A 54,840-nucleotide genomic window follows, 5' to 3' on the forward strand; every position below is an offset into this window, starting at 1 on the left:
GAATGCCCATGGTCCCCTGGAAAATGTTCGTCCTCAGTGAACATCGCCCTCGGTGTCTGTGCGTGTGTACGTGTGTGTGTGCATATGTGTCTGTGTGTTTCTTTCTGTCTCACTCTCTTTCTCTTTTTTATCTGGCCCTCCCCTCACTTCATCCGTTTGTTTGTTTGTTTGTTTCCACCTCTGTCCCTCCCTGGCAAAGATCCCTGCTGCTCAAAACTCTGCCAGTTTTTAGGAAGTGCTGTTGTGTCAAAAGCCTGCACACAATACCCCAGTGAGCCAGGACTGACTTCCTCCCCACACAGGGCTGGGCGGGGCAAGCAGGAAGGGGCCTGTTACAGTCAAGGTGACGCATCCTTGCCGGGCCACCCCGAGCAGCAGCTGGGTCGGCAAGCAACAGGAGCACGGGTCATCTTTTCCCCGGGGGCGTCGGAATGGACCTGTGCCACCCAGGTAAGCAACTGCGGCCAACCTCTCTGGGCCACAGGGTGCTCTCTTTTAGAATAGGACAGCAGCCCCTGCCTCACAGGGTCCTAGATAAAGGAATACAGCAAAGGTGGGAAATGTAGCTGCAAGAAGCAAACATTTGTGGGCTCAGCCTGGGTGTCCAGTTGTGTTCTGGGGGCTGGGCACACAGCAGAAGCAAAGCAGACGCTTTTGCCCCCTTCATGGGCTTGTGCTCCAGATGGGGAGACCGGCAGGGACTCTGATGTGATGCCATATGTCAGTTGATGGTAGGTAGGATGAAGAACAGTAAAGCAGGGAAAGGAAGACAGGAATGCATGGTGGAAAAGGCCCCAAGAGGAGATGCTGTCTAATGAGGGACCTGAGGAAGGTGTCAGCTAAGGGGCTTTCTAAGGAATAAACATTCCAGCCAGAAGGAACAGCCAGTCCGAAGGCTCAGTGGCGGACTCAGAAAAGTGACTTGTGATTAAGATGATAATGGGGTGTTGGTGATGGTGATACTTGTCTGGGTGATACAAGGGCCTTGAGGTCCCTTTTTGGCCCCACGGGGTTGGGGTGGTCTTTGGGGAGGCTGAGGACGCTGCCTAGAGCCAGGGGAGGGCCAGGAGTGAGCAACAGAGGCTCTGGTTGAAACCCTCCCCAACTACTAGGACAATGTGTCTGGGGAGAAAGAGGAGAAAGGAGGCTGCAAAGATGGTGAGGAAAAGAACATCAGGGTCGTGTTTTGGGAGGCAAATTGAAGGCCCGGAAGAGGGGCCAAGTTTCTGCACCCTGGATGTCAGTGTGCTCCAGAGCTGCAACAGTTCTGGTGAACACGGCTGCTGGAATTCCAGAACCTAAGGGCTGGTGGGAGCTGTCTGCTCCCCAGGTCCAGATGACCTCAGCCTTGTCCAGGAGCACCCTTGCTTCAAACGCACCTAATGTGGAGCAGCCTGGCCCCACCCACTGGGCATCCCCCTTCCTCCCCACCCCCAGATGGAAGCCTCGGGCTCCAGGGAACACAGAGAACCACTGATCTATTTCAACAGCCCCCCAGTGGCAGAAGGGAGAAAAGAGGCCGAGGGAGGAAAACAGCCTCTCTAAGGCAGGAGCAGGACCAAATCCTGTCCCCTGAATCCCTGTCCAGGGCTCACTCTCTGACCCCTGCCTCTCCCGTGGGCTTTGGGGGCTCCCAAAATCACAGCTCAGTGAGCACCGCTGGGGGGCACCTGGCCGGCACAGGGAGACCCAGCAAGGGGGCAGCACCTGACTCAGACCTCTCAGCAGACGTGAGGCTGGGATGAGGCGGGGAGGGCACCCACTGAGATGCAACCCCCCCGCCTGTGTGTCCAGCAGGCTTTGTCCTTTCGGGTCCTCACATACTGAGGTTACAGGGATGGCTGTCTCCATGTTGCAGATAAGGAAACTGAGGCTCCCAGCGGTGAACTAGAGGCGAGGACTGACTTGCTTGAGGTCACACGGCCAGTCAGCAGCAGAGCAGGGACGAGAACCTGGGGGAGAGAGCCCCAGGTTGGCCGGGTCTGTGGAGACGGCAGGGCAGGGGAGTCTCTGCTTTGCTTCAGCCGGTACAAGGGAGGAAATGGATTAAATGGGGTCAATGCAGCAATGGATTAAATGGGGTCAATGGGTTCTCCATTGAGTAGTTGGTCTTTTCATTCATTCACTCCACAAACGACCTTCCAGTGTGCTATGCAGTGCTAGGGACAGCAGTGACCCAGCCATGGGCCTAACCCTGGGGGACAGGTGTTGGTCTGGAATGTTGGGGGTGGGGTGGAGAGGCAGGAGCCAGATCCTGCAGGACCCTGACCCAGCTGTGCAAATGGATACAGACCTACAGATGGGAGGGAGCAACTTTTCCCGCTGGGGCAGAGGAGATCTGGGAAGACATCATGAAGGAGGAGGCCAGAGGGAGGGAGGAAAGGTCATTTCCCTGTTGCCCAGACTGGGTCTTAACTGGGGCTTCTCCATGGCCCGGTGACTTCCCCTCTCTGAGTTCCGATTTGTCATCTCTACGTGGGTGCCATCATCCTGGCTTGGCCTGGGGAAGCGGGGATTGGGAGTTAGCTGGACCTCGCTCAGGTTCCACCTCTGCACCACCCTGCCAGTGGCCATGGTCTCTTCCTTCTATAGGCCTCAGTTTTCTCACCTTTATTATGGACAGGCTGGTGACTCAGGGACCCCCAGGGCTGCCTCCCCTCCTCTCCTGAGGTGGACCTGTGTCGGGAAGCAGGTAAGGCGCCCTACCCCAGGGCCTGTCGGGAAGGTGAGAGGGCCAGACAGCAAAGCCCCAGTGTGGCCAAAGACAAGCACTGTGCTGGTGCAGAGAAGACAGGCAGGTGCAGTTAAAAATAGAGCCAGCTCTGCTGGGGGAGAGGAAGCCGCACTCCGCAGAGCCTGTGGGGTTTGTGGGGCTGGGGCGGGGAGCAGCTCCACCCACACCCCCTCTGCCCCAGGGTCCCTCCTACTGAGACTTTGAGGGGCTTCTTTATTTAGGGCCCTGAGATGGCATCCTCCTCCTGCCCTGGAAAGGGGAAGTGAGGCCAGCTGTCCTGGAAGCAAGGCTGCAAGCTCAAAGATTTCTAAAAATACGATGGGAAAGAGGAAGGACAAAGAGGAAGTGGGGAGGAGCTGGGGAGACGGGCACATTCACCAGCCTGGGCGCAAGGGCAGCACCAGCCTGTGGGCTTGGGGTGGGGGTTCATGTCACACCTTGTGAGGCTGTGAGAAGCACAGAGATAAGTGAGAAGGAAATGGGGTGTGTGGTGGTGGTGGTGGTGGTAATTTTATTATTTGTGTGTATTATTATTAGTATTAAAAATACATCTCCCGGCTAGGCATGGTGGCTCACACCTATAATCCCAGCACTTTGGGAGGCCAAGGCGGGTGGATCACCAGAGGTCAGGAGTTCGAGACAACCTGGCCAACATGGTGAAACCCCCGTCTCTACTAAAAATACAAAAAAAAATTAGCCGGGCATGGTGGCGGGGGCCTGTAATCCCAGCTACTTGGGAGGCTGAGGCAGGAGAATCACTTGAACCTGGGAGGTGGAGGTTGCAGTGAGCCGAGATCATGCCACTGCACTCCAGCCTGGGTAACAGAGAGAGACACCGTCTCAAACAAACAAACAAAAAAAACAAAAAAGCATATCCCATGAGCCTACACCCGTGCCTGAAACTCTGAAATGGGGAGGGATCTCCTGTTTTTAACAAATAGAGGAAGGGTCAGTAGGCTCCGTGTGCACCATGTAAGATACAGCAAGCCTGGGGCCATCATCACCCTCATGTGGATTCAGATGCTTTGACCAGTTGCCACCTATTGGGGACAGGATCCCCATCAGAAGGGGACAGGGGACTGAGGATTCACGAACACACTTGTCAACCACAAGGGAGTATGAAAGGAGCTGTATGCGGTAAAAATACAAGCAACCTGCTCACTATTCCCATGCGATCCCACTCCCCTGGAAACCGTGCCTCGGTTTCCCCAGCTCTACAATGTTGGCTTTGCAGGGGTTGGGTGGGGGCAACTGCAGGCATCATTCTGCATCTTGCCTTTATTCTCAAACTTGTAACCCTGTCAGAAACCCAGATTTAGCGTCCGACAGGTGTTTGATGATTCATATGGAGAGATCAGCCTTTGGAAGATCAACATCAGGGCTGTAAGCCTCCGAGCCCCAGATGGACCCAGAAGTGAATCCCAGCTCTGCCACCCTCCAGCTGTGTCACCTTTGGCAGGACACTTCACGTCTCTGAGTCTCAGGGGCCTCGCCTGTAGGATGAGCTTAGAAGTACCTTTCCTTTCGGAGTGGCTGTGGGATTCAATGAGAGAGTGGATGGGAAGAGCCTGGATCACACAGGGCCTGGCACACCATAGGTGCTCAGCCACCATGCCTTCCTTAACCAAGGGCGTGGCTTGGTAATTGAGCCATGCAGATCCCAGAAACGCTGTGGGGAATTGGAAGGGGTGGGGGCAGGGATGGCTCCTAGATGGAACCCAGGAGGACCCCTGAAAGGGGATCTGAAGTAGGAGATAAGGAGAGGCTGCTGGCAGAGAGGAGAAGGAAGGGCGTTCTGGGTGCAAGCAATGGCGGCGCAAAGGTTTTCGGAAGGCTAGAGCTCAGGGGAGTGAAAGAAGGGCAGCCAGGGAGGCGGAGCACGGAGCTGGGACAGGGGAGGGTCACAGTGTGAGAGGAGCGTGGAGGGGACACGCCAGCAGGACTGGTGAGATTTGGGGTCTTTGTCCCCAGGACAGTGGGATGCCGTGGGAAACTGGACCAGAATGGGTAGAAGAGGCAGGGAGGCATCCGAAAGCCCTGAAGTCTCCCCGAGCAAAGTGATAGTGGCTGGTACAGCAGTGGACCCATGGAAGGGGAAAGAAATAGACAGGACTTGGTGATGGAGGAGACCCAAGGGGTGAGAGCCAGTGGGAGTCAGGGTGCCTCCTGGGGAAATGTGGACCATTTCCAGAGCTCAGGAATTCAGGAAGAGGACGGGGAGGAGGGGGCATTCTAGAAGTTCAATTTTGGGCACAATGACAAGAGCGGTGGTGACCAATACATAGGGGGATGGTCGGATCTGAAGCTCGGAGGAGGGGCTGGAACAGAGGATGTGTGAATGATTCCCTGGACCCTGAAGGCAGGTGGGAGCCAGGAGCTAATGAAGCCCCGTAGGGAGCAGGAAGGTCGGCCTAGGAAGAGCTTCAGGAGCCCCGTCACTCACTTCTGGCCATCCACACCTTGGAGCATCTGTACGAATGCTGGAGCCCGCCCTGGCTTCTCTCAGACAAGCAGCCAGTCTGGAATCCCCTCAGCCTCCTCCAGCAGGTGCGCCCTGGGAAGAAACACAACCCCAGGACAACAGGAAAACTGTATGAAGCCAACAAACAAAAGAAAACAGAATCGGATTGTTCACCTCCAAGGCAACCCGAGGTGACTGGATTTTTTCCGTGGATGAGACCGACAGCCTCCCCGCCAGCTACTGCTGGAAGAGTTCCAGAGCCAGCTTCCAGCACTGCCTCCCCGGCTGTCCCTGCTCTGCGTCTCCACACAGGTGGCCCCTTACACCTTCCATCCCTGTATGTCCCAAGCAGTTTGAGAATCCACCTCTCCCGGGGCAGAGGCATGGGGGTCAGCAAACAAGGGTGCGGCTCCCAGCACTGCCACTTCCTGTGCGTGAGACCTGGGGTGAGTCACTTCGCCTTCCTAAGCCTCAGTGTCTCAAACTGGAAAATACCTACTTCAAAGAGGATTAAATGACAGCACTTATACAGAGACTGGCATGGAGTAGGTGATTGTGAGCTTGCTTTGTCCTCTGGTATAAGTGTCCCCGCCAACTCCCTCCTGGAAACAGGACCTCTAGACCTGCAGAGACAGAAAGAAACTCCAGAGTGGGCCAGTCACAGTGGCTCACACCTGTAATCCCAGCACTTTGGGAGGCCAAGGCAGGTGCATCACCTGAGGTCAGGAGTTCGAGACCAGCCTGGCCAACATAGTGAAACCCCCATCTCTATTAAAAATACAAAAATTGGCCTGGCATGGTGGCTCACGTCTGTAATCTCAGCACTTTGGGAGGACAAGGTGGGCAGATTGTGACGTCAAGAGATCAAGACCATCCTGGCCAACATGGTGAAACCCATCTCTACTAAATATACAGAGATTGGCTGGGCGTGGTGGCTCGTGTCTGTGGTCCCAGCTGCTCAGGAGGCTGAGACAGGAGAGTCCCTTGAGCCCAGGAGGCAGAGGTTGCAGTGAGCCAAGGCCGTGCCACTGCACTCAGGCCTGGTGACAGAGTGAGACTCCGTCTCAAAAAAATAAATACATAAATACAAAAATCAGCCGGGCGTGGTGGTGCATGCCTGTGATCCCAGCTACTGGGGAGGCTGAGGCAGGAGAATCGCTTGAACCTGGGAGGCAGAGGTTGCAGTGAGCCAAGATCATGTCACTGCACTCCAGCCTGGGTGACAGAGCAAGACTGTCTCAAAAAAAAAAAAGGAAACTCCAGAGTGGGTCTCTAGGAGAATGGCAGGTGGGGCCACTCCCATTCCTATCCCTCAGTTCCTAGACCCTTGTGGTCCACCTGCTGGAGACAGAGCACCACACAGTGGTGGTAGATTTAGGGCATATGGTGCCCCCTGGAGGATGGCGCCCCATCCAAGCGGATATCACCTCCAGGCTGACACCTCAGCTGTACCTTCTCAAGGCTGCCCCATGGCTCCACTCCATCTGGCCAGCACCATCTGATGAAATGCTAGAGAGGACCGGTGGATCTTATGGCCACGTGCTCACTTCAGACCACCTTTGCTGTAGGGAGCATCCCTTGGTGTTCTGTGATGTTACACGGTGTGCTGTGTTGGTGGGTTAAACACCCTAAGCCTCTGGATAATTGTGCTGGCTGAGGCTCTGTGGGCAGAAAAGGCAAACACATTTCCAACACGTGTTGACTCCAGACAAGATGGATTGTTGACTCTTGCAGAATAGAAGGGGTTTCATGGAATCAGTTTGCCCCCTGGTCTTCTGGAGAAACGATGGGCTCAGCATGCGTCCCTGTTGCTGGCAGAGTGGACATTCTGCTCCCACGGGGTCATCCACCTTCCTCTTCTCCTGACTTCTGTGTTTCTGATCTTCCCATCTTCCTTCTTTCTGGCCTCTGACCAAGAAGTCAAGCCGTTCACCACTGCCCATGACACATGGATGTTCTGACTGCAAGAAGCCACTTCTCTTTCCACAGGAAGAGGATGGCCAGGTGCCCTGCCCGAAGCCCTGCCCCCTGGGAGGACTTGCCCTCACCACTGTCTTTCCAAGACACCTTTGAGCAGGGCTGTAGTTCAGTAGCTACCTGGTTTTCACTTGTGCCCAAACTCTGAGCCAACTCATTCTGCAACCAACCTTGGGCATTTTCCTCTGTTGTCAGAAAGTCATAAGGGACCCACCCATGGGGTCATGGTGTACGCAGAGGGATAGGCCCTGGTCCACCAGCAGCAGGTGACATGAGGGTCTGGGCCACCTATCCCTGGAGCCTACTGGAGCCCTCTGGCTCTGCTCACACCTGCTCCTGGACATACCACTCACAAAGGGTTACTATTGGGCTCGCTTGACCTTCTGACTTTGTGGGTCAGATGGAGCCATCTGGGCTACTTAGATACGTGATGTTCCGCGGGCTGGCACTCTATCTCTACCAGGACCCGGTGCCATTCCAGGAACTGTTTTCTGCATGGTATATAATTCTCTGCTAGAAGGAAGCAGCTGGAAGAAGCAGGCCATCCTCCCGACTGGGGAAGTGCTTGGGGATGTGACGAGGGCCATTGCTCCTGCATCCGTTAGGTCTCAAGCGTGGCACCCACACCTGCCATTCCCCTCAGGATATAGTTTTTTATTTACTCTCTTCGCTGTAGGGATGATGGGTCAGCTTCATAAATTTCCCAATAGCTATTCCCACTACAATGATACTGACCCCGTGGGCCAAGGTACAAATATGGGCTCAAGTACCAAGGATGCCCATTCCAATTCTACATCTGTAGACCAGGAAAGTGGTCATGAATCAAGCAGAACCCTAGTGAGCTGGACCTGGCTAGGACTTCATTTATCACCTGGTCTCTATGTACCCCCACTCAAATGCGGCCTTGAAGACACTTCAGTCTCGAGCGCTGATGTCAACTTGGATCCTGTGTCCAACAATCCTCAGAATGTTTGGATATTCCTCTTTCCCCAGTGTACAGTTGCTGGAGTGAATGGCCACAGGTGTTTTAATGTGGAACCAGGGAGTCATTGCCATATATACTTCCCACAGTGTTGCAGGACTCTTCCCTCGGAACCCAGCCTCTCCTTCAGTCTCGAGGTTCTGGATCTGAAAACTGGGGCAGGTCCTGAAACAAGGCAAGGGGTCTTGGGTTTTTTGTTTGTTTGTTTGTTTTGTTTGTTTTGTTTTTGAGACAGAGTCTCATTCTGTCGCCCAGGCTGGAGTGCAGTGGTGCAATCTCGGCTCACTGCAAGCTCCGCCTCCCGGGTTCACGCCATTCTCCTGCCTCAGCCTCCAGTGTACCTGGGACTACAGGTGCCCGCCACCATACCCGGCTAATTTTTTGTATTTTTAGTAGAGACAGGGTTTTACCATGTTAGCCAGGATGGTCTTGATTTCCTGACCTCGTGATCCACCCGCCTCGGCCTCCCAGAGTGCTGGGGTTACAGGCATGAGCCACCGCACCTGGTTGGGTCTTGGCTTTTTATTACAGTGGCTGCCCCTGGTCAGGGGAACTCCTGGGTGTGGCACCTCCCTTTGGCTGAGGCTAGTGTCTGGGGAGGGATTCAGCTGTGAGCCATCAGCAGGCTTTCCTCCCAGCAGCTGGGGGGATGGTGCCTTGGTCCTGAAGAGAAGAGCCAGATGCACACAGCACCCGCTGTACACATGTTGGACTCAGCATATGTTGGATTCTTGCTGGGTGTTTGACAAAGTTTAGCTCTTTCCTTCCTGACAGCTACCCTGTAAGGCAAGGGTTATGGTTCACATTTCATGGATGAGGATGCTGTATTAGGTATATCTCAGATTTAGCTGCTTAAAGAGACTCAGAATAACAGCAACCAAAACATTCTCAAAACTGATTTCTTTCTCATTGAAAAGTCCAAATGGATAGGTGGCCCAGGTGAATGTGATGAGTCTTCTCCACACCGCTGCCTGGGGACCTGGGCTCCATCTAGCCTGGTGCCCTGCCATCTCTGCATGGGGCTTTAATCTCAACATCCACGATGCCTGCTTAGTCCAGGTGAATGTGATGAGTCTTCTTCACACCACTGCCTGGGGACCTGGGCTCCATCTAGCCTGGTGCCCTGCCATCTCCGCATGGGGCTTTAATCTCAACATCCACAATGCCTGCTTAGTCATGAGAAGGAGAAGTAGGGAAAGGGAGCGCTCAACATTCCCTCTGTGCTCTTTTGGGGGAAATGATGTCTATCCTTGTAAAACCTTTAAGAAATGCGGCCAGGCACTTCCCGACGCTGGAACTTGAAGGTCAACGAGGATTTGGGCAGGCAGACAGGAGAAGGCATCCAAGAGTACAGGAGCTGCCTGGGCAAATATGGGGAAGTGGGACCAAGTCCTGGATGGCTCTGGAGCAGAGAGGAGCTGGCAAGCTGGACTGGCAGGCTCTTGTTGGGAATGGCAGGGAATAAGTCTCGCTGCCAAGGCTGGAGAGGTTGTGGAGGCCCCAGGCCCAGGATGAGGACTCTCTCTCTGAGTAATAGGGAGGCCATATTACTCAGAGAAAGAGAGTGTTGTGGATGAAACAGAAGCCACTATGAAGCATGAAGACAGGACAGCTGACCTAGTTGTGGGCATCATTATAGCACCTTGCATAGAACGCCAGCACACACAAATCTTATTAATTTAATTCATTTCCAAGTGGAGATGAAAGAGCACAGGCTTTGGAGTCAGCCCAATTCAAGGACCCATCCTGGCTCAGTGACCTTTTCCCTGTGGGACCTTGGTTGAGTCACCTCACCTCTCTGAGCCCCAGTATCTGGGGGCAGGGACTATAAAATATCTCCCAAATCCAGCATCCCCATTTTACATAGTAAGGACATCAGGACCACCCTGCTACAGGCTCATTTCCCAGCCTCCCTTGCAGCTAGGTGTGGCCACATGACTACATTCTGGCCAATGGGATGTGAGGAAAATGGTATTCCACTTCCTGGTTGTTCAAATAAATAAGTAAATAAATAATGAGCCCATGAGCCAGTGGAGGAGGAGATTCAAGTTCCGGGGAAGGAATGCATGCCTTCAGCGAGTGTTTAACTGAGTGCTTATGACATGTCAGACTCTTTCTAGGTGCTGGGGACACAGTAGTGAGCAAAAGAATAGAACAACTGAACTCTCACAGAGCCAAGAGTCTAACGGGTGGGACAGAAAAGATTCAAGGAAACAAGATCCTTTCAGGGGTGCCTATCCAGGGGGTGGGAGAAACAGGAAGCAGGGCAGCAGGGGAGGGAGCAGGGGCTGCTTTAGACAGGGCAGTCAGGGGAGGCTTCCTGGAGGAGGTGGGCCTCTGTGAAGAGGGCAAGTCCTGGGTTTCTGGAGGGAAGGGGGCCCTGCAGAAGCAAGGGCAAGTGGATGTGGCTGAAGCCGAGTGTTGGGGAAGGCCGGTTGTCTCTCTGTAGAGCCCGCGGAGCTGAGCAGCGGGGAGACGGAAGAGTTACAGAGGATCAAGTGGCACCGGAAGCAGCTCCTGGAGGACATCCAGGTGAGTGCACACTCGTGTCCACACACGCTCACACACGTGTCCATGCCCACACACACCACACTGCAGGCACCCATAAGCAGACACTCCTGCACGCTTGTACGCACCCCACCAGCTCCTGACCCAGCCTGGTCAACAGACAGTGTGGCCAACTCTGGCCCATAGCAGCCTTGGCCCCAGCCCCAGGAGCAGGGAGAACAACAAGACTGCAGACACTCCGAGACCCAGGGAGAACTGGGAGAGCCGGGGAGGGAGACAGTGATCCAATTAGGCACCCACCGTGTGCCGAGCCCCATCCTGGCCTTTACTCGCTTTGTGACAGGGCAGGCTCTGACCCCTGTGGTGAAGCTTCAGCCAGGTCTCACCCCTGCAGAGTGTAGACCAACTGGTCAAGATAACTCCCAGTATGTGCCCTGCACTTACCACCTCACCAATCAAACTCAGAGGTCAGCTCATCTGGGTCGGCAGCTTCCGAGACAGGCTGGGTTCTGTTCCTGGAACGTGCCTTGCTCAGCCCTGCCCCTGGGCCTTTGCACTCGCAGTCCCCTCTGCCTGGGCTGCAGTGGCTGTGCCCACCCCCACTCCCATGCACATAAACTTAGGATTTCAGTGAGGAATGAAGGCACAAAATTATTCATTCAGCTGGTGTTTTATTCAGCACCTACTATATGCCAGGCTTTCTCTACCTTGCTCTGATGGTGTTCTGCATAGTCATTCCAATTGACCTATGACCACCCATGATCCCAACCCCACCAGACTGTGCCCTCCATGAACACAGAGCCGAGGTCTGTCTTGCCCACCACCGCATCCCCAGCCCCCTGGGTGCAGCATTAATAGGTGCTCAGTTAATACTTGAGAATGAATCCCCATTGTATTTGTGGGGCAACCACTCAGTGGCTCTGCCAAGATGGCATGAACAGGAGCTGACAGGGCTCAGACACAGGCTCCCAAGTCCCATGCTGGCCCTGAGTGTCAGGACAAGCCCCTGGAACCAGCCCCTCACCAGCACCCTGCAGATCCCGGGGAGAAAGGGGCTGGGTGCCTTTTGGGGGTGCCGGCCAGAGGCTCATGCTGCTGTCCTGCAGGGGGTGCTGGTGGTTGGCAGGGGGAGGTGTTGGGGGTCCCCTCTGCCACTGGGTGCATCCTGCAGGGTCAAGATGAAATGGGCTTGGGGTCAGGTTGAGGGAAGCACAGGTTTGGAGTCAGACTGTGGGCGTGTCGTGTCATCTCTCTACGCCTCAGTGTCCTCTTCTGTAAAGTCCAGGGAAATTGCAGAGCCCCTGGAAAGAGGGCCTATGCTGCCTGTGCATGGTGTCCCCGTAGTACCTGGCAGGCACATAGCGGTCACTTCGTCAAGGATGAGCAACAGAGTAAATGGAAGAAAGCCAGAGAGAAGCTGGGGCAGAAGCTGAGGAAGCAGTAGGGAGCCATGGGAGGGGTTTGAGCAGGGGAAGGGCAGGCTCCATGCAGTGCTCCAGAAAGACACCAGCCAGGAGAGGCAGGCAGGGTGGAGGCGGGCAGGGTGGAGGCGGGCAGGGTGGAGGCGGGCAGGGGGAGGCGGGCAGGGTGGAGGTGGGCAGGGTGGAGGTGGGCAGGGGGAGGCGGGCAGGGGGAAGTGGGGAGGGGGAGGCGGGCAGGGGGAGGCGGGCAGGGGGAGGCGGGCAGGGCGAGGTGGGGAGGGGGAGGTGGGGAGGGGGAGATGGGCAGGGGGAGGTGGACAGGGTGGAGGCGGGGAGGGGGAGGTGGGGAGGGGGAGGCGGGCACGGGGAGGTGGGGAGCGGGAGGCGGGCAGGGTGGAGGTGGGGAGGGGGAGGCGGGCAGGGTGGAGGCGGGCAGGGGGAGGCGGGCAGGGGGAGGGGGCAGGGTGGAGGCGGGGAGGGGGAGGCGGGCAGGGGGAGGCGGGCAGGGTGGAGGCGGGCAGGGTGGAGGTGGGCAGGGGGAGGTGGGGAGGGGGAGGCGGGCACGGTGGAGGCGGGGAGGGGGAGGCGGGCAGGGGGAGGCGGGCAGGGTGGAGGCGGGCAGGGTGGAGGCAGACAGGGTGGAGGTGGGCAGGGGTAGGTGGGCTGGGGGAGGTGGGCAGTGGGAAGGCCGGCTTGTCGGGTAGGCTCGGCTAGAGTGCAGGAGACTTCATGGCTGCAGAGGGGAGAGATGGGAAGGTTGGAAATAGGATGGGCGAGGGGTGGGGGCTTGGGGAATCCCACTCCCCAAGACAAGTGGAGGCATGGGTGCAGACAGAGGTGATAGTTTAGCATGGGACTTAGAAATTAGGAGACATCCAGGGAGGGGAGCTGTCCATGGAGGGTCCCTCAGACTGGGGACTCAGGACAGAGGAAGGGAGAGGGGCCAGGTTTGGAGAGTCACGCCCAGGGACAGGAGTGGTCATTGTGGTCTTAAACCCCCGGGGTTCTAGCCTCCACCCCTGACTCTCCCTGTCCTGCCCCTGCCACCCCACAGAAGCTGAAGGATGAGATCGCAGACGTGTTTGCCCAAATCGACTGCTTCGAGAGTGCAGAGGAGAGGTGAGGGGCTTGGGTTGGGACCCCCAGAAGCTGCCATGGTTGCTTTCCAAAGATGTCATACACCTTGAATGAGCAGGGGCCACTCCCAGCCCCCTGGGCCTGGTGAAATCAGGGATTGGCTAGGGAGAAGGAGGCAGCAACGAGACTAGAACAGGGTGGCCCCGATCCCATCCCAGGTCTGGTCCCTGCTTCCAGGCTGACCCTCTCTTGAGAGACACTGCGTCCTCCCCTCCCCCAACCCAAAGTCTCTCCTGACCCACTGTGGTCCAGCCCGGACCGATCACTGGCCACATCCATCCTGGGACGGGCGGGGAGAAGGGAAGCTCAGCCCCAAGGGCAAGGACAAGGAAGCCCAGGGCCCCAGGAGGACAGGAGCCTGGCCCTACCCCACCCCACCCACCACTAACCCGGGGCCGGCCATGCCCACCACCTCTATGGAAAGCTCCCACTGTTTTGTGATCTGGGACAGATCCTGTTCCTCTCTGGGTCTCAGTTTCCCCACTGGTGCAACAAAAGGGTTGGTTGCTACACAGTCTCCTAGGGTCCCAGGGCACTGACTCTGACACACGATGTCCTGGGAATTTCCCATCCTGTGCCCGCAACTCCTTAGGTCTCCACCTGTCCAGCCTCCTCCCCTCCCCCACCACACACATGCACACACACACACACAGCATGCACACACACACACACAAGCATGCACACACACACACACAAGCATGCACACATACACGAGTGGCCGTTTCTCCAGCTCCCCTGTTCCAGCCACAACAATAACAACATAACACACCTACACCTCACTGTTTTAGGTGCTTTAACCCCTCAACAATGCTGGGAGGCAGGTGGTGGTGTCACCTCCGTTTTATAGATGAGGAACCTGAGGCCCAGAGAGAGGAAGTGACTCGCCCAAAGCAGCCCGGCTCAGATTCGCATCCAGGAACCTGGCTCCAGCACCTGCGCGCTCAGCCCTCGCCCCCTTCCCCAGTTTCTTGCACAGGGCCCCTCCACCTGCTCCCACACAGCAGCTCCGGGGTCCTGAGAGCTGCTAAATGCCCATGCTGGGCCCATCAGAGGAGTCAGCTGCAGAGCTCTGGGAGGAGCCAGGCCTTGCACTTCTCTCTCCTGCCCAGGTGGTTCCCATGCAGGACCCAGAGGCCACACTTGGAGGTCCCTAGAGGGGTATGGGCTCCTGCTGAGGCAAGGGTCCTTGGGGAGTGGAGAGGGTAATTCAGGTTCCTGGGGCAGCCTAAGCTGATGTCCTCACGTCCACAGCCGGATGGCCCAGAAGGAGAAGGAGCTGTGTATTGGGCGCAAGAAGTTCAACATGGACCCCGCCAAGGTAGGCAGCTGTGGAGGGCCCGGGCCAAGGGTGTGGGGGCTGCATGGGAGCACCTGTCCGGTGTCCTCTCGCTCCCCTCAGCTGACACGACCCCTTTCCAGAGGAGGAAGCTGGGCCCAGCAGAGCTGGGCATCTTGTCCAGTGCCACATGGCCAGCTGTGGCTGGGCGCCCTGTCTACTCCCAGGCATACGCGCCCTGGGGCAGGAGAAGCCAGGAGCATGGAGGAGGCCACGGTGTCCATGCACTTGGCCTAGTCCCTTCCCCACTCTGGGCCTCCATTTCCTTCTCCATGAATGTGGCTTGGGACAGTGGAGCTCTTGGATCTGGGGCTCAGGCTCCAGAAGCATCTTCCAGCCCTGGGCTCAGGGAGGGCCAGTCCTGCGGTCCCACCACCCACCCCTCTGCTAGCAGGAGCAGCAGCTCAGGGCTGGGTTATCTCACTCCCCCACGCCACTCCCAAGCCCCCTCGCCTCACCCCACCAGGTGAGCCCCCTCGCCTCACCCCACCTTTCCTGAAAGGACGCAGACAGAAGGAAACCGCAGGCAGACACACCAAGGTGGGGTCAGGGTGGCCAGCAGAGAGCACCAAGCTGGGGTCCCTGGAAATTTACCGCTCTGGCTTAGAAGGCTCCCTGTCCCCATCACAGGCCCAAAGTGTTATAACCATTCACCTCTCATGGCCACAGACCCTTGGACTCCTGCTCCCACCCACAGAGACCCCCGCAGGCTCACACTCTTGCCCCACCCAGCACCCAGGGGTGTCCTCTGCATCCTCTGCCTGTCACTGGGCCCTCGTGGCCTGCACCCACCTTCCAGCAGTAGAACACAGAGGAATCTTCGTGGAGAGCCAGAGACCAACCCCTCCAACTCCTAAAACTAGGATGACAAACTCTGAGTGCCTCGGTAGTGAGGAGAGATGCTTGTGATATTGTCCAATCCGAAAAGCAGATGTAAATGTGACAGGCATGGTCTGAGCCCATTTTCACATAGCAAGGGAAGGAAGGTCACCACGATGGAAGCTGTCTGCCTCTGAGCAGTAGGGCCCGGGCAATTTCCTCCCCTTTGGATTGAGCTGGTTTTTTCTAACTTTTATACAATAGACATAGATTACTTGTGTGAAAGAATGAAACGCTATTTTTAAATAATATGAGTTTTAGGGGAACAAAAGAAATGGCTGAATCATTGAATCTCAGAATTACAAATCCCTAGAATCACTGAAGCATATAATCAAAGAATGTCAGACTGAAGGGGACCCTGGGGAGTACCTGGCATGAACCTGGTTCATGGCAGGAAAGCTGACTTTCTTTGCATGCCTCCAGTGATGGGGAACTCACCACCTCCCAAAAGCAGCTCCTGTGAAGGAGGGGTCAAAACTTCCCAGAACAGACTGTGCCAACACCAGAATGCCAGGCTCCAGGATTCTGGCCATGGAAGCTCCTTCCTCCCTTCCCCCTCCCAGGCCTGCTTCCATGCAGCAGCTGCTCATGGCTTCTGTGTACCCCCTCCAGGGTATCCAGTATTTCATTGAGCACAAGCTGCTGACCCCTGACATCCAGGACATTGCACGGTTCCTGTATAAAGGCGAGGGCCTCAACAAGACAGCCATTGGTACCTACCTGGGGGAGAGGTAAGAACGAGTGGAGCCTTAGCGAGGCAGGAAATGAAGGTGTGCAGGTGTGTACAGGTGTGTGGATGTGCAGGTGAGAGGATGAATTATGTTAGGAAAGTCATCACTCCTAGGGCTTGAGGGGCTCACGGATCATCCCCTCCAGATTCTGAGTCAAAGCCTGACTGCCATCATTCATTTAGTCATTTATTCAACAAATAAATGTTGCTTAGGGTCTACTGTGTTCCAGGCACCATCCTAAGCCATAGGTGTACACCAGTGAATAAGACAGACAAAACTCTTGTCCTCAGGAGGTCCACACTAGTGGGAGAGACAGGTCTCAATAGATGTAAAATATGTTAGAGAATGATAAGCTCTGTGGAATACAAATCAAGCGGGGAAGGGAAGTCAGAAATGCCGGGGACCGGCCAGGCTCGGGGCTCACGCCTGTAATCCCAGCAGTTTGGGAGGCCGAGGCGGGCGGATCACGAGGTCAGCAGTTTGAGACCAGCCTGGCCAACATGGTGAAACCCCGTCTCTACTAAAAATACAACAATTAGCCGGATGTGGTGGCAGGTGCCTGTAGTCCCAGTTACTCAGGAGGCTGAAGCAAGGGAATCGCTTGAGCCCGGGAGTTGGAGGTTGCAGTGAGCTAAGATCACACCATTGCACTCCAGTCTGGGAAACAGATCGAGACCGAGACTCCGTCTCAAAAAAAAAAAAAAAAAAGAGAAAAGAAAGAAAGATATGCTGGGGACCACAGGTTGGACGCTGTGATTTAGAATAGTGCGGACAGGAAGGGTCTCATGGAGAAGGTGACATTTGACCAAAACGTAAAAGAGGTGAGGGCATGAGGAGCAGTCCAGGAGCAGCAAGTGCAAAGCCCCTGGGGTCAGAAACAGGCTCAAGAATCTAGACTGGACGGGAGGAGAGAGGGAGGATGTAGTGGGCGAGGAGGTGGGGATCTGTGGGAGGGCTCTGGGCAAAGGACTGGTCTGACGGGTGGGCGAGGGGATGGGGTGAAGATGGACCAGAGAGTCAACAGCCCTCTCCCCAGCTCCCAAGGACACCCCTCCCTCCCGGGTTGAGCAGGGGATGCAGATGGTGAGAAGGGCACCTTCCTGCTTGAGGAGCTGGGGAGAGGGAGGAGATGGGGGAGGTCAGCTCCTCTCCCTTGTACAGATGAGGAAGCTGGGGCTGGGAAGGTCAAGTGGCTTCCGCGAGGTTACCAGGTGGGAAGTTACAGGAAATGAGGAAGGCCTGGACTGAGGGCAGGCCGCTCCAAAGCCAGGGCTCCCCTCCCAGGCCAGACCAGCGCTGGTGAGCCGTGAAGGTGTGTGTTCCTGCATGGGAGGACAAGGGTGTGCCCTCCGGGTGTGATATGGGTGGGACAGATGTGAACACACCAGATGGCAGCTGGACCCCGGAAGGACAGATGTGTCTGTCCTCTCCCTCCCCCACCTCAACCCCCTCCAGGAGGTGGGTGCCAGCAAGTATCCAAGTGTGTCCCACCCTCCCTTCCACCCCCTCCCCAGGGACCCCGTCAACCTGCAGGTCCTCCAGGCTTTCGTGGACTGCCACGAGTTCGCCAACCTCAACCTCGTCCAGGCCCTCAGGTGGGTAGTCCCGGGGCAGGGTCCCGGCCCTCAAGGGTTGCACAGCCCCAGTGGCTGGGGGTGTCGTGATCCACACAGCTAACAGCACAAACAAAAGGTTGGGAGCAAAGAAGAGGAGGCAAGGAACAAGAATGACTTCATGATAGTACTGCCTCACAGAGCTGAGCTGGACCACCTGGGAAAGGGCCTAGTTCCTTGCAAATACTGCCTTCTTACTACGTTAGAATTCTATCATGCCCATATTTAATCAGTCTAATCATTATTACTTTATTACGGTCATTCTTCTACTTTTTGGATTAGTGCATGTTTTATTTATTTTATAAGACTGCTTAGTATGTATTCCAGTTATTATTACTTATTAGCTTCCAATTAGGGTACTGTTGTTGGTACTCATTTTTACAGCTACAGAGGCAATACAATTATCAGTTTGAAGCACAAACTCTGGAGCCAGACTATACAGTTCAAATCCCAGCTCTGCTGCTCTCCCCCAAGTGACCTTAAGCAAGCCATACACATGCACAAAATACAAAAATTAGCCGGGCGTGGTGGCGGGCACCTGTAATCCCAGCTACTCGGGAGGCTGAGGCAGGAGAATCACCTGAACCTGGGAGGTGGAGGTTGTAGTGAGACGAGATCACACCACTGCACTCCAGCCTGGGCAACCGAGTGAGGCTCTGTCTCACAAAAAAATAAATAAACCTTGCTGTGCCTCAGTTTCCTCAGTCGTAGAATGGGGATAATAATAGTACCAACTTCACAGGGTTGTGAAGACTAAATGGGAAAGTGTTTAGAACTGGTCCACAGTGAGTGCTCAGTAAGTCTTGATGCTGCTCACAAACTCAGATTCCGAGAAGGAGCATCTGATCTGGGCTTTGGAGGGTGAGTAGGAGTTCACAATACAGAGAAGGAAGAAGCCACCACCACCCAGTGTTCTCTAACTCCTAGCTCTTTAAGGGAGAGGGGTAGGTGACTTGGGAGTCTCCCATATTCATTCTTTCATTCATTCATTCACATATTCATTCATTCATTCACATATTCATTCATTCATTCACTTATTTACTGAGCCGTTGCTAGGTGCCCAGGACTGTGTGAAGCCCAGGAGGAGAAGTGAGAGATACAGGCCCAGTTCTCACTCTCAGAGAACTTAGCTTGAAGCTGTCGAAACCACCAACTTCCAAAGCTAGAGGGAAGTCAAGGTTCCAAGAAAGGGAGCCCTAGCAAGGCAAAACCCCTGCCCCACCCCTTCCCCAACTAGGTCCCACAGCCAGATCTCAGGGCCCAAAGGCCAGGTGCAGGAAGCCACAGACCCCGGGGCAGGCAGAGACCCCCTTTCCAGCTGAGGCAGACTGGGCTGCAGTCAGTGCTGGGATTCAGACGTGCAGAGCGGGGCGTGTGCTTAGTTCCGTATTCTGCAAGAAAAGGCATTTCTTGGCTACCTCCTGCATGCTTGGGGCTCCCTGGTGCCCATCCCACTTCCCCATGAGCCCAGATGACATTTGCAGATTCCCCCATTTACAAGATACAGAGACTGAACCTGGGAGAGGCAGGGCAGCTTGTCTGGGGCCCGCGAGAGCCCACTCACTCCACTGCCCGTGGCCCCGTTTCTCCCCCAGGCAGTTCCTGTGGAGCTTCCGGCTGCCGGGCGAGGCCCAGAAGATAGACCGGATGATGGAGGCCTTTGCCACCCGATACTGCCTCTGCAACCCGGGCGTCTTCCAGTCCACAGGTGCCAGGCGGGGTGTGGGACCCAGGGCTCCGAGACCCCTTCAGCATTGCCAGGCATAGATTTCACAGAACCCCTCAGGCTTCCCCCAGGTACCCAGACCCTGGCAGCCCAGACCCCTTCACGAGCCCTCACTGAGCACTGACTTCATTGCTGCTGGGTGCTTGTCTGACAGAGCTACCTGGAGACACAGTTCTTAGGAGAGGAGGCAGGAGATGATGGCACGGGATGCTATGGCTAAAGCAGCAGCACCTCTGTCTGAGGGCAGGAGTAAGGGAATCAGCATGTCCAAGATGGCTTCTCAGAGGCGGTGAGGTCTGAATGGGGTTTTGAAGGATGAATAGGAGTTTTCCAGGAGGTTAAGGGGAGAAAGGGCCTTTTTGGCAGGAGTTTCAGTTGGAACAAAGGCCCAGAAGCATGAAACGGCCTGGGCAGGGTGTAGGGGGCAAAAGGGGCATAGAAGGAGATCCACAAAGGTCAGTCCTCCATAGCACTCTCTCCCAAGGCTAACCCAATGCCCATGTGAAAACATCCAGAGGACAGGGTGGGCGAGGGACCATCATGGCCAACTTGTCCTGGCCTCTTCTCTGGATCTAGTTGTCATAACAACAATAACCAACCCTGTAATCCCTATGCGCTGAGTGCTTTAAACAGGCAAAGTCACTCAATCCTTTTTTTTTTTTTTTTTTTTTTTTGAGAGAGAGAGTCTCTCTCTTTCACCCAGGCTGGAGTGCAATGGCGTGATCTCAGCTCACTGTAACCTCCGCCTCCCGGGTTCATGCAGTTCTCCTGCCTCAGCCTCCCAAGTAGCTGGGATTACAGGCGCCCACCACCATGCCTGGCTAATTTTTTGTATTTTTAGTAGAGACGGGGTTTCACCATGTTGGACAGGCTAGAACTCCTGACCTCAGGTGATGCGCCCGCCTTGGCCTCCCACAGTGCTGAGATTACAGGCATGAGCCACCATGCCAAGCCAAAGTTACTCAATCCATACATCAACCGTTTGAAGTCAGTAGTCTTCTCATCCCTCCCTGACGCATGGAATATAGCTTCACAGAGATGAAATGACTTGTCCGCGAGCATGCCGCCTCCTGGCTGTGTCCACGAACAAACCTTCCAGAACATTTGCCCTACTTTGTGGTCAGATCTTAATTTAGTGTTTGTTTGTTTGTTTATTATCTGTCACAAGTCTAAACGTCCTACAAGGGCAGGGACCCTGTCAGACCCGTCATCAATGTCTCCCAGGCCCACAGCACAGAGTATGTACTCAATAAATAGTTGTAGGTAGGAAAGAAGGCATCTTAAAGCACCAGATTTGAATCACGGTCCAATTACTTCTTAATTTTGTAATGTTGGGCATATAGCTTAACTTCCTGTGCCTCGGTTTCCTCATCTGAAAAATGGGAGTGATAACAGGACCTGCCTCATAGGATAGGCATGGGGATGTGAGAGCTTAGCACAGGGCAAGCACCAACAACGCTCGGCGCCACTGCTATCAGAGATAGAATCATTGATGTTCCAGAACAGGCAGTTACTTCAAAGATTAACCTCTGAACGTCAAGGATGGGGAAGCTGAAGGTCAGAGAGGTCAAGTACTTCCCAAGGTCAACCAGAGAGTTGGAGACGCAGCTGAACTTCCCTGGCTCTGGATCCAGGGCCCAAATACTCAACAAAAGACCTCGCCAGAGTAGCAATTACCTCCCTTCCCAGCCATCAGCCCAGCCCTCCCTCCTGAGCGCTTGAAAGTCTGAATAATGGGAGAGGCGCTGGGGCTCAGGAGGAACGCCAGCAAGATTACAGAGCAGCAGTGGCTCAGCCCTGAACAGTGCTGCTAACAATGAGTGTTCTCCGAGTTCCCAGAGGCAGAGAACAGAGTGGGCAGGGGGCTGGAAGGGCTCTGCGGGGAAGAGGTCCCAAGCCGTGGCTGAGCAAGAAGGAGGATTGAAGCGGAGAGGAGGGAAGGAGGGGCAGGTCTGGCAGGGGGTCCAGCAGGAGCCGAAGCGCGAAGGTAGGAAGGGGCTCAGAAAGAGAGGCTGATGTTAGTTTAAGAGGGGGTGGGGACCAGCAAGAGTGGGAGGAGGACAAGGTGGACCTTTGGGGCCTTGCAACGGCAGATTCTGGGCCCTACAAGGGGCCGGGACAGAGGCAGGGAGAGTGGCCAGGGCCAGAACTGTGACCGCTGTCCCCTCCGCAGACACCTGCTACGTGCTGTCCTTCTCCATCATCATGCTCAACACCAGCCTCCACAATCCCAACGTCCGGGACAGGCCGCCTTTCGAGCGCTTTGTGTCCATGAACCGCGGCATCAACAACGGTAGCGACCTGCCCGAGGACCAGCTGCGGGTGAGAGAGGCACAGCCCACCCAGCCCGGCCCCGGGGAATCCAGGAGGGACCTGTCCTTAGATGAATGGCCAGGGAAGGGCTCCTCTGAGATAGACAGCCCCCAGTGGGGACTCTGCTGATATGGCCCACCCAGGCTGTGACTGTCTGGAGAGGCACTGTCACAAAGCACATTGATCCTCAAACCCGCCTGCCCAAAAGAGGCCCCCATCTTGAGAAGGGTGTCTGAGATAGACCACCCAGGAGGTCCACCCAGATTTAAGCCTTTGGGGGACTCTGGGCAGCCATCTTTCACATCTTCCCAAAAGGGTACCTCACACAGCCCAGGTCTATTTCTTAGAATAGAGATTTTTAGATGCTCAGCATGTCAGGCCTGAAAACCCTCAGACTCTGCTCTAAGCCCTCTGTCCTTTAGAGAGGAGGAAACTGAGGTCTTCCACAAGGCCCTACTTGAGCTGGGCCCTGCCAACCTCCGGTCGCTTCCTCAAATAGCCTGCACCCCTGCCACACCATGCCAGGCTCTGCGCCCAGCACGGGGGCCCCAGGGATGAATCAACCACATATGCTGCCCTGACCAAGTTCAGGGTCTGGTGGGAGGACTGTACACACGTGAATTACAAGGCTGCATGATTCATGCCGTGCTGGCTGTGGGGATGGAGCTCTGGAGATGCAGATCTGCTGTCACTGCGGCTGTCATTGCTCTGGGGGCAGGGAAGGGTGCCATCCTGGAAGTCTCCACAGAGGAGGTGACTTCTGAACTGGGCCTTGAAGGTTACATGGGAGTGCTCCCAGAGGAGAAGCTGGGAAAGGACATTTCCGAAAGAAGAAATGGCCAGAACGGAGGCGTGTCCTGGTTGGGAAAGGAGAGGTGTCCAGTGTGGCCGAGGTGTGGTATATATGCACAGTAGTGGGTGACAGGGTGGGGCCAGAGGGTCCAGGGCTTCCAATGACAGCCTCAGGAGTTTGCCTGTTTCGTATGGGCCACAGGGAGCCAGGGGGAATTCATAAGAACAGGAAGGAGAGATTCAGAGCCTGGCTTAGGAAAAATGAATGGACAAGTTCACTTCAAGGACTGGAGATGCCCCAGAGCCCCAAGAGCTTCAATCCCCTCCATGGTCAGAGCCCAGCAGGAGGGGTGGAGGGGGTGCGAACACCACCGTCCCAGCTCAGGACCGAGTATACCTCCTGCCTCCAAGGCTGGGGTGGAGCCTGGATCTGGAATGATTCTGGTGCCCCTCGGTGTTTGAGAAGTGCCTCACCCTTAACCCACCTCTTGCCGGGTCCCAAGAGGAGAAAGTACATCAGAGAGGGGCCACTCTGTAGCATGAGAGCTTGAGAGGTGGTTGGAGCTCAGGTCTACTCCTGTCTTCCCCGTTTGCCTGCTAGGTGACCATAGGCAATGACTCACTGGAGTTGAAGCCACTATCCCCTCTGCCAGGAGAGTGGAGATAATAATACTTGCCACAGGGAGTAACTGTTTTAAATGTCACGGGCAGAGCCTGTGCCAGGTGTATAATACCTGCCTCCTGCATGGCTCCCCAGCTAAAGTAGGGCCTGTGGCTTAAGTCACTATTAAAACTAATTAATAATGAAAAAAGCCCCAGCATTTAGTAAAATGCCTGAAACATTTTAAACAGCATTTGAGCATTGGTGACTCATTTCATTTGGGGTCCTCGTGGTGCTATGCGGGCACATCGTGTCTGGCAGAGAATGAGTTAATTACCTCCCAGCACTGGTCCTGCCGCTCTCCCAGGTGCCACATTATTGCCTCCAGCTCCCAGTGAGCCCTCTTCAGCATCTCCCCCCTTAGCTGTTTTTCCCAATTCGAGCCTTTTGTTAATAACAATGCACCGCATTTGTATGGAACTTGTAAGTTTCTTCTCACCAGGCTTTGGGGTCTATTATCTCAATTTAGCTTCAAAATCTGCCTGGGAGTTCTAGGAAGCCCTTATTATCCTCTTTGGCAACCCAGAGAGGCAGACACAGACTAAAGGAAAGAACAGAGCGCTGGACTCAGAACCGCCTCCAGTCCTGGCTACCCCACTTTCTGGTTGTGTGACTTTAGGAAAGTGACTTGACCTCTCTGAGCCTCAGTTCATAGGATTAGTGCAGAAGTGTAAGGTATTCAGCCAAGTGCCTGGTGTAGTTGGAGTGGCTAATCAATCCTGAAGCTTCCCAGGTCAAAAAGAAACACACAGGCAGCTGCGTGGATTTGGGGATCCTCTTGCCTTCTGTCTGGGCCTCATTTTCCCCAAATGTAAAGCAAGCATTCAGCTTTAAGCACCTTCAGATAGTTGAAGGTCACCATTTTGCAGAAGGATTCTCCAATTTGGGCCCATTAAGTGAGGAGGACATGTAATGCTTTTAAGTGGCCCAGTTTGCAAAATTAAGTCTACATAGATGTGACCCAAAGAGAGGTCACCTCAAGGGTACACAGACCACGAGGTACCCTCAAGGGTACACAGACCACGAGGATGCGCAGCTGGGAAAGGCTGTGGAGAGGTGCACAGTGGTATTCAGGGGACAGGAGGGTTGAACCAACCTTGCTCTGGCCATCCAGATGGGGCAGGGGCAGAGTCCCCAAGAAGCTCAGGGTGAAGGCACAGTGAGTTCAGAATCACAGGGATGGGAGGTCAAATCCCAGCTCTGCCCTTATGTCTGTGTGACTTTGGACATGAGCCTCAGCTTCCTCATCTGCAAAGTGAGCTGATGATGCTGGCTTCATATTGTTTTCTGAGAAGCTGTTACGTGCCTGGCACTTGGTAGGCCTTGAGAAAAGCTAGGAAAGGAACCACCCACCCTGAGGGCTGTGGGAGGGGGAGCTAGGGTGGAGGAGGCACAAGGGATGAGAGGACAAAGAACTCCACTCTCCGGTGTTACAATTGGAGAAACTGAGGCCCAGGCAGAGTAACAGTCTCCCAGTTCCAGGCATCTTCTGCCATAGGCAGCCCTGCACCTCCTGGGTCCTTGCCCAGGCCTCTCGGTCAGAATGGACTGTGGATTGGACACAGTGCTAAGTACTTCACGTTCTTATTAAGTCATCCCATCCCCAGTTTACAGCAGAGGACACTGAGCTCCATGAGAGGTAGCTGGCCAGAGGTCTCATAGTTTATGAGGAATCCTGATTCAAACCCATGACTGACTTCAGAGCCTATCCCTCTGCAGAGGCCAGAAGCCAAGATTTGGGGATGGAGGACTTGGCTGTGCTTTCCAGCTACCAGTTACTTCCTAGCTAGGGGAATCTCAATTCATGTCACTGAAAAGATCACAGATCGATCTGCCTTCAGAAATGCTGGCTTCAGGTTCAGCTAGATCCAGGTGCCCAGTGACATCAGGGCCTGATCCAGTTGCCCCATCTCTCAGCAACCCCCTCCTCTGTGTTAATTTCTCTCTTAAACCAGCTCTGCCCAGGTGCGGCAGAGATGGCCCGGCCTTCCCGTGCCCTCACAGTCCTCGTCCTCAGTGGTTTCAGCTAAAGTCCCAGGATTAATGCTTATTGGCTGGCTTGGGCCTGAACTGAACTCCCCGAACTGCGGCTAGCAGGATGTAATGCTCTAGTCAGCCAGATGTGAGTCATTCACCCCCTCCTGGAGCCTGGGACTGGGGACCTGTGGGTGTCAACCCTGCCAAGTGACCTGGGCAGAACACAGAGGAGCAGAGACTCCCCAGAGGGAAACTGAGGAGGTGGGGGTGGAGGGACACAGAGCCAGCAGGGCCACCGGAAGGAGGCCCTTGCATTTCTGCACATCCACCCAGCCAGGAGAAGACAGCTAGGCCCAGGGGTTTGGCGGCAGTGCGTGCAGGGCGTTTACTTGCAGGAGAGGCTGGTGTTTACAGGGGACAGGAAATGTGGGTGAACTCAGCAGTTTTCTTTGCGGGGGCAGAATGTACAGGCTGATACAGTGACCGCAGAAGCTGCTGGGTCCCCCTGTGGGTTTTGTGGCAGTCAAGACCCCCTGTCTGCCCCCCTGCACAGCTCTTTGGGCTTCCAAATATTTGTCTGTGCTGACAGCTTTGTTGATGGGGCCTTCCTGTTTCAGGCCCTTGTTCAACCAGCCAGTGCCACCTGGGAATTCCCGGGGATGCATGTAGGGGCTTCCCAGAGAGAAACTAGTGCCTGCTCTTCCCCACCCCCATAGCCCCACAGCCAGATTGAGCCCAGCGAAGCCACTCCCAGCCCACCCCTGACTCTGGACCCCTGAGCTCTGAGGTCAGAAAGGACCTTAAAGAGCCAGCAAGCTCCATTTCTAAAACTTTGAGAGAGTCAAATGATACTTGTGAGAATTTTCATTTAAAATCTCGAAGAAAGCATCTGAACAGAAACATCTGAGCAGCAGCATACACAAACACAGCGAAAGGAAATGATTTCATCCTCTGAGATAACACTGCGCTTGCTTTGAATAAGCAGAAATGGACAGTTTAGAATGGTTCTCCAAACACTTGGCAGTCTAGGCACGTTGCTCATAGAACGCAATATCTCATGGCAGGAGATTCAAAGCACACAGGGGTGATCTGGCACCAGCGGCCACACCTTGCCCACAGGGAACTTGCAGACCTGGCTTACTTACCTCCAGTGACAAAGAGCTCATGATCCTACAAGGCTGCTCTCCCACGTCACCAGCTCTTACTGCCAGAAAGGCTTCCATGGAGAACTGCAGTCTGCTTTCTGGGAACTCCCCAGACCCCACCGCGGCCCATCCAGCATAGGTCTGCTTAGGAGAAGGGCTTTTGAGAGTCACAGCCAGCATCCCACCCTGGGCTGTCCCTCAGCTGGGCCTGTCAACAGGAAGTGGTGTATCGTCCTCCCTGGTGGCCCCTCAACTCAGGGACCTCTCTGCTGCCGCACCTAAGCAGGAGAGGACCCTCCTCCCGTGGCTTTTGCCAAGGTTGCTGTGCCCCAGAGACAGACAGAAAGAGAATACGTGTGTGTGTGTGTCTGTTGTCTGTGTGTGTAAGCATGCATATGTGTGTGTGGGCATCCATGTATGTATGTGCATGTATATTGTCAGTGTGCGTGCATGTATGTGTAAGAGTGCATGTATATGCACGCAAGCGTGCATGTGTGTCAGCGTGCATGTATATAAGTGTGCATGTGTGTACATGTATGTGTGAGCGTGTATATGTGTCTGCGAGTGTGCATGTATATGTGTGAGCATGCATGTATCTGTGTGCATATATGTGTGAGTGTGCTTGCATGCGAGTGTGCACATGTGTGTGAGTATGCATGCATGTGTGTGCATGTATGTGTGAGTATGCATGCATGTGTGTGCATGTATGTGTGAGCGTGCATTTATATAAGTGTGCATGTGTGTGAGCATGTGTGTGAGTGTGCACGTATGTGTGTGAGTATGCATGCATGCGTGTGCATGTATGTGTGAGCGTGCATTTATATAAGTGTGCAAGTGTGTGAGCATGTGTGAGTGTGCACGTGTGTGTGTGAGTTTGCATGCATGCATGTGCATGTATGTGTGAGCGTGCACGCATATAAGTGTGCATGTGTGTAAGCATGCGTGTGTGTGCATGTATGTGTGCGTGTGCATTTATATAAGTGTGCATGCATGTGTGTGAACGTGCATACATGTGCATGTGTGTGAGTGTGCACGTATGTGTGTGTAAGCATGTATGTTTGTATATATGTGTGTTTGAGGGGCTGACCCTGCTCGCTCTGCCCTGCAGTAGCACAGAGGGAAGCATGACTGGGGTGGCAGGGTGGCAGGGTGGCAAGACCAGGCCCAGGCTGAATGGAGGGAACCAGGGAGGGGCTCACCAAGAAAAGCCCAGGGACTACGATAAATAGGTGAGGAAAGAGTATGCCTGCAGGTGAGCCACCTGCTCAAGGCCACACAGGCTAGGCCAGGCCTAGGCCTTGGACTCAGGTGGACTCACAGCCAGGTCTTTCTCTCCCTTGTCTTGGGGCAGAACCTCTTCGACAGCATCAAGAGTGAGCCGTTCTCCATCCCTGAGGACGACGGTAATGACCTCACTCACACCTTCTTCAACCCAGACCGGGAGGGCTGGCTGCTCAAGCTGGGTGAGAGACCGACAGACACACGTCGTCGCACACACACTCATGCACACGCGGGCACACATCATCACACACACACTCATGCACGCGCGGGCACACATCACACACACACTCATGCATGCACGGGCACACATCGTTGCACGCACACTCATGGACGCACAGGCACACAGCTGACACGAGGCTCACATGCATCCTGGGGGATGGAGTTGGACAGCCCCAGGTCTCCTGGCCCCCAGTGCAGCCGTCTGCCTGCCCCATCCATCCATCTGTCCTGAGAAGGAAGGGAGCCAGTGGTGGGGGCTGAGCTGTAAGCCGGGCGAGAGGCAGACAGACCCACTGACAAACGCTTCAGCTGCGGTTCTGTTTCTCTCTCCCCAGAGGAATGGGGAGAGAAGTCATAGCAGGAAGTACCATTTGTTCAGAACCTACTGAGCTCAGGCAAGGTGCTGGTCCACCCTACAGTAGAACAGTAAAGTCAGGGATCTGCCTGAGGCCACACAGCCAGCCAGGGGCAGATTTGAGGGGGCAGAGGGTTAGGTGTCCCTAAAGGGGGGGAGGAAGGATGACAGGATGTGGCTTAGGGGGAGGCTCCCTTCAAGCTGACTGGGGGCAGGGAGGGCCTGCACCCTGCAGAGAGCAGCTGGGGTGGGAGCTGCAGTAATAGTGGCTGTAGAGTCCAGCAGGGCAACCCCAGCGCCCGGCCATCTGTCCCTGCCTCCCACACACACTTCCAGAAGCCTCTCCAGCAGGGACAGTCCAGCCGGGGACAGCGCCTCCAGGGCAGGTGAGGACAGATGCCTCATGTTGAAGCAGGGGTCTCAACCTGGCTCACCTCCAGCAACATTGAGCCTCCAGCACCTCCTGTCTACCAAGCCCCGTGCCAGTCCTGCCCAGAACCCCCAGGAGCCCCCGAGCCCTCTGACTCTCCACGCCACACCCCAGTCCATCCTCCTCCAGAGCACTCAGCCTCCTGTCCTGCCCCAGCCATGTGCCGTCCGCCCCCCGAGAAGCTCTATGTCATAAATCCCAACTCAGATGGGAGAGGGGGCCTCAGAGTCACACAGCCCTGGGCCCAAACCCCAGCTCCTCCACCCAAGAACTGATGGTCAGGTTCTTCAGCTTCAGTTTCTGTAGCTGTAAGATGGGGAGAATGATCTCTGGGAGGGTTAAATGTGCAGCAAAATGGCCAAGAGTTGGGCTCTGGGACTAGGACATTGGGGTTCGAATCCCAGCTCTGCTGCTGAACCGTGGGCAGGTGATTTTACCTCTCCATGACTGTTTCCTCACCTGTAAAATGGGGTTCACAATGGTCTCCTCTTTATACATGGTTATGAGGATTAATAAGTAATATTTTTTAAAACCTCTAGAGCAGTGTCTGGCAAATGAAGGATGAAATGCTTAGCACAGTGCCAGGCAGGGACCAAGCTAAGAAATGAAGCAATGGATGATGGTAAACAGGAAGAGCAGGGAATGGCCAGTTCTTAGGACCTGGCCATTCCTAGGACCATTCCTAGGACCTGATCATGGAGGCCACCCAAGCGCCAGCTCAAGCAGCTCCAGGGAAGCCTGGGGATGACAGGAGCCACTAAGGTTCTTGTTTGAGAAAGGGATAGATGTTGGGGGGAGGTGTGGTGGACGAGGGTTAGGGCACTCAGCTGGGGGTCCAGGGGAAAGCATCTGAGGCCCTACCCTTCCCTGGAGGAGGTGTCAGTGGCCCAGGAGGAGGACTGACCAGCTTGCTACATTGGTCTTGCGCAGGGGGCCGCGTGAAGACGTGGAAACGGCGCTGGTTCATCCTGACTGACAACTGCCTCTACTACTTCGAGTTCACCACTGTGAGCAGGGGTCCCCTGGGCCTTCCCCTGCCCCCACCTCTCCCCGCACAACCCCCTTCCCAACTCCCACTGAGCAGTCGACTAACACAGCTTTGGATCCTTTGAGATCATTCAGTTCCCCTCCATGCCCATTTTACAGATGGGGAAAACGGGCACACAGAGGAGGGCCGGGCCGAGGGCCGGGCCAAGGTCCTAGGCAGAGCCCAGGCTTAAAGCTGGGCCTCCTAACTTCCAGCCAGAGCTCTTCACATGCTGCTTCTAACTTCTGTCCCCCTATGGCTGGACAGTCTCGGAAGATGAGCACGCTCCTCTTTGAGTTTGGGGAACCCCACACGTTCACACCCTGCCTTGGGCCTCAGGGTTCCGTTTCCTGACCCCAACCTTCCTTCTCCTTTCCCTGTAGGACAAGGAGCCACGGGGAATCATACCTCTTGAGAACCTCTCGGTGCAGAAGGTGGACGACCCCAAGAAGCCAGTAGGTGTTCAGGTTGCGGGGCCCCGAGGCTGGAGCCACTGGGAAATTTCCTAAACAGAATGTGGGGAGAGGGCCTGAGGCTGGGCTCTCCAGGAAGCCAGGCTGTACCCCTCAACCTTCTCCGTGGCTCAGGGCTGCCTTCTCTCCCTCCTGGGGCCATGGACAGTGGGAAAAGGTCAATGGCGGACCAAGGACGTGGTTGTCCCCTGTTGTCCCACACAGCCGGACTGGCTGGATGGCCCTGAGTAAGCTCCGCTCCATTCAGAACCTCAGTGAGCCCACATGTCACGTGGGGACTTTAGGGAGGATGGTGGATTCAGGAGCCTGGCACAGAGAGAGTGCTCAGTGTGGGAGCAGCAGCTCCTGCCCCTTCGCCTGTCATAGGGCTGTCACACTGATCAGGGACACTAGCATCTGGGCCTCTCTGAGCCTCCTGGAGGGCCCACCCAGCCTCCCTCTCTTCCCACCCTTGCCTGGCCACCTCCCCACAGTTCTGCCTGGAGCTCTACAACCCCAGCTGCCGAGGCCAGAAAATCAAGGCCTGCAAGACCGATGGCGACGGCAGGGTGGTGGAGGGCAAGCACGAGTCGTACCGGATCTCAGCCACCAGTGCCGAGGAACGTGACCAGTGGATCAAGGCCATCCGGTAAGGGGTGCCCAGGTCTGGGGACGGCTTCCCGTCACCTTCCAGAAGGCCCTGCTTCTTTTGGGTCTTGCTTCCTTATCTGTAAAGGGAGCTAACTCCAGTCTCTCCCTCCTGTTTCTGGCTGGCAAACCCCTTCCACCCGTATTCCATGGGTACTTTCTGTGTGCCTGGCACCAGGCCAGGCCCCAGGACACAGGGAAGGGAGAGACCACCTGCATAGGGTTGGTGGGAAAACAGAGCAAAGAGTTGCACATAAAGCTCTTGCCCCGCCCTTGCCTGGCACGTGGTGAGTGCTCTTGTTGGCATCACTATCCAAAGTGGCCTGGGAAGGACCTGGTGGAGGTGGAGGGAAGGGCTTTCCAGATAAACTTCCAGGCAAAAGGACCCGGACTCGTGTGGGCAACCAGCAGGCGGCCTACCTGCACAGCATCCCAGAGTCCAAATGAGGCTAAGCAGTGTGGGAGCTGAAACTGCTGAGCATGGCAAAGCCACAACCACTGTGGTGAAGAGCTTCGGTTTCTCCTGGGGCACTGGGGAGCCATAGACTGATAAATAGGGAGGGGTGGCTGGGTGAGGAAAGCCAAGTGTAGGGACTGGTTCTGTGGTGCCACCAACAGGAGAGACATGAGGAAGACGCATCTGGTAAAGGGGAAGATGGCAAATCTTCTCAAGGCTTGACTCTGAGCCAGCCCAAGACATTGGCGAGGGTGAGGCCTGGTGGCCAGAGGAAGGCAGAAATGGTTGCTGGGTAGGGGCCGTGTCCTGGGACTTGCAGGGTCTTTTCCCCTGGGCCTTGCAGCGGAGCATCCTGTGAGGCTGCCAGGCAGACCCATTCTCACCTCCATCTTACAGATGAGGAAACTGAGGCCCAGAGATGGGAGGGACCTGCCCAGGCCACAGAACCAGGGACAGAGCAGGGTCCAACAGGCAGGTCTGCCAGCTCCACCCCAAGCTCTTCCCATCACCTTCCAAAGGTCGCCAGTGGGAGCCTGGAAAGGGGCCCAGAGACATTTGGGAGTAGAATTCCCAAGGCTCTCAGCTCCTGATCTGAGGCCTCACCCGCTCTGGGCCTGACCATGGGACACTAGGCTTGGCTAGCAAGTCTGGACTTAGCCTGGCACAGCCCTTGTTGGGGCCATCTGGCCTTTCCCCCGCGGCAGAGCAGGCTACACCTCCCTGGGAGTCCCATGCCCCTGATACAAGCCCTGGGAGAGCAGACCCCCTTGATGGCCAGTCCAGCCCTGAAATTTCTCTCTAGAGCCAGCATCACCCGTGTCCCCTTCTACGACCTGGTCTCTACTCGGAAGAAGAAGATTGCCAGCAAACAGTGAGATTCCTGGAGGTGGCACTGGAGGTGGCACTGGGGGCTGGTCACCCTGAGAGTCCCATCGCCTGCAGTGCCTGGAGACCCACCTCCCACCCTAGTGTACTCTTTTGGGCCACAGACATCATTGCTCTTCCCTGTTACCTCGAGCTGACTCTAGAGGGGAAGGCAGAGCTCAGGAGAGTGGGTGGGAGCTGCAGTGGGCTCAGAGTCCAGCAATGAGGCCCGCTGGCCTGGGCGCCCAGCTGCAGGCCCCCGCCCTACGTGCACTACAGGAAGGGGTGAGGAGAGCAGTCAGAGGAAAACCAGCCCCAGAATGCCGCATCTTCTCTTCTCTCTGGACTTCGGTGTCCTCGGCTCTGAAGGTGCTCTCTGCACTCAGATGCTGTCAGCCCTCAACGTAGGAGGGGCCCTGGGGTCCCTAAGTGCTTCTTCTCCCTGGCAAGGCTGTTCCTTTTCAGGGATATCTCTGCCAGTCCCTCCCCTGTCCTCAGGTTGGGCTTGGCCCTCTCTGCCTGACAGAGCTCAGTACACACACAGCTCAGACCCACAGACAGGACCCCGGGACAGAACCCCGGGAGCACTGCCCTAGGAGCCTGGACCCCACAAGGTCAGTCTCAGCTCCGCCTCTGACTCGCTGTGTGCCCTCTGCCAAGTCATGCCCATTCTCTAGTTCTTGCAAAACTGCAGGGTTTGGACTAGAAACGTCTTGTCTTGGCCCCTGCTAGCCCTGTGCTCCAGCTTCCAGCTGGAGATGGCAGCCCTTGTTTATGGAGCCCAGACAGACTCCGGATTCAACGTTGCTGGGGAGAGAAGAGCAGTATAGACCCCACCTTCCAGGATGTCCATTTCGGTGAGAGGAGCAGGTGGGACCCTCAAGAAAATGATGGAGAACATCCCAGACAGATGGGACTCAAGCAGGATGGGTGCTATATCCAAGAAGCCAAGAAGAGTTTCGTGCACTGTGGTTACCAGGAGGGCTGCCTGGAGGCAGTGGCTGAGCCAGAAAGTAACACAGAGCTCATGCTTGGAGAGGCAGAGTCTTGGCCATGGCTTTCCTGCGAGACCACTGACGAGCAGTCCCATGGTGATAAAGGGCAGCCCGGCGGGTCCCAGCATCTCGAGACCCTCTGCAGCAGTATCATCAGAGTAGAGCTGACTTCCAATACCCAGGCAGCCAGCTCTGTCTCCAGGGAGGCCTGGCCTGGAGGAGGGGTCCACTAACAGGAAACACTTCTCACCCCCTCACACAGGCCCAGGGGAGCCCCTGGAGGGAAATTCCTTGGCAGGGGAACAGGAAATGTGGTCGCCTCTGCCCCACTGCCAGCCTGAGTGGGCAAGGAAGCAGGTGGATTCCCCAGAAGGAACCGCAGCTCGCAAGGCGCCTCTCCTTGTCCCCACCCACCCCCACATTTGCACACCTTCCACAGGGTCAGGATGGAGTAGCTGCCTTGTGAGGTGATGAGACTCCTGTCTCTGGAGGTCTGCAAGCACCTGGAGGTGATTTGCACCAGACAAGGTCTGGGTTGGGCGTCTGCAGGAGGAGACCTTGTGGGACATTTGAGGACATCCACAGATTCTTGTCAGCCTACGAACTAAGCCCTGCCTCTGTCACCTCATTGGTCCATGAAGGAGCAGCCAGGGGTGGTGGAAGGAGCACTGGGCTAGGGGTCAGGGGTCAGAGATTCTGTCCTGCTCCTGGGATACACTGGCTACTCCCTTAGTCTACTCCCTTCCCCTCTCTGGTCCTCAGCTTCCTCCATCATGGAGGGGATGGGATCATGGATTTTCTGGGCATAAATGGCTGTTCTGGGAGTCACTCCAAAGAGAGAATAAAACTCTTGATCCAACTCGTGAGTGGGCTCTGTCCTCTCTGTGACTGCAGCTGCCACCTTGACCCCACCAGGCCCTCCACCTCCGTCCCTGTCCCAGTGGAGGGCAGGAGGGCCAGGCAGGGAATTTGGTCACTCAGAGGGCCCTAGGACCCCATCCCCGGGACATTGGCACAGGAGCCATCCCCAGGGGCTGGACAGCCAATGGGGCTTCCACAGAGCAGGGGCAGGCAAGCTGGTTCTGACAAGCCCAGGGAAAGGCAAAAGACTTTCCAGCAGGCAATGCTGTCTAAAGACAGAAAGAGCCGCTGCCGGTCAGGCATGGTGGCTCACGCCTGTAATCCCAACACTCTGGGAGGCCGATGTGGGAGAATCACTTGAGGTCAGGAGTTCGAGACCAGCCTGGCCAACATGGTGAAATCCCGTCTCTACTAAAAATACAAAAATTAGCTGGGCGTGGTGGTGGGTGCCTGTAGTCCCAGCTACTCAGGAGGCTGAGGCAGGAGAATTGCTTGAACCTGGGAGGCGGAGGTGTCATTGAGCCCAGATGGCGCCACTGCACTCCAGCCTGGGTAACAGAGCAAGACTCCAACTCAAAAGAAAAAAAAGAGCCGGGCGTGGTGGCTCACGCCTGTAATCCCAGCACTTTGGGAGGCTGAGGCGGGCGGATCACCTGAAGTCAGGAGTTCAAGACTAGGCTGGCCAACCTGGTGAGACCCCGTCTAAAAATACAAAAAATTAGCCAGGCGTCGTGGTGCATGCCTGTAATCCCAGCTACTTGGGAGACTGAGGCAGGAAAATTGCTTGAATCTGGGAGGCAGAGGTTGCAGTGAGCCGAGATCATGCCACTGCACTCTATCTAGCCTGGTAAATAGAGTGAGACTCTGTCTCAAAAAAAAAAAAAAAAAGAAAGAAAGAAAGAAAGGAAGGGGGGGGAGGGAGAGAGAGACAGACAGACAGACAGAAAAAAAGAAAGAAAGAGAGAGAGAGAGAAAGAGCCTGCTGCCACGGGAGGTGAGTAGTACGTTCCCCATTGCTGGAGGAGTGCAAGCACTGCTGCTCCAAGGATCACTTGGTGGGTAATGGAGGAGCTTGAATTCAATAACCTTCATTTATTTGTACATCCCACAAATGTTTATGGAGCACCTACGGTGTGCCAGGCACTATCCCAGACACTGCTACAACAAGGCAGAATCCCTGCCTGCACGGGGCTCACATCCCTGCAGTCCTGAACACATGCTGTTCCAGAGGAGGCAGAGCGGGCAGTGGAGGGCTGGGCTGGGCTGGGCAGAGGGCAATCCGGGGAGGCTTCTCTGAGGAGGGTGCTCGAGTATTGGCAGCCAGGCTGGGGACAGGACACGCACCTGATAATGACGCACCTGATAATGCAGTGAGCTCACTTCATGTCTGCCCCACACTGAACTGTGAGCTCCTTGTGGGCCAGACCGTGCACCTACTCAGTGCCCAGCACACAGCAGGTGCACAATAACTGCTAGTTCACCTGAAGTTAACTGATAAAAGGCCCTCTGGGTCTCAGCATCAGCAGGTGCAAATGTCCAGAGGCCTCGAGAGCTATGAGAACGCTGGTGCCTCCAGGAGATGCAGGGGTACCTGGAGAGGCCGCACCACAAGCCAGGAGCATGGAGAGCTGGGCTCTGACTCACTGGCCCCCTGAGTCTCTCCAGCGCATGTCTCTGCTCCCCTACCTGCCATTCTGCCACTCCTCACTCTGGTCAGCAGGGGGCTCCCACCACACGTGGATAAGAGGTTTCGATGCTGCAGCCAGAATGGCCGGACCGGCTGGACAGGGCTGGATAGGGCTGGATAGGGCTGGACAGGGCTGGACAGGGCTGGACAGGGCTGACCGGCTGTCCCTTGCAGGGACGGGGTCTCTGTCCAGAGTAGAGCCCTGGCCTGGACATCCTAAAGGGGGAGGCATCTGGTCTACCAGGGCCCGAGGGCTCGAGCAGCCCAGTAGACACCCATGGACACAAACAAGCATGGGCCTCCCCGCCACTCATGCTGGGCAGTCACCCCTGCTGGGGCTGGCATTGGGCCTGGTGCTGGGAGACTTGTGCACTCTTGCTTTCTGGCTGTGGGGCCCCAGACGAGTTGCTTACCCTCTCTGGTTGGGATTTTCCTCCCTGAGAGGTTGGGCCAGGTGAGTTCCATGATGCAAACCTTGAAGGGGGACTTCCACATGCAACAGGCACCGCTGCAACACAGCTCCTGTCCTGGAAGGGATGGCGGGGGAGGAAGATGAGCAGGTGCCATGAACGCCATTACTGTGAGAGGGCACGGGGCGGAGGGCGGCACAGCCGTAACAGCCACCCAGAGGGCCATGGTGAAGGCCCACCTCTCCCCTGTGTCTTAAGCAGGTTTCCCAAGCTCTCCGAGCCTCAGGTTTCCCATCTATGAAATGGAAATAATTAAATATATGTAATACACTAACAACAGCGTTGGGCAGCTCCTGGGATGTTACGTGCTACTATTATTATGATCACAAGGCAGACTGTGGGCATGCATTCATGGAGCTACAAAAACCTGGAATTGGGGCCATAGGAGGCGGAAAGATTCCTGTGGGCAGTGGGGCAGTGGGGGAGATCTGGGAAGACTTCTTGGAAGAGGTGTGCTCAGGAAAGATAACCCAAGTGGAGGTCTGAGCCTTCCAGCCAGTGGGGCCAGTAGGAGACAGGACAAGGATGCAGGTCAAGACAAGGTATTTCTGGAACTCCCCTGGGCCCCAAACACAAGCCCCAGTGGGCCAAAAGAATGCAAGTTTGAGGAAGGCTGGGTGCTGGCTGGGACTGAGCTGCGTGCACAGTGCAGGATCCTTGCAGCTCTGGGGCTGCAGCTCTGGCTGCATGAAGCTCTGAGGGGGACATTCAGTAATGTGGCTGCTGAACAGAGACATCCCAGCCTGAGGGAGGACTAGCTTGGCACAGAAGGCTCTGGGTTGGCATAGGCCAGGGCAACGGGGCTTGGAGAAGGCAGACTGGGCCCCTGCCAGGTACCTGGGGAGGAGAAGCCCCTCCATCTTGAAGCCTGGCACACAGAGCTGCCAGGGGACAGGAGATGGGGGTAGGCAGCCCAAGTCGAGTGGCAGGTGTGAAAGACCTGGAGAAATTGATTTATTAGGGACATAAAAGGAGCTAAATATGTTTGCCGGCTCAGCGATGACTCAGGCCTTCCCCAGGGGTCTGCAAGTGTGAGCATCAAAGACAGGCCTGCTCCCACCAGGACACTGCAGGCTCCAGACCCTCCTTCCCTTCAATGGGAGGACCACCTCCTACCCCAAGTGTCCTGAGAGCCTGGCCTCTGAGGGGCACCAGAGACCCAGCCACTCACTCCTGCATGCTTCCCAACTCTCCAGACTGCACCCAGAATGGCTGAAGAATGAAGCCGGAGAGTGACACACATCTGGGTCAAAATCCTGGCCTTGTCCCAAACTGCCATGTGATCCTGGCTCAGTGGGGACCCTCTCTGGACCGTTCCCGTGAGCCAGCCCCACCTCCCTCCCTGTCTGGCAATGTTGTCCCATCCCTTTTGGCTTCTTCCTGACAGCACAGCCTCCTCTGCCCAAGATCCACCAACCACCCTCCAGGAGAAAAGCCAGACTCCACAGGGCCTTGTTGGGGAGAACATCTTCCAGTGGCGGTTCCAGGCCAGGCGCTGGGCTCTGGAGAAACGTGGGCGAATCCGGTCTGCAGGCAGGGCCGGCGGAAGAGGAAGAAATGACCTCGCTGTGGGGACAGCGTTGGGAGCGACAGTAAGGATGAGGGAAGGGTGGTTGTGGGGTCTGGGGAGACCGGAGCACAGAGCCCCCACACAGGAGTTTGGCACATTTGAGAAGCGGTGAATTCTTTGGCGGGCCTGGAGGAGGCCTGCCTAGAACAGCTGGACTTGGAATGGAACAGAAGTGGAGCCACACTGGCCAGCCTGCGTGGGTGACTTTACCAGGATGGTGATGGGGAGCCAGGAAAGGGTTCAAAGCAGGAGAGAGACTCTGCTGGAGGCCGTCTGGGGATAGCTCCTAGGATCGACCACTCAAGGGATGGATTAAGGAGGCTAAGTGGGCCACAGGGGGCTGGAGGAGGTGAGGGAGGAACAGAGCGGTCACTGGACAGGAGGAAAGAGGCTTGATGGGCCTCCGGGGCTAAGACTTGTGGGAGGTGACAGCATTCCCCGAAACAGCCCAGCGAAGGGCAGGTGGGGGGAAGGAGTCGGGGAGAGGGGAGGTGAACAGGACACACTGTGTCAGAGGGGCAGCAGGACCTCCCCGTGGACACCTTCAGCTGTGAGTTAGACAAGGGTCCTGGGCTCAGCAGAAAGCCCTTCCCACCTCCTCTTCCGCACCCTCTCACCCTCTTATCTCCTCCTCCTCTCCCCACTCCCACCTCTCACACTTGCCCCTTCCTCCCCTGTGTGCCCGATTCCACCCCCTCCCCTTCCTTGGCCATTTAGTCTTGGCTCAGTGGTGTGTACTGGCAGGCACCTGGGTCCTGGGGTCCACCTGTAGGCCTGGGTTCCGATCCCAGTGTGGGGGTTCTTAACAGCATGTGACCCTCAAAAGTAACCCACAAAGACCCAGATTTACCCTGGACACCGCTGCCCACCCCCACCATGCCCAGCATCAATATGTCACGGCCAAAGCCGCCAACCACAGAGTACTCACTAAGGCCAGCACCTGCCCCTACATGCTGTCTTCCAACCTTCCAGCACTCCCTAAGCAGGCGTGACTATCCCCATTTTACAGAGAAGGGCCCTGAGGCTCACTCTGGCCCAGCCAAGAAGGACCTGAGCCGGCATGGAATCAGCACCATCTGATTTGAAACCTGTGTCAGGGCGGCCACAAACTCATCATCCATAATAGGCCCTTCCTATGAGTGCTGGAATCTGGATTCCAGGGGATGCCAGGACAACAGGCAGAAACCAGGACTGCTCCAGGCACCCCAAGACATAGGGTCACCCTAGCAGTCAGACATATCTACAAGGCACAGCAAGGAACTGGGGTCACTCTGGGTGGCCCTGTGGACTGGAAGAGCTGTGCCCCATGGCTGCTTTATCCTGGAGAAGGAAAGGACAGCTGTTTCCTCCGGAGCAGATCGTGCTCAGCCACCAATTCACCCAGCGAACTTCTCTCCACGGTGAGTCTCCCCAAGTCCTACCCCAAAGTGGCACCGTGTGGGCTGACACTGGATTTGGTGAACCTGGTCTACTGCACGCGCTCAGCAGATATTAGCTGTCACTGTTATATTCTTGATGGAGTCTCCCTCGAGAGGGCCGAGTTTGAGGACTCTGAACAGGACAGAACCATGGAAGGTAATGGGGGCTGTCCATGCTATCCTGCCAGCTCTCCTCCTGCAGGAAGCCCTCCCTGACCACCCCTGTCCCCAGGGCTACTTTAAGCCTCCAGAGGTTTCACCATTCGGCTTTTGGTAGGCTGACTTCCTGGTCGCGGTTGCCAGGCTCAAAGTTTTTGTTCGGCTGCTGAACGCCAAGGCCTACAAGCCCTCTCCTTTTCCATCCCTCTCGGCTTCTGTACAGGGCCCTCCAGCCCCATCCAGAAATGCCCTGGCCTAAAAAAGCACCCTTCCTGTTCTTCCATGACGAAATCAAAGTTCACAGACATTCAGGCACACGCCCTAAGTCACCCAGCACGGAGGCTCCATGAAGAAGACCGAGGCAGAAGGCACTGGCATTTGTAGAACATACTTCATCTCATCTGATCCTCCCAGGAGCCCACAAGGTAAACAGGATTATTCGCATTTAACAGATGAGGACGTGGAGGCTCAGAGAGCTTGTGACTTGCCCAGGGTCACACAACCAGGAACAGGCATCTGATCCAATTGTTAAGGCCAGGAGGACCCACCAGCCGGAAGGCTCCAGCGGCAGGGGAGGATTAATTCTGCGACCTTTCCAGTCCCTTTGATCTTTTGAGGCTAAAGCTTAACTCTTCTCTTTCTCCCTCCCCCAGGGGATTTTCAGTTCATAAATAAGAGCCCAGAGGGGGCCAACCTTTGATCCAAAGAAATGATTTTTTAAGAAAATGTCCCCCATTTAAAAATTAATAAAACATGCTCATTGCAGAAAATTGGAAAGCACAATGAAGAGGAAGAAAAACTTAGACCAAAAAACAAATGAGATCATGTCCTCTGTTGCAACACAGCTAGAGCTGGAGGCCACTATCCTAAGCAAACAAACATAGACAGGAGCAGAAAACCAAATACCGCATGTTCTCACGTATAAGTGGAAGCTAAATAATGAGGATACACGAATACTAGGAGAGGGACAACAGACACTGGGGCCTTCTGGAGGGTGGACAGTGGGAGGGGGAGAGGATTAGAAAAAAATACCTGGTGGGTATTATTCTTATTACCTGGGTGACAAAAATTATCTGTATACCAAATTCACATGGCAGTTTATCTATATAACAAACCTGCACATGTATCCCAAACCTAAAAGTTAAAAAAAAAAAACCTAGACCAAGAATTCCTCTACCCGATATTTTTGTAAACATTTCAGAATATTTCCAGCACACCTCTATGATTTATGGGTTATGTCTCTGCAATGATACTGCAAATGCAGTTTTGTAACCTTAACACTTAAGCCTTTTTTTTTTTTTCTGTCTCCCAGGCTAGAGTGCAGTGGCACGATCTCAGCTCACTGCAACCTCCTCCTCCCAGGTTCAAGCAATTCTCCTGCCTCAGCCTCCCGAGTATCTGGGATTACAGGCATGCACTACCACACCTGGCTAATTTTTGTATTTTTAGTAGAGGTGGGGGTTTCACCATGTTGCCCAGGCTGGTCTCGAACTCCTGACCTCAAGTGATCTGCACGCCTCGGCCTTCCCAAAGTACTGAGATTACAGGCATGAGCCACCGTGCCTGGCCTAACACTTAAGCCTTAAGACTATGAAATCCGGATGTCCACGTGTATACCAGCCAGGACAGGTTAGGTTACACCGTGGCAACAAATATCCCCAAATCTCAGTGGCTTCACACACCAAAAGAGGTTATGTCTTGCTCACACCCTATGCCCTGGGATTGCAGGGGAGGGGTCGGCATGGAGTCTCTGCTTATCATAGTCACTCAGGGACCTAGGCTGAGGAGGTGCCATCCTGGCATGAATTGCCAGGAGCACTGTCTGGACGTGACATGCCACTTCTGCTCACATTGCATTGGCCAAAACATGTCATATAGCTACCTCACTGCAAGGCCAGACAAAATACCATCCTACCACCGGCCCTGCAACATGGGAGGACAGTAATACTTGGTATGCGGCACTAGTGCCGATTATAGCTAGGGTGACCAATTGTCCCCATTTTCTCAGGACCAAGGAGTTTTTCAAAATGCCGGCCTTCTTGTGCTAAAACTGGGAAAGTCCTGGGCAACCCAGGAGGACTTGTCTGCTCCTATTGTACCACGTTGTGTGGTCTTTACACACTCACTTTTCAAAACTGCACAGCAGCCATCTTGTAGATGAACCAAGGTTTCTCTCCCCAGTCCCCTATTGCTGGAGACTCAGACTGTTTCCAGTATTCCATGTTTATAAATACATTGTCTTAAATACCTCCATGGATAAAACCATGTCTACGTGGCTTCTCAGAGGTGCCATTGGTGGCCGTTTACAGGCTCACAATACCTGTTGTCCATAGGTAATTCAAAAAGGTTGAACCAATACAACTTGCCTTCTGCAGCAGAAGCACGTACCTGCTTTCCTTACCTTCTCCTGGAGCCCAGAGGAGTCATTCTCTAATTGTAGCCTCCAGCTCACCTGGAGAGCTCCTTAAAACAGATTGCTGGGCCTTAGCGCTAGAGTTTCTGATCCACCAGGGCTGGGGTGATGCCTAACCTTTGCGTTTGTGTGTGTGTGGTTTGTTTGTGGGTTTTTTTGTTGTTTGTTTTGATGGAGTCTCGCTCTCTTGCCCAGGCTAGAGTGCAGTGGTGCGATCTCTGCTCACTGCAAGCTCCGCCTCCCGGGTTCATGCCATTCTCCTGCCTCAGCCTCTTGAGTAGCTGGGATTACAGGCGCCAGCCACCACACCTGGCTAATTTTTTGTATTTTTAGTAGAGACGAGGTTTCGCTGTGTTAGCCAGGATGGTCTCGATCTCCTGACCTCGTGATTTGCCCGCCTTGGCCTCCCAAAGTGCTGGGATTACAGGCGTGAGCCACCACTCCTGGCCAACCTTTGCGTTTTGAGTGTGTTCCCAGGCAATGCTGATGCGGCTGTTTTCCGAATTCCAAATCACACCTGAGAACTACTGATGCCGTGGCTTTGTTTTTTTGTTTTGTTTTGCTTTTTGTGATGGAGTTTCGCTCTTGTCACCCAGGCTAGAGTGCAATGGCTCGATCTTGGCTCACTGCAACCTCCACCTCCCGGGTTCAAGCGATTCTTCTGCCTCAGCCTCCCAAATAGCTGGGATTACAGGCGTGTGCCACCACGCCTGGCTAATTTTGTATTTTTAGTAGAGACCGGGTTTCTCCATATAGGTCAGGCTGGTCTTGAACTCCCGGCCTCAGGTGATCCACCTGCCTCAGCCTCCCAAAGTGCTGGGATTACAGGCATGAGCCACCGCGCCCGGCCAGATGCCACCACTTTGCCACCGAACAGGTGACCCTGCTCAGCTACTCACCAGAGGTCTAACCTGGAGCAAATTATGCAATTAGCCTCTCTTAGCCTAGGTTCCTATCTGTGAATTGGAGCGGTTGGGAGGATGGACTACCAGCGTAACCAAGAGTTCAGTTAAAGATAGTTACAGTTATTCAGCAATAGATTAAATAACTTTATGTTTTAAAATATTTGTGAGTTTGAATGGAACTGCATTGATTAACATTTGTATTCCTTTCATACCTGAGTGGGAATGGACTTTCTCCCTCTGAGGGTTAAGCATTTGTGTTTCCTTTCTAGTATGAATCATCGCTCCCGCCCTTCGCCCATTCACCTGCGGGTTTCTCTGCCTTTCCTCTCCGTCTGCCTGGGCTCATTACAGAGCAAAGATAAACCCCCATGGCCATTCTTGATTGCTAGAGATTTTTCCAAAGCTGTTGCTCACCTGTCTGCTGAGGCCATTTTTCTGGCTTACAAAGTGACCGAATCCATCTGACTTTCCCATTTTTATTTTCTCTATCACTTTTAAGCTTAGATTGGAGCCCTTCTCCAGAATGTGACAATATAAAGGAAATGGATTTTGAATGATGAGATTTCCTGCACCTTGAGGGGTGGTGGGGGTGGGGGATCCTGGCTCACCTCAAACCCTGTAGTGGTGATAGAAGGCATAGTCCGAAACCAAGGGCCCCTCAGCACCAGGACAACCCACCACCCTCAGCTCTCCCCGGCGTTAGCCACGCTGTCTCTCTCCCCATCTGCAGAGTCCCCCCGCAGAGAGGCACGGGGGCAGGCCAGAGCTGGATGCGCCACTGGAAGGTCAAAGCCTTCATCCTCAGGTTGGAGACAGGATGACCGAAGGTGTAAGAAGTGGCCAGGGGAGTTGGACAACTCCCAGCTCAGGTCTCTCCTCGACTGCTTTGGCCCTGTGAGCTTTGCCTCTCTGGGTCTCTGTTGTCTCATCCATAAAATGGACCTGACCATGCCCAAGTCAACTGAAGGATTTAAATAGATCAGGGCCCTGTGGTCGGTGCTGGACGCCAAGTACACGCGCCCAGTACCCAGGGCTTGAGCTCATTGCACGCCGCAATTCTGTTCCTGGGGTGGTAGCGTGAACCCCACTGCCTTTGCCTTTGATTGCACTGAAAATATCCAGCACCGCTGATATCAAGGGCCCAGGGCCCGGCGGAAAGGAACTCCCAGACTTGGGCGCCCAGGTTTCCGTGCGCGACCCCAGCCCCTCCGGCTGCAGCTCAGCCCATCGGCCCTGCGCGGGAACAGTGTCACCCGGGCACCCGGGCCAGAACAGGCCACGCGTGTCCCAGGAGCGCGGGAGGCTCCCACGCCCCCTCCCCCGCACCGCTCCTTTGGCTGGCAGAGCGGGTCCTGAGAGCGTCTCAGCCGCACCAAGCGCCTCCCGCTCCCGCGCCACCCGGGAGCGCTGCTGGGGCCTGATTTCCATAATAATCAGCCATAGATCTCCCGAAAAGGCTGGGAGCGGCCGCCACCGCCCACCAGGGAAGCTCCCGAGGGTGGGCGCCCCGCCTTCCCACCATCCCTGCCGCCGCCCGGAGGGAGCCTCGTTTTTAAAAGCTTTCGAGAAACCGTCCGTGCGCAGGAGGCAGCTGGGAGACACCCAGGATGTCGTTCTCCGCATTAAGGAGGGGGACGGCGGTGGGGGGAGGTGGGAGAGGCCGCGGCGCAGGTGTAGACCAGGCTCAGAGGCAATGAGGGGAGGAGGGAAGCTGAGGCAGCCGCGGGGTGGGGAGATGTTTCAAGGTACATTCTCACTACAGCCTCACAGCGACCCTGCGGGTGAGTTATCTGCTACGGCCCACTTTACAGGGGGGGAAACTGAGGCCTGGAGAGGTTTCCAGTCTTCCAAGCTAGCAAGTGGCTGGGCGGGGATCCTTTTCCGAGTTGGGGGATTCAGAGCCCGTGGCCTGCCCGGCACACTGCCTCCTGTCCAAAATGGGCAATGTAGGAGCAGGATGCTCTGTGCATCCAAGATCGGAGAACCAACCCGAAAGGGAAAGACCAAAGGGCTGAGGTTTGGCACATACTTGGAGCTGATCTGGTCCAGAAGCCCGTGGGCTCGCAGAACCTAGTTTGAACCCCAGCTCTGCCACCTCCCAACCGTCCCCCAAGGGGTGGGCAAACTACAGCCCCTAGGGCCAAATCCTGTCAAACTGTTTTGGTACAACCAGAAACCAAGCATTTTTTTTTTCTTTTTTTTTCTCTTTTTCTTTTTTTTCTTTCTTTCTTTCTTTCTTTTTTTTTTTTTTTTTTTTTGAGATGGAGTTTTCGCTCTTGTTGCCCAGGCTGGAGTGCAGTGGTGCGATCTCGGCTCACTGCAGCCCCTCCCTCCTGGGTTCAAACAAGTCTCCTGCCTCAGCCTCCCAAGCAGCTGGGACTACAGGCACCTGCCACCACACCCGGCTAATTTTTTTGTATTTTCAGTACAGATGGGGTTTCACCATATTGGCCAGGCTGGTCTCAACCTCCCAACCTCAGGTGATCCACCCTCCTCGGCCTCCCAAAGTGCTGGGATTACAGACATGAGCCACTGCACCCAGCTAGGTTTTTTCTATTTCTGAATATAAAAAAAAAATTTCCTGACATGTGAAAATTATATGAAATTTGAATTTCCATGTTCATCCACTTTTTTAATTAAAATACAGCCACACCCACTTATTTCTGGTACTGTCTATGGCTGCTTTCCCTCTACACTGGCACCGTTGAATAGTTTTGACCAAGAAGCATGGCTCATAAAGTCAAAAATATTTACTACATAGCCTTTTCCAGAAAAGCTTTGCCCATCCCTGCAATAATGGGGCAACGATGAAGCCTCTACGCCTCCGTTTTCTCACCTGGACAGATGGGAATGCTATTAAGTGAGGATGAAGTGAAGGCTGGGAAAGCCCTGAGCACAGTTGGCAGCACCTATCTTAGAAATGCCTTCGACCGGCCGGGTGCAGTGGCTCACGCCTGTAATCCCAGCACTTTGGGAGGCTGAGGCAGACAGATGCCCTGAGATCGGGAGTCCAAGACCAGCCTGAGCAACATGGAGAAACCCCATCTCTACTAAAAATACAAAATTAGCCAGGAGTGGTGGCGCATGCCTGTAATCCCAGCTACTCGGGAGGCTGAGGGAGGAGAATCACTTGAACCCAGGAGGTGGAAGTTGCAGTGAGCTGAGATTGTGCCACTGCACTCCAGCCTGGGTGACAGAGTGAGACTCCGTCTCAAAAAAAAAAAAAAAGAAAGAAAGAAAAAGAAATGCCTTTGACTTTTGCCAAGCCCCTGCTGCTTGCTGCCTCCCCATTCCGAATCACAGCTACCTGGGTGGATGCACTTTGAACTCAAGATATTCATCCCCTGCCCCCATTCATCCTGCTTGTCGTCACTCCAAGCTTATCAACCTGGCCTCCAGCCACCCTCCCCAGTCAGTGACCCAGTCTGACCGGTTCCACCTGCAGCACCCAGCACAATCCCTGCCCCACACTGGTTCTTAGCAAACATTTTCTTTCTCTTTTTTTGAGACGGAGTTTTACTCTTGTTGCCCAGGCTGGGGTGCAATGGCGCAATCTCAGCTTACTGCAACCTCTGCCTCCTGGATTCAAGCAATTCTCCTACCTCAGCCTCCCAAGTAGCTGGGATTACAGGCATGTGCCACCATGCCCGGCTAATTTTGTATTTTTAGTAAAGATAGGGTTTCACCATGTTGGTCAGGCTGGTCTCGAACTCCTGACCTCAGGTGATCTGCCCACCTCGGCCTCCCAAGGTGCTGGGATTACAGGTGTGAGCCACCGCACCCGGCCTCAGCAAACGTTTTCTAGATGGATGGATGGATGGGTGGATACTTTGCAGTCTTTCTCCATTCCTTCAACTCTAGCCTCCATCATCTCCTTCCAGGTCTCCCTGCTCCCCCTCTTCATTTCATCCCCAACTCTGTAGCCAGGGTCACCTGCCTCCTCCCTGGCTACCCAGTGCAGCACAGGTGCTGAGCCACCACCCTCTACCAGACACCCAAACTGCTAGCACTTCCCTGAGCCCAGCAGGTTGTATCAAGCCTCCAGGTGTTTGCCCATTCAGTTTCCTCTGCTTGGAACCTTCTTTATTCCCAGTCCAATGGGCTTTGCATCCTCTACTTAACCCCGAAGACTCAGTTCAGGACCCAAGTCTATGAAGCCATTCCAGGTCTCTCCCCCTTCTCCCACTGCCCCAGTATACAAAGCTATCTCGGTACCAGTGGGACTTGGTACCTTTATGAATATGCATGAGTTTCTCCTGTCGAGCCTGTGAGCCTCTTGAGGGCCAGAACTGTGACTAGTATTTCTTTTCTTTTTTCTTTTTTTCTTTTTCTTTTTTTTTTTTTTTTTTTTTTTTTTGAGACAGAGTCTCACTCTGTTGCCCATGCTGGAGTGCAATGGCACAATCATGGCTCACTGCAACCTCCACCTCAAGCGATTCTTCTGCCTCAGCCTCCCAAGTAGCTGGGATTACAGGCACCCGCCACCACACCTGGCCAATTTTTGTATTTTTAGTAGAGATGGGGTTTCACCATACTGGCCAGGCTGGTCTTGAATTCCTCACCTCAAGTGATCCACCCTCCTCGGCCTCCCAAAGTTCTAGGATTACAGGTGTGAGCCACCGCATCTGGCCTATGACTAGTATTTCTGAATCACCAGTCCCAGCAAAGGCATGCCCGCAGAGAAGACAATAAATTTTTAATAAATGAGTCAATGGAGGAAGGAAGGAATTAATATAGCTGGGATCGTCTCCCTCCCTGGCTCAACAACTTTCAGACGCTTCCCAGGTTCTCTCTGTCAAGGCCCAGCCTGGTCTTCAAGTCTTGAAGCCCTATATGAAGTGGCTCTGGTTCAACTCCCAACCTTGTCTCAAGCTGCATCTCCCATACAGTCTTCCCGAAGCAGTCCTGACCTCCAAGCCTCCATTGATGCAGTTCCCCCTCCCTGTTTATCCTCCTTAGCCTACCCACATTTATGCCTATGGGGGCCCTGGCCATCCTTGGAGATCTTACAGGGCTTCAGGGATCCAGGGGCACCTGCAGTAGGGACCAGCTACCCCCACATTTCCCGAATCCCACAGCAGAAGGCAGTAAGTAGGGGCTTTGACCGGGAGGACCTGGGTCCCGAATGAATCCTGCCAATGTTTACTATGGAGATGTCATTTCAGCTCTTGGAGTATAGAGGAAGAGTCCACTTTACTTGTCTCCCGGGGCTGCTGTGGGGTTAGAGATACTGTTACCTCTCTAGCACACCGTAGGTACTCAATAATGGACAGCTATTTCCAGCCTGTACACAACCCTTCTGCCCTTCTGAGAGGAGGCTCAGAGAGCAGACCTACAGCTCCCCGCAACCTGCAGCCCCAACCTCTCTCTCTCTCTCTTTCTCTCTCTCTCTCTCTCTTTCTCTCTCTCTCTCTTTCTCTCTCTCTTTCTCTCTCTCTCTCTTTCTCTCTCTCTCTCTTTCTCTCTCTCTCCCTCTTTCTCTCTCTCTCTCTCCCTCTTTCTCTCTCTCTCCCTCTCTCTCTCTCTCCCTCACCCCCGACAGTGCCTGCAGCCAGCAACTGATGCTGGCGTGGACAGAATGACAATGAGGCCAGGACCTAAGTGAGCCCATCTGGGAACCTAAGACTGTGGCAGAGGCTCAGATGCAGCCAGGGCTTGGGAGGGGCTGGACAGGGGCGGGGCAGGCAGGCAGGACAGAGCAGGGGTAGGAGCAGGGCAGTGCTCTGCCACTGACCCTACAGCTGGGTCTCAGCTTTCCCTTCTGCCCAATGGGTGAATCATTCCCTCCTCTCAGGTCTTGTCCTGAGTACTAAGGGCCAAGTGAGAGTTTGGGATGAAGAGGGACAGAGCCAGGCAGGGCAGGAGCCAGGGAGCAGGGCAGGGGCAGGGGCAGGGTGGGACCAGGGGATGGGGTTCACGATGGAGATGGGGCTGGGGCAGAGACCAGTCATATTTCTGATTCAGAGCAATTCAGATTGCTTGGGCAATCAATTGGACAAAATCACCCCCGGGGCAGGAAAAGAGACAGTGAGAATATTGTTGGGGGTGGTGGTGCGTGCAGGGAAGAAGGAAGAAGGAGAGAAAGAAGAAAGAAGGAATCTGCAAAGGGACCGTGGAGGGGAGGGGGAGAAACCATCCCCTGCTGGAGTCCTGGAGGCAGCCCCACTGGTGCCGGCCTTCTCCTTTGGCCGGTGGGACCCCTGTGGCCAGAGGGCCAGGGACTCACCCAGGCCCCAGTGAGGGGGAGGCAGAATGAACGGAATAGGTGGGAAGACACGCATGGGAAAGGGGTAAGAGGGGAGGTAGGGTGTGGCTGGCACAGGCCTGCGTAGCTAACAATCAGAGAGACGGCCGCCCCTCCTTTCCAAGTCCACATCACAGGTGGAGGGGCTGACTGTTGCCACATGACCAGCTCATCCCACCTCATTGCCTTTGCCCAAGCCAGTGCCCTGCCTGGGATGCCTTTATTTCCCTACCCTCACCCCAAACATTTAATCTTCCTCTCTAATTCCTCCAGCCTTCACCCCAGCCCTGACCTCCCTCAGCAATGACTGTCTCACCCTCACCCTCAGAGCTTGGTGTGAGCGGGGTTACAGTCTAGTGGTCCAAGGATGCTTGCCAGGGTCCCATAAATGTGCTTAGTCCTCACAAGCAGCACGGACGAGCATCACAGCCTGGTGGTTAACCTCACAGGCTTGGGACTCGACTGGGCCAGGTTCTAGTCCCAGCAGCTTCGTTTTCACATAGTAGTTGCCTCATAAATGCTAGGTCCCCTCCTACTGTTCCATTGCTAGCTCAGAATGTGCACACAGCAGGTGCCCAACGGTGGCTTCTGGGTGAGGTGCCCTTCTGTTCCCTAGTGGGCCCCTTGTCCCTGAAAGGACACACAGATGTCACCCCTGCCTTGGCCTCCAGGCCCAAGCCTGAGAAGCGAAGCTTGGGAGAAAGGCCCCATTGCTCATTCCCCTTGAGTCTGCAGCTCGGGCAATCAATCGGTCGCCATGGAAACCAGCCTTCCAATCGGAAGCAGGCACTTCTTGGCTGCGCCAGCGCCACCTACCCACCCACTCAGGCCTGGCTGTGCGGTCCCTCACCTAGGACTGACAGGGGTTGGGGGCAGGGAGGAGAAAAGGGAAACTGGCATAATCGGGGCACACCTGCTTGTATCCCTAAAGCCCTGAGATTCTCCAAAGACAGAGTATTTTCTTGGGGTGGGGTCAGTACTCCAGTGGCCCCCTGATTTTTACAGGGTTCATTCCTGTAGAGTATGGCCCTTGGTACTCAGAACAAAACCTGAGGGGAGGGAATGATTCACCCACTGGGGAGAAGGGAAAGCTGAGACCCAGCTGTAGGGTCAGTGGCAAAACTAGGCGCATGCCCCCTCCCTGAGCCTCCATCTCCTTCCCGCTCCTCCCTGGCCTGAGGAATGGGGCAGGGAAAGGAGGGACAGAAGAGTTCCTGGCCCGCTGCAGCCAGCACCTGCCTTCCCACTAAATCTACGCCTGGCACTTCCAGGGCCCATTAGCGCCGGGCCCACCAGGGCCCATTAGCCAGCATCTATGGGCCTGTGCACCCACCTGCCCACCCACGCCCAGCTGCAGCCTCCCACCCAGGCCCCTCCTTCCCCCACTGCCAGCTGGGATTGGACGGAGCCCAGGCTCTGAGTCACACAACCCCACGTTCAACAATTGGCTCCTCACTGCTGAGCCTGAGCAAGCCAGGAAACCTCTCTGAGCCTCAGTTTCTCTGTTTGGAAAATGGAAAGAATTACTCCTGCCTTACAAAGGAGTGATGAGGAGTCAGAGTGCATAGAGAGCTTAACACAGGGCCTGGTATGGACTCAGTAAAAGGGAGGCCACCTTCCCCGTCCCTGTTCCCTCTCAGTACCCAAAACTGTCCCTTGGAGTTGAGCTAAGGCATCCACCTGCCAGGAGAAGGCAGAAGACAAATGCTACTATTCTTAGTAACCAGCCCAGGAAAGCAAATTACAAATGAAATTTAGAGAAGGGCAGCAACTTGCCCCCCTACCCCAACACTGGGAGGGATGGGTAGGATTTGAACCCAGGTCTGTCTGAGTCAGACCTGAGCTGTCTCTGCTGCAGCCCAGCCTCTCCTGACCCTGACCCAGCCCTGCTCCAGCCAGACAAAGCCTATCACCCTGGGCCACTAGTGCCCAGCTCTGCACTGACAGAGCACCTGTTATGAACTTGGCATGCCAGGTGCCCACCACCACATACAGCACCCCCAGCACTCACAGGGCTGCAGAAGGGAAGTTGAAGGGATGTTGAGTCATGCTGGGGGATCTGACCTGGTTGAGGATGCTGGGGAGACTTCTGGAAGGAAGGCGGAGGCTAGACCAACTCCCGGCCACCACACAGCTGGTGCTGCCGCCTCCTGTTTGAAGCTTTTGCCCTCTCTGCCTAGAAGTCTCCCATTATGGTGCTGTGTCTGCTGGGACCCACGGGGCGCTACACAAGGAACCATGTGGCCGTGTACTTCAAGTCCAGCCCAGCAGGGGTCAATTGTCTCAGCCCAACCCCTTCCTACCCCCAATATCCTCTCTCCTTTATAGATCACCCATTAAGTGCCAGACACTGCAGAAGGCACATTGACTAATATTAAATATTAGCCCAGCTACCCTGCTGGGCTGTCCCTCTTAGAAATGAGGAAATGGAGGGTTAAGTGGATTTCTCAAGGTCGTGCAGCTGGTAAATGGCAGAACCAGGATTTGAGCTCAGGTGGGCATGACTTCAAAGGAAGACACCACTGAGGCCTCCTCTACTGGGTCTGCCTCCCTACCGCCCCTGGCTCCTCAATGATGACTCCTGTAGGACAGGATGGAGCAACTTGCTTCCAGCTATTATCAGATTTCTGCTTCCCCCTTCTCTCCTCCAGAAAACAAATTGATTCATCAAATTACACCTTTAATCTGTCCTAGGGAAGGGGAGGAATGGGACTCAGCCCCCACAGCAGGAAACAGGACGGGTAATCAGCCCACCTGTCCTCCCCAGCTCAGGCACAGCCACCCATGCTCTATCCTCCCGTGATTAAACACCAATTGCCGCTATGCTCTCAAATTGAGTATTTTAATTTCCAGAAACGCAAAGTACATTTCAATCAGTTCCTCTCCCAAACCATTCCTTCTCAGGAGCCAGGACAAGAACATAAGCTCCCCAAGGCCGTAGACAGCTAAGCCCCACTCCTGTACTCCTGCCATCCCTCTCCCCCGCAACCACCGCTTCTCTCCTTCCCAGGTACCCCGTGGGGGGTGCTGTGGGCACTCGAAGTGTGTGGGAGCATCCAAGAGACCCTACAATTGTCAGCTCAGAAAAGTGAGGCAGGCTCCCCCAACCCTGGGGTCAGAAAAGGGGACAGGGACTGTCCACTAGAGGCAGAGTCCAGGCTGCCTGCTCCTCACCTGCCCCTACCCTCTCCCTGTACATGGTCATTAGATGCTCATCCCAGCCTTCGGAGTGGACAGAGGCTGGGCAGGAATCCCAGTGGGAGCAGAGACTGGCGGGCTGGACACCTGGCCCTTAGTTCCAACTCTGCTACACATCTCCTCTCTCTGGCTCTCAGTGTCCCCATCTGTCTGTCCCAGGAAGGGGATGGGAAGGGGCTCACAGTCGTAGCTGGAAGGTATGTGCTTCCCAGGCACAGGCCCAGGGCCAGGACCCGGCTGGCTGCAGATTCTCCTGGGGGTTCTGAGGAGGGGCCAGAAAATGACTTTTTATTTATTTATTTATTTTTATTTTATTTATTTTTTTTTTCAGACGGAGTCTTGCTCTGTGGTCCAGGCTGGAGTGCAGTGGCGCAACCTTGGCTCACTGTAACCTCCACCTCCCAGGTTCAAGCAATTCTCCTGCCTCAGCTTCCTGAGTCGCTGGGATTACAGGCACCTGCCACCACGCCCCGCTAATTTTTGTGTTTTTAGTAGAAACAGGGTTTCACCATGTTGGCCAGGCTGGTCTCAAACTCCTGACCTCAAGCGATCTGCCCTCCTCGGCCTACCAAAGTGCTGGGATTGCAGTCGTGAGCTGCGCCTAGCCAAACTGGCATTTTTGAAAGGCTTTCCAAGCTGGGTATAGTGGCTCATGCCTGTAATCCCAGCTACTCAGAAGGCTAAGGGCGGACGATCCCTTGAGGCCAGGAGTTGAAGACCAGCCTAAGCAGCATAGTGAGATTCTGTCTCTTAAAAAATAAAAATAAATAAGTAAATAAAAATTAAAATGATAAAAAGCCTCTCCAAATGATTCCAGTATGTAGCTGGGGTTTGGGAACTGCCAGGCTAGTGCAGCCCTCGCTGTTGACAGGTGTGAATATGGGCCCAGAAAGGCTGAGCCTCTAGCCCAGAATCACACAGCAAGTGAGAGATGTTGCCAGAAGATAGCTAACAACCCTTCCAGTTTGGACATTTCAGGAAAGCAGGTGAACAAACACACAGAGTGAAGGGGAACAGGGGTGTAGCACCCACTGTCACGGAGAGGAAGGGTTGCTGAGAGGTCTAGTCAAGAATTCCTACTTAAAAACCGCATCCCCTCCACAATGTTAGATGTAGGTCTTGAGCAAGTTACTCCATCCCTAAAAATAAAGATGGGGCTAGGGATTTAACCGAGGTCTCTCCAAGGTCTCTTCTGGCTCCAGAACCCTCCTCCCAGGCCAGCAGGAAGCATAATAAATAATAATAACAATGGCAGACATTTATTGAGCATTTACTAAGTCCAGGAACTGAGTTAAGCCTTTGGCGTGGATTGCTTCTTTCTAGCCACTCCACCATCCTAAGAAGGGCTGTCTTATCTCCCTCTACCTCTCCTACAGGTGAGCAAAGCGCGGCTCGGGGAGGTAGCTCCCGCCGGAATGGAGCAGAAACGTCTCGGCTGGGAATCGAACCCACGATCAGTCAGTAGCGGCCGCGTTTTAGGACCCGGCGGCGCACGGAAGACCCGGCGGAGCGGCGCGCACCCCGGGCCCAGAGCTCATTAGCCGGGCGCCGCGGGGGCCTTCATTAAAGCTCAGCGACGCGGAGGCTGCCCGCGGCGGCCCCGCCTGGGCGCTCCGGGCTGGCCCGGACCTGCGGCGTCGGCCCAGGAGCATCTGGAAAGGGGGCGCGGGCGGGGATCGGTAGGACCGCCTATGCTCAGGGACTGTCACCCACCCCCTCCCCCAAGCCAAGGAGTAGGGGGGAAGGGGGGCGAGTGCACCCGGGTATTGGGGGGAGCATCAAATCGGGGTGGAGGGGGCCGGTGTCACCGAGCTATCCCCAAACCTCGAACTGCCAAGGCCGTCACCCCCGCCCCACCCCCACACACTATGCACCCATTTCACAGATGGCAGATCCTAGCTCAGAGGGTTAGGGCAGGCCCAGAACCGCATCGCCATCGCCCGTTCGCAGGCCTGATTGAGAGGCTGGAAACGAGGATGGGCAGGGAGTGAGGACCTGTAGGCTCTGCCGGAGAACTTGGGCGGGGGCGGAGCGGGGCATCCAGGAAGAAGCCCCCACCCCAGCCTTGGATAGGGTAGTATACGATAGGGGGCGTAAAGAAGGGCCATGGGCTCCGGTGGTCGCAGGTCCCACCGGCAACCGCCAGGGCGGGGGCAGCAGGAGCAGGAACCTGCCCGCCTCCGCACCTCGTCGGCTCCCCTCTCCCGCCAGACTCCTGTCTCTGCGCCAGGCTGGCCACCCATCCCCCACGGCCCGCCCCGCGCCTCTGTCCTCCTCCCCGCTCCCCGCGCTCTCCTCGCCTCCTCCCGCTTCTCTTACCAGAAACTGATCCTGTCCCCTCCATCCCACTCCACCGGTTGACTAAGGTCGCCGCCCATCTCTCCACCCCCGCTGTGTGACTCTAGACGATTGTCTTAAACTCTCGGAGCCTTAGTAAGTAGGCAAGTGGAAAAAGAAGTCAGAAGACTCGGGTGATGGAATGCCAGCCTTTAATGGGTTAAAAAGTGGGAAATGTATGTGTATATATTTGCTTTTCTATGCATATGTTTGCTTGTCTGCACAGACAGCCTGGAAGAGGAGGGAAGTCGCTGAGGAAGCTGGCTGCCTCCAGGGAGGGAGCCTGGTCCCTGGGGAATGGGCGGGGGGAGATGGAGACTCAGTATTGCACACACCTCTTAAATATTCAAATGTGTAAATGCATTAGCAATGCCAGCTAATAAACAAAATAAAATACAAACATTTACAAAACTAAAATTTAAGAATAATACTAGTGAAGATTAAGCCAGATAAAGTG

General features: G+C 55.1%; 1 protein-coding gene across 1 annotated transcript; it reads left to right on the forward strand.

Annotated features, from left to right (window-relative positions):
* Positions 1–333: 333 nt before the first annotated feature.
* On the forward strand, positions 334–33,980 carry CYTH4 (cytohesin 4). Its single transcript, XM_024240139.3, has 13 exons — positions 334–450; positions 10,604–10,686; positions 13,138–13,202; positions 14,472–14,538; positions 16,048–16,166; positions 17,681–17,761; positions 19,375–19,487; positions 21,679–21,827; positions 27,745–27,856; positions 29,609–29,685; positions 30,089–30,160; positions 30,652–30,806; positions 32,065–33,980. Exons 1-13 carry the CDS (start codon positions 432–434, stop codon positions 32,135–32,137), a joined length of 1,185 nt encoding a protein of 394 aa, XP_024095907.1. The 5' UTR covers positions 334–431; the 3' UTR covers positions 32,138–33,980.
* Positions 33,981–54,840: the final 20,860 nt, after the last annotated feature.

This window comes from Pongo abelii, chromosome 23 (genome assembly GCF_028885655.2).
Source record: "Pongo abelii isolate AG06213 chromosome 23, NHGRI_mPonAbe1-v2.0_pri, whole genome shotgun sequence".
Classification (NCBI taxonomy): Eukaryota; Metazoa; Chordata; class Mammalia; order Primates; family Hominidae; genus Pongo; species Pongo abelii.

Bases quoted from the DNA above. Each gene is read 5' to 3' on its own strand.
- CYTH4 (XM_024240139.3), top strand. The intron at 16,167-17,680 runs GTAAGAACGAGT...CCCCCTCCCCAG, and splicing joins GGTACCTACCTGGGGGAGAG to GGACCCCGTCAACCTGCAGG. The intron at 29,686-30,088 runs GTGAGCAGGGGT...CTTTCCCTGTAG, and splicing joins ACTACTTCGAGTTCACCACT to GACAAGGAGCCACGGGGAAT.